Raw genomic sequence first — 71,400 nt, 5'->3', positions numbered from 1 at the left:
GCTTTTACAAAAAAGAAAGCAAGTATCTCACTAATCCAGCCTTTGAAACACAAGAAGGCAAAAAAAGAGTTTGGGGTATGAGGTCCTAGCCCCAGGCTGGGTCTATGTGCAAACTAGCAGTGTCTAACTGTTGCTGGAGATGAGTTGCAGATGCATCACATCATGACTCCAAGGCAATGTGGAAATGCCAAGTGCCATTTTTTTGGTAAGTCTCACTTGTTCATTGTGTCTCTCTCCTCCCATGAAAAAAAAAAAAAATCCTTACTGATTTAGGCCTTTTATACCAAATCTCAAGTGTTAAACCAGAAAGCTGCAAAATTACAAAGTTATTCTATCCTGCAGCCACAATGGAAGATTCTCTGTATTTCTCAGATTCCAGCTTGCTTGGGGCTCTCTTAACGCTACAGACTCTGCACCCTGTCTACACCACTCTTCACTGAGAGGGCTGACAGTGACTGACAGAATTTTGCTGTAACTGGCATATTGTAAACTTTAGAGACAATGAGGCTATTATTTACCATAATTAAGGTGACAAATTAACATGGAGGTCAGTGTGTAACTTTCTCCAACTGCCTGCCTTGGGTATTTTGGCAGGTGGAGTTTCAGAGGAAACCAACTGATCTACTTTCTCTTCCTCCAGAGACCAGAATTTTATTTTTAAAAAATGTTCTTTGTTCCTAATGCAAAATTACACACTGAGGAGAAGGAAATTGCAAAAAAAAATAGCAGAAGAAAATATTTTTTGGTGCTGAGGGAGCCGTCTGACCCACAATGAGACTGTACCTCATAGTATTTGTCAAGGTACGTGCAGCCACATTGCTTGTAAGGCACACAGTCAGAACCACTGAGAATGTAGCCAGGGAGACATTCACAGCCTTCAACACAAGGTGATTCACACTCGGAGGGGCTGGTGAAGTCCATGCAGGATGCTGGGCATGCGGACATGCATGAGCTGTAGTTGCTGTTGGCAGGACAGGACAAAGCTGTAAAAACAGGGAGAGTCCAGTTATAGCAGACTGCTGTGCATTACTTACCCAATACCCTTTGATACCCAGAGGATGTTCCCATTTTGTAAGAGGCAATATGATGAACGCTCATACACAGAGCTGCAGACATATGTATGATAGTGCTGAAGTTGTATGTAAAACTCTTAGAAATCAGGAAATGCATTGTCATGGCTATTTGGATGATGTCCTCTCGGTCCTGTGTTCACTGATCTCAAATAACTTCTCATAGATTCAGGGTAGCCAACCCTGCAAGTACCACAGCTGTTTCACAGCGCTGGGAACTGTGTTTCACCAGGAACACAAAGTCATCTAACCATGGGTGACACAAGGGTAGTATGGTTTGATGAATCTCCCAACTTGAAAATAAAGTATTAGGAAAAAAAAGTTTGAGATTATTACAAGTATTATTTCAGCATTTTTCTAGTCTGAAAGATTTGAGATTTTTGGCAGAATCTTTTCTTATTTTGAAATTTTGCAGACAAAAAAAAAATGAATCAGTAGATTTTTGTTGATTTAAAAAGAGATTGAAATGAAATGTTTTGAAGTTTTTCCTTAGATTTGTGGCTTCCAAAATTTTTACTTTTTAGCCCAGTTTGGTATGAGGACATTTTTTTGTCTTGCAAAACTTCTGACGACAGGCGAGCTGACTGCTCTGCTTATCTATAACAAGCAGTTTTCTAAGTTGGGGGGGTCTAAATGCAAAAGTCAGCATAGGACACAGAAGAGGCCAGAAGAGCGAGTGTGCATGCTAAACTGTGAACAGTGACTGAAGTGTGCATCAACATGCTTTTACTCCCTGAGAAGCTTTGATATATGGTGCTTCTAGGAAAAGCCTCAAATCTCAGATTTTGAGAGTCCTTTAGGCAGAAACTGTGCTTTCTGGCTCTTCCTGTGCTTACCACAAACTGTCTGTTGCCTCCAGCCATCCATCCTGACTTCTTGCTGCTGACAATCCAGCACGTACGCCTCCAGACTGCGACACAGGACAGCATCCTCATCTCCTTCCTCACACATATCAAACAGGCAGCTCCTGTGTGCAACACGAGAAAGCGTTCATTTCCAATACCTTTGTTATTGTTTCTTTTCAGCTGTTTTTCTGCATGACTCTGAGTTAGTTTTGTTTTCCTGCATCTTGCTGACAGGAAAACAGAGTAATAAAAAAAAATCCCAGCCACATGACTGAGAAGATCAGGTTGTTTGTTGTGCAGCTGCTGCTACCATGCGAGGTATTAATGTATGAACAAGTGAAAACCAGGTACCTGACTGCTTGTCACAGTAAGTTATTCTTTGCTATCTACATCTGGTTTGGATTAGCATGGGTGCATCTTTCTTATAGAGCATTTTTTAGTGCTCTATAGATGGACCACATACTCTTTCAATGCGTGGGTGCCCTCCCCATGTCCATATGCCTTGAATATTGACACAGAATTCTGATTTACCCAGTATTTGTTTGCCAGTTCTACCTTTACAGCTTTGCTCATCATCTGAATATTTGGTTTTCAGAGGCACTAAAATCTGAGGTGAATGGGATCTGCAAGCCTGCAGTGCCTCAGAAAAATCAGGCAACCACTATGAAGGTAAAACAGGCTGCCTAAGCAAATTCTGGAGTGAGGAGAAAAGTAGGCTTATGTTAAGAATCAGCATATATACAGTGAAGCCAGTGGTCCAGTTTATTTGTCTTAAGATACCTTCAAATTCTCATAGCCGAGAGAGACTTTGAAGTGGGCATTAGCTATCTTTAAACATTAATTACAACTATATGACTAGAGAAATCTGGCAGCTACTTGGCAGTTTTATGAATGATGGACAGATGAATGTGGGGGTGAATCAACAGGCTTCACACAGCTCAAAATTAGGTGTGTAGGAATTCTATATGTAGGAGGACAGAGAAGCCTTGAAACACCTTGAAGGGAACTTCCTTGAAGATACCGGGTTAGTTACTCTTCACTAATCTGTTTTTTGCACTTCTCCATGAAAGAGTCAAGAAGTGTCACTGACAGCTTCAGCTTTTGTGACTATAGCACGAAGACTAGATTTTAAGTAGCTGGAATTCCTGAAAGGAAACTAATAGAGCCAGATACCAAATTCTCACTGAACGTGGATGAGAACTGTAAGGACGCTGGAAATCCCAGCCTAGGGCTATAATGCTTAACACTGCTGCTTTTTCTGTGTAGGAAAAGAGGAACACTACTTTCTAGAGCTAACAGAAAACTGAAACTCTAAATAGAGGTAAAGACAGATCATCACAATTATTTAAAAATAAATAAGGGGATTTAAATATATCAATAATGGAATCACTGGGCCCAGTTCTCCAAAGACACTTGTTATCCTCAATTCCTATTAATAACCTGGAGACTGAAGGTGCAAAATTCTTGTTAGAAACTAGCAACAAAATGATTTTATAAATGGGGAGAACTACTGTCTGCAGTAGACACTTACGTGTAATAGAAGTCTGGTGAGACTGTAGAATGACAGTTTGCAAAAGGACCATCTGAGTCCATCAGGATTTGACATCTAGAGATTCTGCTTTCTTGCTTCAGCTGATCTTCATTGCAGCCTTGGAAGAGCCCTGTATCTAGTTCCTCCTCAGACTCCTCATCTGAGCTGACATCTCGTCTGGAAATGAAGTCATTATGAAATCATCAGTTCTCTGTACATCTCGCATTCATGGTACTACTTTCTAAGTAACTCCAGAAGAGTCCTTCTACCTTGTGGTGTAAGAGTATGCTTATTTCTCTTTCATGATTTATCCTGAATGGGAAGGAGGTGGATAAAGCAAATCAAAGATGTACTAGAACACTTTCTACCATCTCAGAGATTTGTGGTTATTTAAATCAAAATGGATAGCTGTAATTATCTCTTTGGAAATTCTGCATGACACAGGCTTCATCCAGTGCCTCTTTCATCCAATCTATTCAGTAAAACTTGATAATTAGTCAGAATGATGCATCTGGAATAGGCCACTATTTCTCGGACATATGCTCACTTTCACTAAACAACCAGCTGTACGCCTAAGTGCCAGAATTATGTAGGCAGAACCTCCAGAGCCCTTTTATGCTCAACACTAACCTATGTGCTGCTTTCTACTATTCTAGCAGTCAAGTTTTTGCAGCCAGATTATATCCTGACAGCTAATACAATTCCATTTACTTGCTAAAAAAGTTCTGTGCTAGTGGCTAGGCAACCTCCAAAGGTCTTTCAAAGCAAATTGAGAAGGAAGGAAACTTATTTCCCTACATGTTTCAATGTTCTGTATGGACTGATTAGCATAGAATTTGCCTGACCACAGATATCATGCTCATTTATACTCAAAAGAATTTCCTTACTTTTTGTATACTGGCAGAAAACACTAGGATAGCCATGAAAGTAAGGAAATTGAAGTCTTCCAGAACATTTTCTGTGAGGAATAGTGAACTCGACAGACTTCACAGCTACCTTCATGTTGCAGAGGGGCGATGACACTGAACCAGGGTTTGCCCTCCCTCAGGCCCATCCAGCACAACATCATGTATTTATCTTTGTCAGGAACCAGGAGCTCGGCAAAAATCTTATCCCTGTGCCCTAGCAGTTGTAATGGTTGTGACTACTAAGGGGGAGAGTGAACTGGAGTAACACAGTGATAGTTCAGGCCTCTTTCGGCTGGATAGAAGGGCCCTGATAGTTCACCTTAGTGATGAGTTGGAAAAGTCTCTACACACAGACTAAGAGAAGAAGACAGACCTGAAATAAGACTGTGGTTATTCCTGGATATTAACTCTGGCTTAATTCACTTGCTTCCAGTGGCTGTGCTTGCCATGGATATTAAATAACAAATAAGGTACCTGAAACGAGAGGTTGTTCTTTCCACAGGAACTTTCCAGCTGTTACCAAATGCATTCACGTTTTTCACCTGAACACCATCTGGCTTTGTGAAGTCATTTCTAGATATCCCATCAAAGTTACCACACAAGCCTTCCACTCTGTTTCTGTAGGTGGTGGCCAGCTTTATATCTAAGGAAGTGCAGGAAGAAAAAAAAAAAGCTATTACACACAAATCTTCGCTTCTGAGTGTATGGAGAGGTGGAAAGCAGTGCCAAGTACCACATTTCATAATTCAAATCAAAGCTGGTCATGTGACATGGGCCTGATATGTAGGATATTAACACAGCCCAGAACATATGTGTTCATCCATGTATTTACAGGACTGTTTCTGTGCCCTGCAACAAGCATCATTCCTTTGGAATGAGAACACTTTTTGAGACAGAGCATAAATATTCCTGTACATTGTTTAGCATCACTTACCTGCATTTTGATTGCCATCAAAGCTCAGGTATAAGCCAAAATCTGTCTGCAGGTAAATTCTTGTTCTCCTCTGATATATACGAATACCTTCATGAGGATAAGCAGGAGTTCTTACCCTCACACCATCCAACTAACGGGGAAAGAATAAGTTGAAATTAATAACATATAGGGCAAATTAAAATCTGGCTTCAGTACAAGTCAGTGCTACAAATGAACACTCCTCTGCTCTAGTTTTATGACAAACATATCCATTTTATGGGATAAACTCAGTATTCAATTTTTTACAGTTAACAAAACAATGCATTGAGGAAAGCTATCTGGACACAGTATTTGCATATAATACTAAGAGATTTCTATTATTGAACTAAAATGTATATATGAACTCCATTTTCTCTCACCCACCAATAAAGAGGAAAGAAATGAAGTTTTCCTGACATAATTCAGACTTTTCCTTACCACTGATAAAAAATTGTATGGCTTTATCTTAAGTCTTCGGATATTTGGGATTTTATTCCTAAATCTCTATTCATGTATTTGTTTGAAATAGAATTATATCCTTCATAGCTATAGAGAAAAAGACTCAACACAACTGAAAATCCCATTTGTAGTTACCCCATAGCACTGCTGGAATAATATAGCTAGCTTTAATGCTTACGTTTTTTCAGAACAGACATTTATTACTCGAAGATGTTTTACTCTAAGGGAGAGGCTTTCTCTGTGCTCTGCAATCAGTGAGAGACTTACCAGCACCTCCTTGTTCTGCCTGAATCTCACTGTGTGACCGTAAACGTTGATGAGAACCTCTTTCAGGTAAGTAATGCGCTTATTTAGTGGAAGAGGATAGTTCACGCCTTCAATGCTGAACTGTGTCAGAGTATCAGGTAGGTCAGGGATAGTCTGGACCAGAATATACGTGAATCTCCCTTGAAAGTGGTGCACCAGACTATCGAAGGTGATGTAGTGCGGATCGCCCATGATCTGGCATTTCCCAAAACCTAGAGGGGAAGAGCTTCATTACTCTCAAGTCTGAATGTGCATATACCAGAGCCCAAGCATAGATTGTTTTATCATCAGTTAGATAAAAATGATTGCTGCTAGCACACAGGTCTCTTAGAATAAACGTGGGTGCTCAGGCACCACCCTAGCAAATGGGCACTTGGAGCCATTCCTCTGATGAGAACCAGTACGGGCCAACTGAACTGAAGCAGAACATCAGAGTTTATAGGCTTTATAGAGACTAAGCTGTGCATGTTGGACCTCTGCAGCGGAATGGCTCTGCCACACAGCACAGCTTGCCATGGGCTCTCAGAGATGTTGGTTTCACAGTTCTCAGCAACGCATTGCTAAAAAATTATTGCAATGTCTAATTTTGGCTAGCTAACTGCTGTCACACTGATTTCTTCTGAGGTTACTAAACTGATCATTGGGTTCACCAGACCTAACAGTCAGATGCAGCAACTACTGTCTAAGTATTCACTTTGACTATTGAGTGCAGAGCAAACCATTATCCCAGGACCAAGGCTCTCCTTAAGACTTCTGGGGTGCCTCTGCCGTGGTATTTTGCCAAAGTGGAGTGGGGGGAAGCTGGATCTGCATTATATTCTTATACTAATCCTCAATACAGTAGGATTTATGCCATATTATTCCTCAAGTTGAAGTGTACAGTCATTAGGCAACAAGCTTTCTCCTAAACAATCAGATTTACCTAGATAATATGGGATTAACTTTGCATAGCCAAAGCAACTATTGGATGAAAAGCACCAGGGTTCTCGGACTGGCCTATTATGTATCTCTTCAGACCTGCTCTGTCTTGTTTTGCCTTTATTTTTTTTCTGTTCTCAAATCAACATGCAATAGGAAAAACAAGATCATTGCCAAAGGATTCACAGACATGTCTGAGCTTTGTTTGCTTGTTTTTTTGTTGATTTAAACTAGTCAGACTGCACTGTCAAATTTCTAGATGTAAGTAAATTTTTAAACTCTTGTTCCACTTCCCTATATGAATTCTTTGTCTTGTACTGGGACTTTCTATTCTGAGAACTAAAGTGTTTTTGTGATCAATAATGTTCAAATCAATAGCACTGCCAGAGGTGCCTTCTTTCCCTGTGGAAAAGACTGGAAGCACCATGGAAGAAAGAACGGACACCCACATCCTTCTCCAGCACTCATGGAACACCAAGTGAAGACCTGCCCACGCATACCTGTTGGATTGCACTTGTTTTTTCCATTTTTGATCCCGCAGACTTCATTAGAATCACAGCTATAGCTCTTACATTGGATCACACCGTTCTGCTGACACTCGCATCTGCTGGTGCAGTGTGGAGTCACCCAGGTCTCCCCAGCCTGCATGCAAGTTGTGGTAGAAAAATGTTACCAAGGTGCTCAGCTTTGCAGTGCAATAGAAGTTCAATAACAAAGGTGTGGGGGCTGGCTAGTGCATCCTGTCTAGTTGGCAATTCCCCAACTGCTCAGTCCAAGAGCCTGGGACTGGGAATCCCAGTCCACTTATCTTGTTGTCTTTGAGATGAGAATTTGAACATAAAGCAGGACTAGGACAGGCTGCCTGAATAACTGATCAACTGACTAGTTTTGAGCATGCCTCAATTTTGGCTTCAGGTCCAAAGAACCAAGTTTCTGCATCTCCTGTTACCTGAGCCTACAACTTCTACTAATCAGATTAAATGTATTTAAGAGGTAGACCTTGAAGATTTCTCTCTCTCATTCAGATGTACAGGGAACCAACTTTCTGCAAGTTCTCCAGTCGGAGATTTGCTCCACAAACAAGCTACTTACACTGTAGTAATTGTTGTCATCATCTCTGCAGCCACAATTGCTCAGAGGTACACAGTTGCCATTACTCAGCACATAATTATCATCACACTCACAGCCCTCTGTGCACTCTTCTGTCTTCTCACAAAGGGAAGAGGCAAAAATGTCATTGCATGTTGATGGGCAGGTGGAGACACATTCTGTGTAATGGCTGTTGGGTGGACAGGCCAATGCTGTGTGGATGAAGAGAATAGAACCAGCGTTATTAAAAACATTTAGAAAGTGCACTGCAAACATGTGTGCCTGCCTGAAAGCTACAGCTTGGCCTATTAAATGGTAGTATAGAGTTCGCCTTTAATAGCTGATTTTGATCATCAACCAGTTCTGATTTTTTATAATTAAAAAGAAAAACACATCAAAACCAAAAACAACCAAGCAAAAAAACCCAAAACAAACAAACAACCACAAACCAACCAAACAAAACCCTATAAACAAACAAACCAAACAAATACAAACCCCCCCAACAAAACCCAAACACAAAACCCTTTCTGGAGCTGCTGATTCAGTTCGATTACAGGTGTGCCTGAACTGATGGCAACCTGGTGTTAGATCATTCAGATTCAGTATTCCAGTTCAGCTGCAAATGCTTCTTTGGGCACTGGTGGAAATTTGATTCTTTAGGGCAAATTCCTTAGGATGTTCAACCCTCCAGTGATGCAAAACAGGGGTGTATCTAGCTTAACCACAGACATAAACACATGCAAGAACAACAGATGCTCATTGTCAGACTGAACATTCATCTGGCTCTATACCCTCTTTCTGCCAGTGACTAGAAATGCAGAAGGGGACAGTTCAAGGCACACAGTAGCAGGACAAAGGGTTTGTCTGTTCAGTATTTTCCTCCACTCTTGGCAAAGAGGCAACTAGGAATTTCTGATGGACCCATTCAACATTCATCTGGCTTGTTTTTTAATGAGTTAATTGTTTTGTCCTCCACAATGTTATGTGTATGTAACATTAAATTGTGAAAAAAAAAACAAAAAGGAACTTGCTATGTAATCTTTACTAATTTTTACAAAATTTGTTTGTAGCTTTGTTGAATGGGTGGATTGAGGCATATACACTGGAAATAAATCTGAGAACGTGACCCTCAATAAGCAACTGGCTAAATTGCCAGTTTTCATTCAAAACACAGTGAGTGGCATTGATCCCTGTGTCCTAACACAGTTTCCCACTTTATTTTAGTCTTCTGGTTATGTTATTTCTCTGATTTATGCTCATTGCAATATCTCATGGCACTCATTTGGCTGCTGAAGGCATTCTAACTCCACATGACTATCCATAACTTGACTAGTCCTGAGTTCTCATTGGGTTTAGCTCAACCTGTACACAGTTCAGTGCAAAAATGAAATGATAAAATCATAAAAACATAATTGCATTTTGTGAGAATTTGGGTTTAATTTTCTTTTACATAACTTGTTCACCTAATACTGCAAGCTTGTTTTCATGCTACCAGCCACCCATGCTTCAATTTTTTCACTTGCTTGTACACTTACGACAGAATGTGCTGTTCCTCCATTTAATGGTGATCCCATAACTCCTGCAGGTGTCCACATAGACTTGAACTATGTCACAGAGTGTGGACTTCATGCCATCATACTGGCACATGTCATAGATGCAGCTCTCTATGAAGTCTTCAGGCTTGACTAGATTATGACATACTTTGAATTTGTCTGATTTTAGGACATTGCACTGGCTTTCAATGGCCGGTCTATTCTCAGCAGTGCAAGGAGGACTATCATCTTCTCTTAAGTCTGGTAAACAACTGCATGAAAGCACAGACACAACTGCATTTAAGTTTCAAAGGCATATATACGACAGAGGCTGAAAATGAGAAATCTGTTTCTATTGAAAGTTATTATACAAATAACACTAGTGACTAAAGTCTTCTGTCCATGAGTGAAAGATTAGGCAGAAATAGACCCGCCTAGCAATCACCATGCTGTGTCTGACCCTCATTACTCTCACTGAACTTGACCCTGACTAAAGGATTGACTTCTCAGCTTGACCTTGGACCTGTCTTGTCACTGCAGACTTGTGTGGTGATCTGAACTCTTGGCTGACCCTGGCTGGTGAGGCCACTGTTCTCCTGGCTGTATCACACTTGGCTCCCTGTCCCCAGGGGAGCAGCTGGCTCCCACTGTTCCCCAACACTATCATAATGATCTAGGTGGTTTCAGTGTAAAATAAAGAGAGGCTATGCCACAGTGCAGACTGCTCCAAAGCCTAATTCCCCAAGTGTGCATGTAGATCAACAGAATGGCTGTGGTTTCCCTCTGTCCCATGCAGTGGTTTCCTGTGGTGACAGCTTTTTTTTTTTTTGAGCTTTAAATTGAGTCTCATGTACATTGCTTATATGTTACAAAGTAGCAAACAGTCAAAACTACTGAAAGCAGACTGTTCCTGATGGAAGGTGGAAGGTATGAAAGTTACATTTACCCTGCATCACTGTCTTCCTCTACTTTCCAGCTATTTCCAAACTCCGCGGCGTTGACGAGTGTACCATTGGGCAAGGACAGATCATCTTCACCATTATCATTGAAGTTACCACACATACCATGTATCTGGAAATGAACAAGAACCATATTCTAAGCACAATCTGTCCTACATCAGTTTCCCCCAATAGCTTCTTATTCATTGCCTATGAAATGATGTGACCAAATCACCACCGTCAACCAATCTTGTGTCAGACATTTCAGACATACTCACTAGTGTCTGACTGCACCCATGGAGAAATAAAACAGAAACTGCAGTAAATCTGTGGCTCCCTAAGGCTTTAAGACATTTAATTCTATAAGATGGATGTATTCCCCCAGCCAGGTCATTTTCTGTAACTACCCCCTTGGAAAAGAAAGAAATTGTTGTGAAAAGGAAAAAATAGAAAGGAAAATAACATCTTACAACACAGCTGCAAAGAAGGACGCAATAGCAAAACACAGGAATAAAAAAAATTAAAAGGAAATGCGCAAAGCAGCAGTTTTGAAATAGTGCCAGGTGTTTACATACTAAATCTTACCTTTGAGAAATAAGAATGCGGGAGGGTGATTTCCAGATGGTGATTGCCATCATATTTCACTATCACACCAAAGTCAGTTTCCACTACTATAAATCTGCCAACACTTTCAATGGACAGGCCTCGCACGCGGTTCTCCAGTGGAGTGTAGACTCTCTCATTGTTCAGCTGGAGAGACATGTCATTTTTCAGTATGGACATTCTTCCATGAAAGCCTTTCTGCTCACAATCTATATTTCTTGCAGTACTGAAGATTTCTCTACGACAGTTTTAGCTTCTTTACACTTCTACCATTGCATGTTCCAGCTATGGGTTGCAAGAATCAGCCTTTCAGCTGAGGAAAGCTGGGCAGGACTCATGGCCTGTACCTTTAACAGGGAGCTGGAAAGATCCCTGTTAGTGAGCAAGCTCTTACCCACCCGTAGGGTGGATTCCCTGGCTCCAGCACTGCCGTCGATCCCTGTGCTATTCTAGACCAATACAGTATGAGTTGCTTTTCCTCTGCACCTGTTAGCTAGCTATAGGTGATGTGGCTGACAACAGTTGTTGAAGCAGGGAGCCCCATTCTTTAGTTCAGGCAACAATTCTATGAACTGGAGGCTCTGGACTCCATCTCCAAGACACAGACAATAGAACAGTAAACCCAAACCGGAAGCCTTGGGAACTAGTGAGAAATATTTCCCCATGATATCCAGTTAATGGAGGTGCCCACAAGTATTAAGCATATGTGTACATATTCCTCAGGACACAAGATCTTTTTTCTTACAGCTACTGTAGTGAGCTAATTTTAAGATACTTCTTGCAGAATAAAGAGCACGACCACCTACCAGGATTCCTTGGCTTTTCTTGAGAGTGATTCGTACACCATACACATCTATGTAGACTTCTTTCAGGTATGTGGCTCCTCTTAGTCCTCTGTCTTCATTCTTGCCAAGGATGGTTATAGGGATGACACTGTTGTTGTTGACAACCTCAACCAAAGTGTATGTGCAGGTACCCATAAAAGTGTACATCTTTCCATCAAAAGTGAAATAATGGGGATCTCCTGCTACTTGACATGTTGCTTGGCCTGAAGGTGAAAAAATTGTATAAGAACTTTGGACTGGATTTCACCATGGACTCAGCTGACCAAAGATGTTTCCATTAGTGCAGCAACCTAATCCTGATCATTATTATGTGGGCAAAACTTTACAGAGGCATCTCTCAGGTTCATGCCAATGACATTTATTTGGAAGTAAGAAATTTCCAGAAAGTGTATCCTAAATTTAATTTGCAAATTATGTACAAATTGGCAACTTGGCAGCAAATGAAACTCTTTCTACATTTCTTCATGCTGTTGTAGCTATGATTTGTAGTAGTTGAGAGTAATACAGAGCTTTTCTACTTAGCTATTTAAAAATACATCATTATATGTATAAATACAGGTATAAGTATGAAAGTAAATAAATTTGCATCTTTATACATAGATACTTAACAACACTTGTCATCACCCAGACTCTCAGAAATGAAGTTCTCAATTATTCCCAAATTTAGAGCTTGCAGCACTGGTGGTGTAGAACTGGAATTTTTATTACTAAGAGAAAAGGAACACATTGCAAATTCTGGGAAGCATCAGTTTTTGCTGATAGTCACTACCACTGAAAGGAATCTGTGTTTGCATGATAGATAGCCATGTCTTTTAATCTCTTAGCACTGGCAGCAGTCAGCTGGGGCTTCCTTGCCATCACATACGAAAATGTATTTCTAACGAACCTAGAAGGAGAAGAAGGATCTAATTTTAGAGTTGACATTGAGAACCATTTTGGGGCAGGACTTACCATTGGAATGACAGCCCAGCACACCATCCTGAACACTGCATTCCTCTCGGACTCCACACTCCCAGGATGTGCATTCAATGTTGTTATTAGCTTTGCAGGTACAGCGCTCAGTGCAGGGATAACTGGTGAACCAGCTTTCATCCAGCTGAGCAGAAAAAAAAAGGGTGTAGAGGTATATACTATGAGATGAAATTACTAGTAATTGAATGTGCATGATAGATGATTATTTGGGCAATTATAGCCACATAGCTCATGGATCAAGATGGCTGGCAAAGTGAACCTATTTTGTTATTATTAATGGTGTAAATATTAATTATGTTAGTGTGATTAATTTTTTTTTCTCTCATGGTGATAAAGAATGAAATCCATCATTTGATTTTGTTGTTGTTTTTTTAAATGTTTCTGGTAACTTGCCTGGTGATACTGGTTTTTCTCATCAAGACAACCACAGCTGCTTTCGGGCACACATTTGTCTCCACTCAAAACATAGCCTTCCTTACAGAAGCAACCTTCCACTGGTAAGGAACTGCAGGAATCAACTGCTGAGATGTTCAGACAGGTAGAGGGACACCTAGTGCCACAGCTCTTGTAGATGCTGCCTCCAGGACAGGACATTGCTATAGAGAAAAAGAAAAAATAAGATCACTGAAAAGGGCAAAATCATAATTAAAGTTATCCTGACGCTTTCACTGTTTGCTCCTGAAAAAATACAAAAATTACTGTGAGAAAGTCTGACACTGAACAGTGCTGAGTACAAAGCATTTTCTTGGCGTGTGAGATAGGTGGTATTTGTTAGAGGTGGGTAAGCAAGTTAGGCTGCCCTGCACTTCACCTCACAAAGAAAGTCAAACATGGTATGCATGCTTTGAAGGTAGGTCTGATGCGATCATACAGAATTAATTGTGCTTGGTTCAGTAAAGCTTTTTCTGCAGATTTAAAGGCAAAGTCACTCCATTAAAGGAACAGAAGCATCTTTTCATCTATCAGCTGATACAATGCCATTACTGTAGTTACTATCTTAACTCCTGCCATATGTTTAAAAATAGAACTAAAAATCAGAATCTGTCTTTCACTGAGACCCCTTGAGGAAAATGTATTATACTGTCACACCTCTCCTGGTCATGGTAGAATTTGGCTTCTGTCACTCAAAGGATGCTGTTCAGGGAAAACATAACATTTCACAGAAATCCTGGAGCATTTGTCCATTTCTGGACATCTAAAAAACACCCTAAATACTGTTTCTGACTAGATTCTGTGAGAAATCACTACCTATGACTCTCATTTACTTCTGTCCCTAAAGCAAGTCATGTCAGGCAATCACAGCCAACACCCCCAGTCATCTAACCAAAGTACCTGCCCTTTCTCAGGTTCTTAATTGACTCCAAATCTGATTTGGAGGGTTAGAAGCTCCTTTCTTGCTCTGTCTTCTTTTTGTAAATGAATTCTCTTTGCTCTATCCTCCCAGGGCTGACTTACTGAGTGTTTTGAAGCTGTTCTAGAGTCACAGTAATTCTTTTTCCAAACTGAGCAGCTTCCAGAATCTCTCAATGTTAATTTATGGTTTCATTTCAATGTAGAGTTAATTGTTGATCACAGGAAAAAGAAAAAAAAAAAAAAAAAGAAAAGGAAAAGAAAAGAAATAGAAAAAGTAGAAATTAAAAAGGAAAAGGGAAAAGGATAAAGGAAAAAGGAAGAAGAGGTCAAAATCTGCAGAAGGTAATACAGTGGTAACTGGCATAATAAAAGTTAATGTAAAAGACAAAAAAAACATAGAGAAGAATTATTATTTCAGTGTGGTTGACCTTTAGAGGACTTTTTTTTTCTCCAGGTATGTATTTTGTGGATATAAAGGTCCTTTAGAAGAGGTCTGGAAAGCAGAAAACTGCATAAAATCAGTACCTGTGGAGTCCCTGGAAAGCTTTATTCTATGAAATATGAGTTCATTATATGAAATCTCCCATAAGGTCATTCTGAAGAGAATTTATCAGGAGATAGGTGAGAATACTTGATTTCTTTGCTTCATAGAGAAACCCTTGTAAACTTCCTAGAAACAGATGTTTCTCAAGGTCTCTTATTAAACTAGTTTTTTAACCAAAAGCCATCGATAAGCACTTGTGTATGGAGGACTGCCAGCTCTGCTGACATTGAGGATGGTAGATTTTCAGGAGAGCAAAACAACAGTTATTACCCCAATGCAGAAGCTCACATAAGATACAGCTGAATGTAATCAACCTTTTCCAATAAAATAATAGCAAATTATTAAAACTTTAAGGATTAGACCTGCATGTATCCAGATGTTCTTGAAAATTACTATTTTATACAAATACTGGAATGGTACTGAAACTGAAGCAGGCTCAAGACATGACAAAAGAGAGACTATACTCAAAACATTACATTGAATGAAATAACATGTGAAAAAGGTAGGGGAGAATGGGCATACTTTTGAAGTTTAAATCCAAAATAAATATTTATAAGTCACAATACTCACGGCAGAGAGTAGCATTCCTCCACTCTATGCATATTCCAGCATTGATACATGACTCAGCATAGGCCTGCAGTGCATAGCATAAGGATGTTGCCAGTCCATCAGTGAAACACATATCATAAACACAGTTGTCAAAGAAATTCTCTGGAGACACTTTGGTATGACAATCCTTGAAGATTCCTGTGTAAATCAAGAAAGATACATAGAAGGATGGAAAGAAATTGGGAATTATAAGATCACCACTACGATCTATTTTCTGTCATATGAAATGTATTGCGAATGTTCCAGGCTAACTTTGTTTCATAAGTAAATCCAACTCTTGAAATGGAGCATGCACAATGAGACTTGGCCCACTGGATCAGGTTTTCTTCTTTTTGCATGACTAATACAACATAGCTTAAATAAATTTAGAGTTTCTTGTGAGGCAAGTCACTAATTCCAGACAACTGCAGGGGCTGTCCAGTGCAGGGAACATCTACAGAATTTCAGATAAATTATCTGTAATATGTGCAATGACAGTGCCCTCTCAACTATTGTTTTTTAGCAAGCAGGGTACAAGTCACTATAAAGCAAAGAGCAGCTGTGGCTCCTTGTGCACAGTCTCAGATGATCTTCATGGACACATTGTCATTGTTTGAATGGTTGTCATATCTTGACAAAGTACCTATGAGTTTTATGTTGGCCATTCACACTGGAGGTTTTATATGCTACCAATGTGAGCTCAGAACGATAGACTATAGAGAAGAAACAACACAAGCTGTAAAGTGCTCTATCACATGGTTCAAAAAGAGCTACCAACATACTACCTGTTGGGTCTGTGATCATGCCACATGCTGTGTTCTTCTTTGCTTCACTCTCCAGCACAGGATCACATTGCTCTTCTGTCTCACTGGAGCATCTGGGGAAAGCAAGCAAAATCAAATATGTGTTTCACATCTCTTACTATCAGATTTTCAGTGCAAGACTGACACATGACAACCCTGCACAACAGGGTGCATTTTATTACAGTCACAAGACTTTATCCAGCTTCTTTGAAAAGCCTTATTGCTGAATGGACTCAATTTTTTAATGCCTTCTGAGCTATTAAAAGGCTTATTCGTAACTGAAAAAAAGAGCTACGGATCTAATCAGTTATGGTTTCCAATTAGGAAAGTGGACAGAAGTCCCATCCCTCTCCTGCTCAGCAAACAGTTCCTGCTTCAGAGAACAAGACTTAAACGATACAAGTCCTATTCACATTCCCTGTTTAATGTAAAGGGACAGCTCCCTACTTCAATGGCCAGTTTTAATATGTAAAATGGTACTGGATGACAAAGCCAGTGAGTGGGTGGATGTATGATTTTATAGAGTTTGATTAGCAAATGCCATGTGATGAAACTAATATACATACATGGTGTTATTCTCAGGCACAAGCCAGCTTTCTCCAAGATCAGTGGAAGTACTTGCAGTGTCTCCATTGGGCTTTATGTTGTCATCATTTGGATCACCATTGTAATTACCTGTGAAGGTAAAAAGAGATTTATGGGACACATGAAGTTCACACTTGTAGGACAAACCTAGGTTTCAGGCTGTAAAATAGACTACGATTAATTAGGGAGAGTATATATGCAACACCAGTGTGCACTGGGCAAAATAAGAAGAGCTCAGTTGCATTTCAGACTTTGACCACTGACAAAAGTTGCTGGTTAGAGACTTGTGGACCTAAGGCAAGAAGTCTGAAAGTTCTTATGTAACTAGATCACATTGCATACAAGAAAGAACTGTTCAGTGAAAAATCCCCAGCTCATTTCCTTGGATCTTACCTGTAAAACATTGGACTAAAAATCAAATGGTGTGATTTACACCAATATATCCTTAGGGATTTTGTAAGTAACATTTCTGAGAAACTAAAACATTCTAGCAAGTTTTATTCACTGCTGTAAATTCTAGCCCATCTGACAAAGACTAGTTGTGTATAAAGTAAGCAGGACATGTTAAGAAAAAAAGTTTAAGTAATCACCTGCCTCCATGACCCACTAAAAAGTGACTAAGTATGTGACTTACCACAAAGGCCACAGAGCAGACCACTGTAACTAGAGGGCACAGAGACTTCTGCATAGTGATTTCCATCATATCTCACCCACAGTCCAAAGTCAGTTTCCAAGAGAATATATCCACCACTACTTTGAATACTGATCTTCTTTTCAATAAGTATAGGCAGGTTCATTCTAGTGCCATTCACCTGTATAGCAAGTTGTAAAAGTTAGTGTATGGCTGCTGAGACCCCTACAACTATCAGCAGCTAAAATAGATTAGTGAAAGACATGATCTTCTGCACAAGGTAATTGGAAGTAGTTAAAGAACACTTCATCTGAGCAAATTTGTTGAACATCTAATTAAAAGAGGTACATTTAACTAATAGAAACTTTGCTATGAAATCTACCATCAGATAAAGTATTTAATTATCTGCATATCAGTTTAAAAATACTATATATGTCCTTTAAGCAAGTGTTTTCTTACATTCACTTTCTTGTTTTTCAGCAAAGAAATCTGGTTGCCATAGACTTCTACTTGCACTGACTTCACATAAGAGACTTTGGTGTTCACTCCTCTGTGCTCATTTGATGTGGATACATCAAAGTATGGAAGCGTTTCGGAGATGTTGCACACTTTGGAAAGAGTGTAAGTGCAATTTCCCATGAAATTATGAACTCTATGGTCAAAAGTGTCATAATGTGGATCCCCAAAGGCACTGCAGGAAGCACGGTCTATGAAGAAACAAAGAAAGACAAATGGAATAATTTGCTCTGAATCTCTGCCAGACTTCTGCAGTTGCTTAGTTCCCACTTTGTTTGTTTGACGTTGTAATTGCTGCTGAGATATAACAGTTATGGCATCAGTCAAGAGCATTCTGAAGTCCAAACCAGCCTCTCATTTTTGGACCCATAAATAATCTGTACTCTTACATATCAGTCTATGCTAGAGGTTGAGGAAGAAAGACAAGCCAAAAGATTTGATATTTAAAAAAAAAACCAACTTAGTTATTGACATTACTATGTAAAGTGGAACAGTGGAGTTTTTACTGTACGTGTCTGAAAGGCTATTTCTGACAAAATAGGAAGAATATACCCCAAAAATGTACTGGTTTGCTTGACCAGAACAGACAGCTGCACTACCAGCTGTCTGGGGTTTGTACTCACATTGGTTATGGAACTCATATTGAACACTGCATACACAAAATGTCCTTAACATACTTTTAAAAAATATTGAAGTTAATTAGCCAGTAATATGAAGAGAGGTACACAACACTGTGTCTGCATTTGTGTGTGTGACTGGGTAAGGTTTTGAGTCCTAATAAGAAATTCCCATTCCAAGACAAAAAAAAACCCCTCCCAATCAAATCTTAGCAGAGTTGATCTTGCAGGTGTCCTACGGTCTTTATCAACAACAAAAACTAATGAAAGGAGGTCCTTATCTCTTCTCTGCTTTTCAATGGCGTGTTACAAAACCAGGTATACTTATGGTTGTGTTTACATGTCAAACATAACTACTTGTCAAACTATTAAAACTCCATGAACTACATACATAACAATTACTAAAAAAACCCAGAAGACATCCAAACTGACTAGCTGAGCTAGCACACTCTTATATTTCAGATGACAGGTGTAGACGATTCAGTGCTTAAAACTGGAGGAAAGGAAGAGTTAGAACTTATCTAAACTGACATTTTAGTGTAATCCCTAAAAACTAAAATAAAAATAACCACAATGACTCATTCTTTTCCAGAACCATATGTTTGGATTATATCCACAAATAAAAAATTTTTAAGTTAAATTAAATTTCAATGCACTACAAACAATAATACCTATATAACAGGTGAAAACTTGCCATGGAAAAGGGTAACTTAAATATATCAGGCATCTGCTCCACAGTTACCAAAACCCCTGACACTGTGGCAAAACAGACCCAGGGCAGGACTATAATAGTGACTACTCAGAAAGAGTCACAGCACTGAAGGACTGTCCCACCCGTGTGGGTGGATGAGAAACAAAAGACTCAGACCATTCAATATAAAAACTGTCATTTGACTGTAGGACCAGAATTAAGAAAACAGAGAAGTTATGACAGGCACTGAGAGATGGGAATGGGAAACAACAGTACCTGAGCTCGGTGTGGGTCTTGGTGGTGATGGCGTATGTGGAGGCTGTGTTGTAGTGCCTGGCAAGGGGATTGTGGGTTTTGATGTTGATGGACCTAGCACAAGAGAGAGTGAGAGGAAATCCACACCAACATGAGACTTTTGTTGCAGGCAGCCAGTCCCCCCATCCCAAAGACCCCAGCAGTGTGACCAGGGAGGCCCATAGCAAGAATGACAGAGTGTCATATCTCAGAATGAGCCCTGCCTCTCCAAAAACAGCAGTACCTGAGGTTGTCCCAGGAGATGATGTTGCTTGTGTGTGGGGTAGTTGCGTTGTGGTGTCCGGCAGCGGGGTCGAGGGTGTTGGGGGAAGTGGGCCTATGGAGAGACAGAAGTAGAAGTGATGATTGTCAATAGGGTGGATCTGTTCCAGGCAGCTGGTCCACAGTTACCAAAAAACCCCAACACATTGGCAAAAGAGACCCAGGGCAAAACTCCCACAGTGACTCCTCAGAAAGGGTCCCAGCACTGAAGGACTGTCCCACCCGTGTGTGTGGGTGAGAAAAAAAACTCATGCCCTCCTGTATAAAAACTGTCGTTTGGCAGATTAAGAAAACAGAGAACTTGTGACAGGCACTAAGAGATGGGGATGGGAAACAACAGTACCTGAGCTCGGTGTGGGTCTTGGTGGTGATGGTGTGCGTGGAGGCTGTGTTGTAGTGCCTGGCAAGGGGATTGTGGGTTTTGATGTCGATGGACCTAGCACAAGAGAGGGTGAGAGGAAATCCACACCAACATGAGACTTTCGTTGCAGGCAGCTGGCCCACCTGCCCCAAACACCCAACAGCATCACCAGACAGACCCAGTGCAGGGATCACACACAGACGCCTCAGCAGAGACGTGCAGCCTCTTGACTACAGACACACTGCATCCCTAGGCCACGAGACTCAGCAAAAGCTAACTGAACCCTTGCACCAGCAGTAGGAGATGTGGATGGAAATATAGCAGTAGTACCTGAACTTGGTGTGGGTTTTGGTGTAAGCGGACGTGTTGTTGTGGTATCTGGCAAGGAGGTCCCAGGTGCCGTGGTCGATGGACCTAGCACAAGAGATAGTTAGAGGAGATCTGCACCAACAGCGGAGCTTGTTCTGGACAGCTCGTCCATTCATCTCAAACACCCCAAGAGCAGGACCAGGGGGGCCCACATCAGGAATCACAGAGTGTCATATCTCAGAATGAGCCCTGCTTGTCAAGGGCTCTGCCACCAGCATAGCTGGCTGACAAAAGCAGAGTAGGCACTTCAGTATTTGTGCTCAATGTCTTGGCTGTGGGCCCTGTAATACACAAACTAAACAGTGACTGCAGGCCATGCCAGCACTTCAGCCTTCCAGTGCCTACAGGACACTGCAGAGACAACCTGTGCTCCTGCCTGTAGCACAGCCTGCCACCTCAGTTTGGTGAAATCTCTCGAGCTGCCCTTCCCAAGCCAAACCCTGTACCTGTGCAGGATCCCTTTTCAATGGACAGGTCATCCAGGGCTACGTCGCTCCAGACATTTTCACCCCATTCTCCCTCCAGGACAATCTAAGAGAAGGGACCATTCTCAGCATTAGCTCCGGCCCCTTGTGTCAAGTGCCATTAGAAAGAACGGTTCATCTGAGATGGCAGTGAGAGCCTCTGCCCTTACCTGGAAACCTCCTGTGCTCTGCAACGTGACCTCTCCCAAGTTCCATGTGTCCCCGTGATTCCCAACGCTGCTCCATACCAGCACTCTGTCTTCGCCCGTAACCACGTACACCCGCAGGGCCATTGTTGCAGCCTGTCCGTACATGTGATACCAGAAGCGGAAGCAGTGCGGTCCTTCCGAACTGCACACCGGACTGACCAGCTCAGCCACAAAGCCGGGGAGGGCATCTCTTCCTTGCAGGTAGATGTAGTAGCCGTCTGAAACAAAGCGAGAGCCACACTGTCACACACCGCACCACCAAATCTAGACCAAGCAGCCAGGGACAACCCAAGCACAGTCCTGCGAGCAGCCCCTGCTGCGCTTCAAGGCAGGCAAAAGGATGGAAGGGCAAACACAGGTCCTTCGCTAGCCACAACCCTGCCCAGCCCTGAGTCCACCTATGAACAGTGTTCTCCAGGGAGGCTCTGGCTCTGTGGGAAACTGCCACAAATGGCTTTGAATGAAGGACAGGAAACGCGGGGCCTGTATTTGCGGATCCAAGGGGTTTATTGCCATCTTGCCAGGGACACGCCTCTGCCTGAAGGACCACTGTGTACTGATTGCTGTTCCTACCTCCTGTCGTGTGGTCAGAGGAGGGGCCGGTATTTTGCGTGGGCGTTGGACCTTTGTGCCTTATCCACTCAATGCTGCTGTAATCTGCCAGGACCCAGTCACAGAAGTCGTTGTCGAATGTGCAGGCAAAATTGCAGTCTCCTGGAGGAGCTGGATACGATGCAGAAAAGAAAGCAGAGATTCTAGGTTGAGGGTGGTGCCACCTTTTCCCTGTGTTCCACAGGGCACACCTACATCCCTGGCATGTTGGGGGCCAGGTGAGGATGGCCAGCACAGTGGACGTGCACGAGCTCAGTGTATAGCACAGCCAGTAAAGAACACTGATGGGAAAAAGCAGTACCTGTGCTTGTCCCAGGCGCTGGTGTTGTTGTCGTATGTGGAGGCTGTGTTGTAGTGCCTGGCAAGGGGATTGTGGGTTTTGATGTCGATGGACCTAGAACAGGAGAGGGTGAGAGGAAATCCACACCAACATGAGAGTTTTGTTGCAGGCAGCTGGCCCACCTGCCCCAAACACCCAACAGCATCACCAGACAGACCCAGTGCAGGGATCACACAGACGCCTCAGCAGAGACGTGCAGCCTCTTGACTACAGACACACTGCATCCCTAGGTCACGAGACTCAGCAAAAGCTAACTGAACCCTTGCACCAGCAGTAGGAGATGTGGATGGAAATATAGCAGTAGTACCTGAACTTGGTGTGGGTTTTGGTGTAAGCGGACGTGTTGTTGTGGTATCTGGCAAGGAGGTCCCAGGTGCCGTGGTCGATGGACCTAGCACAAGAGATAGTTAGAGGAGATCTGCACCAACAGCGGAGCTTGTTCTGGACAGCTTGTCCATTCATCTCAAACACCCCAAGAGTAGGACCAGGGGGGGCCCATATCAGCAATCAGAGAGTGTCATATCTCAGAATGAGCCCTGCCTCTCCAAAAAACAGCAGTACCTGAGGTTGTCCCAGGAGATGATGTTGCTTGTGTGTGAGGTAGTTGCGTTGTGGTGTCCGGCAGCGGGGTCGAGGGTGTTGGGGGAAGTGGGCCTATAGAGAGACAGAAGTAGAAGTGATGATTGTCAATAGGGTGGATCTGTTCCAGGCATCTGGTCCACAGTTACCAAAAAACCCCGACACATTGGCAAAAGAGACCCCGGGTAGCACTCCCACAGTGACTCCTCAGAAAGGGTCCCAGCACTGAAGGACTGTCCCACCCATGTGGGTGGATAAGAAAAAAACCTCAGACCCTCCTGTATAAAAACTGTCGTTTGGCAGATTAAGAAAACAGAGAACTTGTGACAGGCACTAAGAGATGGGGATGGGAAACAACAGTACCTGAGCTCGGTGTGGGTCTTGGTGGTGATGGCGTACGTGGAGGCTGTGTTGTAGTGCCTGGCAAGGGGATTGTGGGTTTTGATGTCGATGGACCTAGAACAGGAGAGGGTGAGAGGAAATCCACACCAACATGAGAATTTTGTTGCAGGCAGCTGGCCCACCTGCCCCAAACACCCAACAGCATCACCAGACAGACCCAGTGCAGGGATCACACACAGACGCCTCAGCAGAGACGTGCAGCCTCTTGACTACAGACACACTGCATCCCTAGGCCACGAGACTCAGCAAAAGCTAACTGAACCCTTGCACCAGCAGTAGGAGATGTGGATGGAAATATAGCAGTAGTACCTGAACTTGGTGTGGGTTTTGGTGTAAGCGGACGTGTTGTTGTGGTGTCTGGCAAGGAGGTCCCAGGTGCCGTGGTCGATGGACCTAGCACAAGAGATAGTTAGAGGAGATCTGCACCAACAGCGGAGCTTGTTCTGGACAGCTCGTCCATTCATCTCAAACACCCCAAGAGCAGGACCAGGGGGGCCCACATCAGGAATCACAGAGTGTCATATCTCAGAATGAGCCCTGCTTGTCAAGGGCTCTGCCACCAGCATAGCTGGCTGACAAAAGCAGAGTAGGCACTTCAGTATTTGTGCTCAATGTCTTGGCTGTGGGCCCTGTAATACACAAACTAAACAGTGACTGCAGGCCATGCCAGCACTTCAGCCTTCCAGTGCCTACAGGACACTGCAGAGACAACCTGTGCTCCTGCCTGTAGCACAGCCTGCCACCTCAGTTGGTGAAATCTCTCGAGCTGCCCTTCCCAAGCCAAACCCTGTACCTGTGCAGGATCCCTTTTCAATGGACAGGTCATCCAAGGCTACGTTGCTCCAGACATTTTCACCCCATTCTCCCTCCAGGACAATCTAAGAGAAGGGACCATTCCCAGCATTAGCTCCGGCCCCTTGTGTCAAGTGCCATTAGAAAGAGCGGTTCATCTCAGATGGCAGTGAGAGCCTCTGCCCTTACCTGGAAGTCTCCTGTGCTCTGCAACGTGACCTCTCCCAAGTTCCATGTGTCCCCGTGATTCCCAACGCTGCTCCATACCAGCACTCTGTCTTCGCCCGTAACCACGTACACCCGCAGGGCCATTGTTGCAGCCTGTCCGTACATGTGATACCAGAAGCGGAAGCAGTGCGGTCCTTCCGAACTGCACACCGGACTGACCAGCTCAGCCACAAAGCCGGGGAGGGCATCTCTTCCTTGCAGGTAGATGTAGTAGCCGTCTGAAACAAAGCGAGAGCCACACTGTCACACACCGCACCACCAAATCTAGACCAAGCAGCCAGGGACAACCCAAGCACAGTCCTGCGAGCAGCCCCTGCTGCGCTTCAAGGCAGGCAAAAGGATGGAAGGGCAAACACAGGTCCTTCGCTAGCCACAACCCTGCCCAGCCCTGAGTCCACCTATGAACAGTGTTCTCCAGGGAGGCTCTAGCTCTGTGGGAGACTGCCACAAATGGCTCTAGATCAAGGACAGGAAACGCGGGGCCTGTATTTGCAGATCCAAGGGGTTTATTACCATCTTACCAGGGACACGCCTCTGCCTGAAGGACCACTGTGTACTGATTGCTGTTCCTACCTCCTGTCGTGTGGTCAGAGGAGGGGCCGGTATTTTGCGTGGGCGTTGGACCTTTGTGCCTTATCCACTCAATGCTGCTGTAATCTGCCAGGACCCAGTCACAGAAGTCGTTGTCGAATGTGCAGGCAAAATTGCAGTCTCCTGGAGGAGCTGGATACGATGCAGAAAAGAAAGCAGAGATTCTAGGTTGAGGGTGGTGCCACCTTTTCCCTGTGTTCCACAGGGCACACCTACATCCCTGGCATGCTGGGGGCCAGGTGAGGATGGCCAGCACAGTGGACGTGCACGAGCTCAGTGTGTAGCACAGCCAGTAAAGAACACTGATGGGAAAAAGCAGTACCTGTGCTTGTCCCAGGCGCTGGTGTTGTTGTCGTATGTGGAGGCTGTGTTGTAGTTCCTGGCAAGGGGATTGTGGGTTTTGATGTCGATGGACCTAGAACAGGAGAGGGTGAGAGGAAATCCACACCAACATGAGAGTTTTGTTGCAGGCAGCTGGCCCACCTGCCCCAAACACCCAACAGCATCACCAGACAGACCCAGTGCAGGGATCACACACAGACGCCTCAGCAGAGACGTGCAGCCTCTTGACTACAGACACACTGCATCCCTAGGCCACGAGACTCAGCAAAAGCTAACTGAACCCTTGCACCAGCAGTAGGAGATGTGGATGGAAATATAGCAGTAGTACCTGAACTTGGTGTGGGTTTTGGTGTAAGCGGACGTGTTGTTGTGGTGTCTGGCAAGGAGGTCCCAGGTGCCGTGGTCGATGGACCTAGCACAAGAGATAGTTAGAGGAGATCTGCACCAACAGCGGAGCTTGTTCTGGACAGCTTGTCCATTCATCTCAAACACCCCAAGAGCAGGACCAGGGGGGGCCCATATCAGCAATCAGAGAGTGTCATATCTCAGAATGAGCCCTGCCTCTCCAAAAAACAGCAGTACCTGAGGTTGTCCCAGGAGATGATGTTGCTTGTGTGTGGGGTAGTTGCGTTGTGGTGTCCGGCAGCGGGGTCGAGGGTGTTGGGGGAAGTGGGCCTATGGAGAGACAGAAGTAGAAGTGATGATTGTCAATAGGGTGGATCTGTTCCAGGCATCTGGTCCACAGTTACCAAAAAACCCCGACACATTGGCAAAAGAGACCCCGGGTAGCACTCCCACAGTGACTCCTCAGAAAGGGTCCCAGCACTGAAGGACTGTCCCACCCATGTGGGTGGATGAGAAAAAAACCTCAGACCCTCCTGTATAAAAACTGTCGTTTGGCAGATTAAGAAAACAGAGAACTTGTGACAGGCACTAAGAGATGGGGATGGGAAACAACAGTACCTGAGCTCGGTGTGGGTCTTGGTGGTGATGGTGTGCGTGGAGGCTGTGTTGTAGTGCCTGGCAAGGGGATTGTGGGTTTTGATGTCGATGGACCTAGCACAAGAGAGGGTGAGAGGAAATCCACACCAACATGAGACTTTCGTTGCAGGCAGCTGGCCCACCTGCCCCAAACACCCAACAGCATCACCAGACAGACCCAGTGCAGGGATCACACACAGACGCCTCAGCAGAGACGTGCAGCCTCTTGACTACAGACACACTGCATCCCTAGGCCACGAGACTCAGCAAAAGCTAACTGAACCCTTGCACCAGCAGTAGGAGATGTGGATGGAAATATAGCAGTAGTACCTGAACTTGGTGTGGGTTTTGGTGTAAGCGGACGTGTTGTTGTGGTGTCTGGCAAGGAGGTCCCAGGTGCCGTGGTCGATGGACCTAGCACAAGAGATAGTTAGAGGAGATCTGCACCAACAGCGGAGCTTGTTCTGGACAGCTTGTCCATTCATCTCAAACACCCCAAGAGCAGGACCAGGGGGGCCCACATCAGGAATCACAGAGTGTCATATCTCAGAATGAGCCCTGCTTGTCAAGGGCTCTGCCACCAGCATAGCTGGCTGACAAAAGCAGAGTAGGCACTTCAGTATTTGTGCTCAATGTCTTGGCTGTGGGCCCTGTAATACACAAACTAAACAGTGACTGCAGGCCATGCCAGCACTTCAGCCTTCCAGTGCCTACAGGACACTGCAGAGACAACCTGTGCTCCTGCCTGTAGCACAGCCTGCCACCTCAGTTGGTGAAATCTCTCGAGCTGCCCTTCCCAAGCCAAACCCTGTACCTGTGCAGGATCCCTTTTCAATGGACAGGTCATCCAAGGCTACGTTGCTCCAGACATTTTCACCCCATTCTCCCTCCAGGACAATCTAAGAGAAGGGACCATTCCCAGCATTAGCTCCGGCCCCTTGTGTCAAGTGCCATTAGAAAGAGCGGTTCATCTCAGATGGCAGTGAGAGCCTCTGCCCTTACCTGGAAGTCTCCTGTGCTCTGCAACGTGACCTCTCCCAAGTTCCATGTGTCCCCGTGATTCCCAACGCTGCTCCATACCAGCACTCTGTCTTCGCCCGTAACCACGTACACCCGCAGGGCCATTGTTGCAGCCTGTCCGTACATGTGATACCAGAAGCGGAAGCAGTGCGGTCCTTCCGAACTGCACACCGGACTGACCAGCTCAGCCACAAAGCCGGGGAGGGCATCTCTTCCTTGCAGGTAGATGTAGTAGCCGTCTGAAACAAAGCGAGAGCCACACTGTCACACACCGCACCACCAAATCTAGACCAAGCAGCCAGGGACAACCCAAGCACAGTCCTGCGAGCAGCCCCTGCTGCGCTTCAAGGCAGGCAAAAGGATGGAAGGGCAAACACAGGTCCTTCGCTAGCCACAACCCTGCCCAACCCTGAGTCCACCTATGAACAGTGTTCTCCAGGGAGGCTCTAGCTCTGTGGGAGACTGCCACAATGGCTCTGGATCAAGGACAGGAAACGCGGGGCCTGTATTTGCGGATCCAAGGGGTTTATTACCATCTTGCCAGGGACACGCCTCTGCCTGAAGGACCACTGTGTACTGATTGCTGTTCCTACCTCCTGTCGTGTGGTCAGAGGAGGGGCCGGTATTTTGCGTGGGCGTTGGACCTTTGTGCCTTATCCACTCAATGCTGCTGTAATCTGCCAGGACCCAGTCACAGAAGTCGTTGTCGAATGTGCAGGCAAAATTGCAGTCTCCTAGAGGAGCTGGATACGATGCAGAAAAGAAAGCAGAGATTCTAGGTTGAGGGTGGTGCCACCTTTTTTCCCTGTGTTCCACAGGGCACACCTACATCCCTGGCATGCTGGGGGCCAGGTGAGGATGGCCAGCACAGTGGACGTGCACGAGCTCAGTGAGTAGCACAGCCAGTAAAGAACACTGATGGGAAAAAGCAGTACCTGTGCTTGTCCCAGGCGCTGGTGTTGTTGTCATACGTGGAGGCTGTGTTGTAGTGCCTGGCAAGGGGATTGTGGGTTTTGATGTCGATGGACCTAGAACAGGAGAGGGTGAGAGGAAATCCACACCAACATGAGAGTTTTGTTGCAGGCAGCTGGCCCACCTGCCCCAAACACCCAACAGCATCACCAGACAGACCCAGTGCAGGGATCACACAGAGACGCCTCAGCAGAGACGTGCAGCCTCTTGACTACAGACACACTGCATCCCTAGGTCACGAGACTCAGCAAAAGCTAACCGAACCCTTGCACCAGCAGTAGGAGATGTGGATGGAAATATAGCAGTAGTACCTGAACTTGGTGTGGGTTTTGGTGTAAGCAGATGTGGTGGTGTTGTGTCTGGCAAGGAGGTCCCAGGTCCCAGGTCCCAGCTGCCCCAAACACCCAACACTATCACCAGATAGACCCAGTGCAGGGATCACACAGAGACACTTCAGCAGAGTCGTGCAGCCTCTTGACTACAGACACTGCATCCGTAGCCCACGAGAATCACAGAATGTTAGGGATTGGAAAGGACCTAAAAAGATCATCTAGTCCAATCCCCCTACTGGATCAGGAACACTTGGATGAGGCTACACAGGAAGGTGTCCAGGTGGGTTTTGAATATCTCCAGAGAAGGAGACAGGAATGAATGAAAGCTAACTGAACCCTTGCACCAGCAGTAGAAGATGTGGATGGAAATAGAGCAGTAGTACCTGAACTTGGTGTGGGTCTTAGTGTAATCAGAGGTGTTGTTGTGGTGTCTGGCAAGGAGGTCCCAGGTGCCGTGGTTGATGGACCTAGCACAAGAGATAGTTAGAGGAGATCTGCATCAACACTGGAGTTTTGTTGCAGGCAGCCAGTCCACCCATCCCAAAGACCCCAGTAGTGTGACCAGGGAGGCCCATAGCAAGAATGACAGAGTGTCATATCTCAGAATGAGCCCTGCCTCTCCAAAAACAGCAGTACCTGAGGTTGTCCCAGGAGATGATGTTGCTTGTGTGTGGGGTAGTTGCGTTGTGGTGTCCGGCAGCGGGGTCGAGGGTGTTGGGGGAAGTGGGCCTATGGAGAGACAGAAGTAGAAGTGATGATTGTCAATAGGGTGGATCTGTTCCAGGCAGCTGGTCCACAGTTACCAAAAAACCCAACACAGTGGCAAAAGAGACCCAGGGCAAAACTCCCACAGTGACTCCTCAGAAAGGGTCCCAGCACTGAAGGACTGTCCCACCCGTGTGTGTGGGTGAGAAAAAAAACTCATGCCCTCCTGTATAAAAACTGTCGTTTGGCAGATTAAGAAAACAGAGAACTTGTGACAGGCACTAAGAGATGGGGATGGGAAACAACAGTACCTGAGCTCGGTGTGGGTCTTGGTGGTGATGGTGTGCGTGGAGGCTGTGTTGTAGTGCCTGGCAAGGGGATTGTGGGTTTTGATGTCGATGGACCTAGCACAAGAGAGGGTGAGAGGAAATCCACACCAACATGAGACTTTCGTTGCAGGCAGCTGGCCCACCTGCCCCAAACACCCAACAGCATCACCAGACAGACCCAGTGCAGGGATCACACACAGACGCCTCAGCAGAGACGTGCAGCCTCTTGACTACAGACACACTGCATCCCTAGGCCACGAGACTCAGCAAAAGCTAACTGAACCCTTGCACCAGCAGTAGGAGATGTGGATGGAAATATAGCAGTAGTACCTGAACTTGGTGTGGGTTTTGGTGTAAGCGGACGTGTTGTTGTGGTATCTGGCAAGGAGGTCCCAGGTGCCGTGGTCGATGGACCTAGCACAAGAGATAGTTAGAGGAGATCTGCACCAACAGCGGAGCTTGTTCTGGACAGCTCGTCCATTCATCTCAAACACCCCAAGAGCGGGACCAGGGGGGCCCACATCAGGAATCACAGAGTGTCATATCTCAGAATGAGCCCTGCTTGTCAAGGGCTCTGCCACCAGCATAGCTGGCTGACAAAAGCAGAGTAGGCACTTCAGTATTTGTGCTCAATGTCTTGGCTGTGGGCCCTGTAATACACAAACTAAACAGTGACTGCAGGCCATGCCAGCACTTCAGCCTTCCAGTGCCTACAGGACACTGCAGAGACAACCTGTGCTCCTGCCTGTAGCACAGCCTGCCACCTCAGTTGGTGAAATCTCTCGAGCTGCCCTTCCCAAGCCAAACCCTGTACCTGTGCAGGATCCCTTTTCAATGGACAGGTCATCCAGGGCTACGTCGCTCCAGACATTTTCACCCCATTCTCCCTCCAGGACAATCTAAGAGAAGGGACCATTCCCAGCATTAGCTCCGGGCCCTTGTGTCAAGTGCCATTAGAAAGAGCGGTTCATCTCAGATGGCAGTGAGAGCCTCTGCTCTTACCTGGAAGTCTCCTGTGCTCTGCAACGTGACCTCTCCCAAGTTCCATGTGTCCCCGTGATTCCCAACGCTGCTCCATACCAGCACTCTGTCTTCGCCCGTAACCACGTACACCCGCAGGGCCATTGTTGCAGCCTGTCCGTACATGTGATACCAGAAGCGGAAGCAGTGCGGTCCTTCCGAACTGCACACCGGACTGACCAGCTCAGCCACAAAGCCGGGGAGGGCATCTCTTCCTTGCAGGTAGATGTAGTAGCCGTCTGAAACAAAGCGAGAGCCACACTGTCACACACTGCACCACCAAATCTAGACCAAGCAGCCAGGGACAACCCAAGCACAGTCCTGCGAGCAGCCCCTGCTGCGCTTCAAGGCAGGCAAAAGGATGGAAGGGCAAACACAGGTCCTTCGCTAGCCACAACCCTGCCCAGCCCTGAGTCCACCTATGAACAGTGTTCTCTAGGGAGGCTCTAGCTCTGTGGGAGACTGCCACAAATGGCTCTCGATCAAGGACAGGAAACGTGGGGCCTGTATTTGCGGATCCAAGGGGTTTATTGCCATCTTGCCAGGGACACGCGTCTGCCTGAAGGACCACTGTGTACTGATTGCTGTTCCTACCTCCTGTCGTGTGGTCAGAGGAGGGGCCGGTATTTTGCGTGGGCGTTGGACCTTTGTGCCTTATCCACTCAATGCTGCTGTAATCTGCCAGGACCCAGTCACAGAAGTCGTTGTCGAATGTGCAGGCAAAATTGCAGTCTCCTGGAGGAGCTGGATACGATGCAGAAAAGAAAGCAGAGATTCTAGGTTGAGGGTGGTGCCACCTTTTTTCCCTATGTTCCACAGGGCACACCTACATCCCTGGCATGCTGGGGGCCAGGTGAGGATGGCCAGCACAGTGGACGTGCACGAGCTCAGTGAGTAGCACAGCCAGTAAAGAACACTGATGGGAAAAAGCAGTACCTGTGCTTGTCCCAGGCGCTGGTGTTGTTGTCGTACGTGGAGGCTGTGTTGAGGTGTCTGGCAAAGGGGCCGGTGTTGTAGGACCTACAGTAAAACAGCCATGGTAAAGATGTTTTTCAAAGTGGGTATTTGTTTTCAAGTGGGGATGTTGCACCCACATGCCCTACGCCATGGGAGAAGGAGCACAGAGCAGGAACTCCATGGTATCTCACACACAAAGAGCGTGTTCACACAAGAGCTGTCCTACCAGAGCAGTGAGGTGACACATGGAGAAATCTGCACTACAGCTGCCCCAAGCCTTGAATCTGGACTGCAAAGGAGGTCAATGGAACACTTACCACAGATAGTGCCAGCACTCCAGTCTCCCAGAGCAACGCCTGCCTCAGCACAGGCTGCGGCATAGGCCCCCAGGTCATTGCAGAGCTGCTCCGTGCTGCCACCCGTGGCACACTGGTCATAGACACAGCTCTCAAAGTACGTATTGGGTGGCAGAACTGCGTGGCACGGCTGGAACGCGCCACCGAGCTGCGTGAGGATTGCACACTGCTGCTCAGCTTCCTCCTCCTCCTCGGGGGAGCAAGACACAGGCGGGCTGGTGGCAGGGTCACACCTGCAAAGCAGACAGGCAGCACTGAGCTCATAGCAGCCTGTGGACCCCAACCACACCATTTCTAGACCTCCTCCCCAGGCAAAACCTCAGCCTCTGGAGTCCTGATCCCTTGCTAACACAAGGCACCCACGGCTGTCACTTGTGAGGGCGGGCAGCACGCACCACAGTCACCATTACCTTCCGTGGCATTGGGTGGACAGAAACCCATGACTCAACAGCTTGGGAAAGGTCTCATGCCAAGGCCTCAGCCCACTCTTTCTGGGGTCAGGAACGGTAAGACGTGGAGTGGGATGGCAGGGCCCTGCACAGAGGTCACCGAGGTCTCAGAACAGGAGCCCTCTCGAGCGCCCATGGGGAGAGACCACAGGGCACCCTGACTGCATGGAGGGACCTGGACGCTGCCACCAGCAAGCCATCCGTGAGGGGAAAGGGGAACGGCCACACGTCTTGCACCCAGTTGCAGACAGAACATCCCGCTGGCGGGTGCAGTGCGGAGGTGAGATGCCACAAGGATACATCTGCTGCTGTGGAGCCTCCACGTCGTCTCACACGCTTTCCCGCAACTGCCCGGCTCCTCTGCCTTGGCCTGTGCCTGCCATTACCTACCCTCCCTCCTGGTGCCCCTCACAGCTCCACTCTCCCACTCCCCCTTCTGTCTGCCATCTCTGAGACTGAACAAACACTCACGGCCACTCATCGTCCGGCACCATCCAGCTGTTTCCAAAGTCATTGAAGTTGGGCACAACAACCCCATCGGGTCGCGTGAAGTCGTCCTCCGGGCTCCCGGTGTACGTCCCACACAGCCCACACAGTTTGCCCTTGTACTTCTCAGACACGGTCACTAGCAGCTCATGGTCCCCGTTGAACTGCAGCTGCAGGCCCAGACTGGTAGACACCCGCACGTAGGAGCCGCTCAAGGAAATGTTCACCCCGGGGGCAGGAGAAGCAGGCAGGGAGGCCAGAGCACCGTTGATCTGAAGAAGGGGGACAGAAGGAGACAGAAACATAAGGAGATGCCCGCCACTGAGACGTCACTGTTCTTCCTTGGGCTGGTGCCAGGACCCAGTGAGCCAGAAGCACTGCTGGCCTGAGAAACCCTGCTCAGGCCTATGAGAACAGCAGCTGCTCTACACACAGCACACCAAAAGCTCAGGAAACCAAGCCGAAAATCTGGTGCTGCGCGAGCAGCTGTATCTGCCCCGCTCAGAGCCTTCCCATGCTCTTCTGTGAGCTTGTCTCCAGGCTCGGGGAATATCAGGCTCTTCCTGGGGACACAGTGGTACTTAATGGCACCTACAGTTCTTAGGTGTAAAAAGGAGGGGCTTACGTAGACGGCCTTGTTCTTGCGCAGCTCAATGTGGAGGCCTTCCATGGACAGTGCCACAGAGTTCAGTGCTGTCCAGCTCTGACTGCCGCGATGTTCGTTGCGGGTGGTGATGCTGAACCCAACGGAGGAGTTGTCACAGCCTGTCACCACCGTGTAGTTGCAGGCGCCCTGGAAGTGGTGAAGCTTCCCATCGAAGGTGCTGTAATGAGGGTCGCCATAGATGTGGCAGAGAGCAGTGCTGGGTGGGTAACAGCCCCTCTGGCCGTTCTGGATCTTGCACACCTCGTCCTCAGCACAGGACAATGCAGAGCAACTCATTTGGCCATTGGCTTCACACCGGCACTGGCGAGTGCAGTTCTCGCTCACAGAGTACTCGCCTTCCTGCAGGCAGAGAAACAGCGAGCGTCAGTGTATCAGGCAGGAAAACTAGAGGCAAGGGAGTGTCCTGGGAGGGCTGCAAGCCAGGGCAAGGTTTTTACTCACGCTGTAGTAGTTGCCCTCAAAGAGGCAGCCACAGTTGGCCTCGGGCACACAGGTGTCTCCGCTGAGGAGGAAGCCAGAGGTACATGCACAGCCCTCCATGCAGGGCTTGGAGCAGTTTTGTGGGGCTTGCCGGTCAACACAGGTGGCAGGACAGCCGGTCATGCAAGGGTCATAGTAGCTGTTGGCGGGGCACAACAGTGCTGCAAGGGGAAGGGGACAATTAGGTCCAGCAAGGTGTCAAGGAAGAATGACATTTGGGGAAAGGGAACACCAAAGGCTTGCTTTGGCCAGGGATTCTGGGCACAAGGAGCAGCACATTTCCCTTCTGGCAACGGCAAGGCAGGTACTCACGGCAGAAGGTGGCATTCCTCCAGGGAAGAAGAGTCACGCCCGCTGCCTGGCATGCGTCCGCGTAGGCCTCCAGAGCAGCACACAGGACCTCCTGGCCACCATGCAGGGCACAAAGGTCATAGAAGCAGGTCTCAAAGTAGCTCTGGGGGTTGATCACGGCGTGGCAGCTCTCAAAAGAGCCAGGCCTGGCAGTCAGTATGCCACAGAATTCGTCCGATCGGTAGAGTGTCTCCTCTTCTGCACTGCAGGGTGGGGAGGCTTCGGGGACACCGCAAGAGGTGTCTCCGTCTGGGACCTGCCAGCTCTGCCCAAGCTCATTGGTGTTTGCAGCTTGCTGCCCGTTGGGCATCATGTAATCGTCCTCTCCCCGGTTGTTGAAGTTCCCGCACATGCCACAGGTCAGGTTGAAGTAGGTGGTGGGCACCTTCACCTCCACTGAGTGGTCAGTGTCGTAGGACACTACGAGGTTGAAGTCTGTCTCCAGGACGATGTAGCGGCCGCTCCTGCTCACCGTGATGGCACCTGCCGCTGCGCTCACCGGCAAGGTCCGGCGCACATTGTTCACCTGGGGCAAACACACCACAATTGACCCTGCACTTGTCCCTGGCCTCCCTGGGGTTTCCTACCCCACAGAAATCAGCTGCCAGTTTGGGCACGGCAAACCAGTGCCGTGATGCCCTCACACCCAGACACCCCTGCTGCGGCTTGCAGAGCCGTGTCTGCACTCTGCAGGGGCTTCTATTCGACTTGGGCCACATTCCCCATTTGACTCTTCCAGCTTCAGACACTCCAGAAAGGAAAAACAAAGCAACCCACAGGCTTCAGGGAAGCCCACCCACAGCTGGGACAATGAACATGTCCGGCACAATGGAGATGGCTGGTATATGCCAGGCCCTGCCAAGAGATGTGAACGCTACTGCGCTGCCTACCAGCACTTGGCTCGTCTCCTCCTTGACCATGGTGATGCGCTCCCCGTAGACTTCAACCACGACCTCGCGCACATAGGACACGCTGGTGCTGCCACGATGCTCGTTCTTGGCCTCGACATTGAAGTAGGGCAGGGAGGTGGTGTTGGAGCACACTTTGGCCAGGGTGTAGGTGCAGGTGCCCATGAAGTTGTGCGTCACCTTGTCAAAGGTGTAGTAGTGAGGGTCACCGTGGACGTGGCAGATGCCGTAAGACTGTTCGAGGCACTCAGGTTTCCCATTCTGCACGCCACAGTACTGGCCGGCAGGGCATGAGGCACTGGAGCACTGGACTTTGCTTCCCCGCGCAGGACACGTGCACTTTAAAGAGCAGCTGTTGTCGGCCCAGAACTCTGAGCCCACAGGGTAGTGCTGCCCGTTGTGCCAGCATCCGCACTGCTGGCTGGGCACGCATCGGTCATTGTAGAGCAGGTACCCGCTGTCACACACACATCCCTCCACGCACGGCTGGCTGCAGGTAACAGGAGCCATTGGGTCAACACAGGTGGCAGGGCAGGCCGCAGCACAGGGCTCGTAGTGACTGTTGGCTGGACAGGTGATGGCTGCCGAGACAGAAGACGTGGCCATTACTTGAAGCATAACACACTTCTCTGGGCTCTGTTTTCCCTTTTGAAAGACTAATGTTCTCTGTTTTCCCTGTGGTCTACTTGGCTCAGCGCATATATTAAGCCATACCTGACCAAGTGGACCAGGATATGGTGCCTCTAATAGTGAAAACTCCCTGCATACCCACGTGGTATGGAATGCAAGTATTTCTTATTCCCCAACCCCACTTTCATTCCTATGCTGTGTTCTCCTGAGAGTTAGCATCCGTGGTCCTGTCTGTGGACTTACGGCAGAAGGTTGCGTTCCTCCATGCAGGGATCTTGACACCAAGCGACTGGCAGGCATCCGCGTAGGACTGCAAGCTCTTGCACAGGGTCTCATGGTCCAGCCCCAGCTCACACAGGTCATAAAGGCAGGTGTCAAAGTAAGCGCTGGGGCTCAGCACAGCGTGGCACATCTGAAACGGGCCGCTGGTGTCAGTGAGGAGCCCACAGAAGCTGCTGCTGGCAATGACTTCCTTGTCGGTCTCAGTGCAGGGTGGGGTGGGCAGCGGTCCGGCTGAGCAGCTGTGGAAAGACAGGGAGAAGGGCCTCTGGGTCATCTGGGGGCTTCTCCTGGTGCCCCCTCCCCTTGCCCAACATGTCCCCAGACCTGCTGGGGGGCCACACACACCTGCTGTCGTTGGACACCTGCCAGCTGTTGCCCAGGCTGGTGGAGTCTGGCTCCAGCACCCCTTCTGGGTTCAGGAAGTCATCTGCTGCCATTCCGTTGTAGTTACCGCACATGCCACAGACCTTCTGCCCAAAGGTGCTTGGAAGTGTCACCTCCACCCGATGGGACCCATCAAACTTCACTGTCAAGCCAAAGTCTGTTGTGATCACTGTGTAGAACCCACTGGATGAGACCTGCACGCCCACGGCTGGGGTGCAGGGCAGGATCTCTGCCACTCCGTTGACCTGGAAGGACAGAAACCAACACAGGGTTGGAGCAACCCAGCTGGCACAGCTCTCTCCTCTCACAAAGCTCCACCACCTCTTCCCCTTGTGCTTACCGTCACCGCTCCGCCTTTCTCCAGCCTTATCCTCTGGCCGTACACATCAACATCCACGTATTGGACATAGGACACGCGCGTGTTGCCTCCCCTGTGCTCGTTGGCTGCTTCCACGTTGAAGTAGGGCAGTGAGCTGTTGCTCTCACACAGCTTGGAGAGGGTGTAGGTGCAGGTGCCCATGAAGTGGTGAAGCTGGTTGTCAAACGTGTGGTAGTGAGGGTCTCCTTCCACCACACAGGTGCCTGACAGTGGAAAGACCAAGGAAATGTTCAGTTAAGCCCCATTCTTCCACCTATTCTCCACTGCCCGCCTTGCACAAAGAACATCAGCCAAATGAATGGTCTGCTTCTTTTACCAAGAGACAGAGTCAGAGGAGACCTGTGTTAAGACAGGATTGGTTTTTTTTCCAGGTGTCTGACTCATACCTCCTCAAACACCTAAACGCCAGAAAGACAGGTGCCCCAACCAGCCCTCAGAAAGAGAATGGCCCTCAATGTGTGTCTCTGTTTTTCAGGATAGCGACACAAAGCAAATAACAGCCATCCAATGCAAATCCACTATGTGTCCACTATGGGTGTTGAAGATGACAAAAGACCACCAAAGCCAGCAGTACCTGAACTCAGCCCAGGAGATGATGATGGTGTTGTGTCGGGTGGCCCTGTTGTGGTATCCGGCAATGGGGTCGAGGGTGTAGAAGGAAGTGGACCTATGGAAAGACAGAGGTAGAAGTGATCATTGTCAACAGAGGAGATTTGTTCCAGGCATCTGGTCCACCCTTTCCAAACAACCCAACATCGCGACCAGAGAGGCACAGGGCAGGGATCACACAGCAACTCCTCAGCAGAGATTCCTGCACTCGAGTGTTCCCGCACCAGCATAGCTGGAGGACAGAAGGAAACAAGCAGCTATTGGATACAGGAACTGCATCCCCTTGCCATGAGGTCAAGTAAAGTTAACTGAACACTTGGCACTAGAAGATGGGGATGGAGCATGAGAGCATCTAAGTTGGTGTGGGTCTTGGTGTAAGCAGAGGTGGTGTTGTGGTGCTTGGCAAGGTGGTCCCAGGTTCTCTGGCTGACGGGCCTAGCACAAGAGATACTTAGAGGAGATCCTGACCAACACCGCGTGTTTGTTGCGGACAGCTGGTCCACCCATCCCAAACACCATCCCAATATTGTGACCAGGGAGGCCAATAGCAGGAATCAAAGAGTGTCATATCTCAGAATGAGCCCTGCTTGTCACGGGCTCTGCCACCAGCATGTAGACCTCCAAAGGAGGTCAATGGAACACTTACCACAGATAGTGCCAGCACTCCAGTCTCCCAGAGCAACGCCTGCCTCAGCACAGGCTGCGGCATAGGCCCCCAGGTCATTGCAGAGCTGCTCTGTGCTGCCACCCGTGGCACACTGGTCATAGACACAGCTCTCAAAGTACGTATTGGGTGGCAGAACTGCGTGGCACGGCTGGAACGCGCCACCGAGCTGCGTGAGGATTGCACACTGCTGCTCAGCTTCCTCCTCCTCCTCGGGGGAGCAAGACACAGGCGGGCTGGTGGCAGGGTCACACCTGCAAAGCAGACAGGCAGCACTGAGCTCACAGCAGCCTGTGGACCCCAACCACACCATTTCTAGACCTCCTCCCCAGGCAAAACCTCAGCCTCTGGAGTCCTGATCCCTTGCTAACACAAGGCACCCACGGCTGTCACTTGTGAGGGCGGGCAGCACGCACCACAGTCACCATTACCTTCCGTGGCATTGGGTGGACAGAAACCCATGACTCAACAGCTTGGGAAAGGTCTCATGCCAAGGCCTCAGCCCACTCTTTCTGGGGTCAGGAACGGTAAGACGTGGAGTGGGATGGCAGGGCCCTGCACAGAGGTCACCGAGGTCTCAGAACAGGAGCCCTCTCGAGCGCCCATGGGGAGAGACCACAGGGCACCCTGACTGCATGGAGGGACCTGGACGCTGCCACCAGCAAGCCATCCGTGAGGGGAAAGGGGAACGGCCACACGTCTTGCACCCAGTTGCAGACAGAACATCCCGCTGGCGGGTGCAGTGCGGAGGTGAGATGCCACAAGGATACATCTGCTGCTGTGGAGCCTCCACGTCGTCTCACACGCTTTCCCGCAACTGCCTGGCTCCTCTGCCTTGGCCTGTGCCTGCCATTACCTACCCTCCCTCCTGGTGCCCCTCACAGCTCCACTCTCCCACTCCCCCTTCTGTCTGCCATCTCTGAGACTGAACAAACACTCACGGCCACTCATCGTCCGGCACCATCCAGCTGTTTCCAAAGTCATTGAAGTTGGGCACAACAACCCCATCGGGTCGCGTGAAGTCGTCCTCCGGGCTCCCGGTGTACGTCCCACACAGCCCACACAGTTTGCCCTTGTACTTCTCAGACACGGTCACTAGCAGCTCATGGTCCCCGTTGAACTGCAGCTGCAGGCCCAGACTGGTAGACACCCGCACGTAGGAGCCGCTCAAGGAAATGTTCACCCCGGGGGCAGGAGAAGCAGGCAGGGAGGCCAGAGCACCGTTGATCTGAAGAAGGAGGACAGAAGGAGACAGAAACATAAGGAGATGCCCGCCACTGAGACGTCACTGTTCTTCCTTGGGCTGGTGCCAGGACCCAGTGAGCCAGAAGCACTGCTGGCCTGAGAAACCCTGCTCAGGCCTATGAGAACAGCAGCTGCTCTACACACAGCACACCAAAAGCTCAGGAAACCAAGCCGAAAATCTGGTGCTGCGCGAGCAGCTGTATCTGCCCCGCTCAGAGCCTTCCCATGCTCTTCTGTGAGCTTGTCTCCAGGCTCGGGGAATATCAGGCTCTTCCTGGGGACACAGTGGTACTTAATGGCACCTACAGTTCTTAGGTGTAAAAAGGAGGGGCTTACGTAGACGGCCTTGTTCTTGCGCAGCTCAATGTGGAGGCCTTCCATGGACAGTGCCACAGAGTTCAGTGCTGTCCAGCTCTGACTGCCGCGATGTTCGTTGCGGGTGGTGATGCTGAACCCAACGGAGGAGTTGTCACAGCCTGTCACCACCGTGTAGTTGCAGGCGCCCTGGAAGTGGTGAAGCTTCCCATCGAAGGTGCTGTAATGAGGGTCGCCATAGATGTGGCAGAGAGCAGTGCTGGGTGGGTAACAGCCCCTCTGGCCGTTCTGGATCTTGCACACCTCGTCCTCAGCACAGGACAATGCAGAGCAACTCATTTGGCCATTGGCTTCACACCGGCACTGGCGAGTGCAGTTCTCGCTCACAGAGTACTCGCCTTCCTGCAGGCAGAGAAACAGCGAGCGTCAGTGTATCAGGCAGGAAAACTAGAGGCAAGGGAGTGTCCTGGGAGGGCTGCAAGCCAGGGCAAGGTTTTTACTCACGCTGTAGTAGTTGCCCTCAAAGAGGCAGCCACAGTTGGCCTCGGGCACACAGGTGTCTCCGCTGAGGAGGAAGCCAGAGGTACATGCACAGCCCTCCATGCAGGGCTTGGAGCAGTTTTGTGGGGCTTGCCGGTCAACACAGGTGGCAGGACAGCCGGTCATGCAAGGGTCATAGTAGCTGTTGGCGGGGCACAACAGTGCTGCAAGGGGAAGGGGACAATTAGGTCCAGCAAGGTGTCAAGGAAGAATGACATTTGGGGAAAGGGAACACCAAAGGCTTGCTTTGGCCAGGGATTCTGGGCACAAGGAGCAGCACATTTCCCTTCTGGCAACGGCAAGGCAGGTACTCACGGCAGAAGGTGGCATTCCTCCAGGGAAGAAGAGTCACGCCCGCTGCCTGGCATGCGTCCGCGTAGGCCTCCAGAGCAGCACACAGGACCTCCTGGCCACCATGCAGGGCACAAAGGTCATAGAAGCAGGTCTCAAAGTAGCTCTGGGGGTTGATCACGGCGTGGCAGCTCTCAAAAGAGCCAGGCCTGGCAGTCAGTATGCCACAGAATTCGTCCGATCGGTAGAGTGTCTCCTCTTCTGCACTGCAGGGTGGGGAGGCTTCGGGGACACCGCAAGAGGTGTCTCCGTCTGGGACCTGCCAGCTCTGCCCAAGCTCATTGGTGTTTGCAGCTTGCTGCCCGTTGGGCATCATGTAATCGTCCTCTCCCCGGTTGTTGAAGTTCCCGCACATGCCACAGGTCAGGTTGAAGTAGGTGGTGGGCACCTTCACCTCCACTGAGTGGTCAGTGTCGTAGGACACTACGAGGTTGAAGTCTGTCTCCAGGACGATGTAGCGGCCGCTCCTGCTCACCGTGATGGCACCTGCCGCTGCGCTCACCGGCAAGGTCCGGCGCACATTGTTCACCTGGGGCAAACACACCACAATTGACCCTGCACTTGTCCCTGGCCTCCCTGGGGTTTCCTACCCCACAGAAATCAGCTGCCAGTTTGGGCACGGCAAACCAGTGCCGTGATGCCCTCACACCCAGACACCCCTGCTGCGGCTTGCAGAGCCGTGTCTGCACTCTGCAGGGGCTTCTATTCGACTTGGGCCACATTCCCCATTTGACTCTTCCAGCTTCAGACACTCCAGAAAGGAAAAACAAAGCAACCCACAGGCTTCAGGGAAGCCCACCCACAGCTGGGACAATGAACATGTCCGGCACAATGGAGATGGCTGGTATATGCCAGGCCCTGCCAAGAGATGTGAACGCTACTGCGCTGCCTACCAGCACTTGGCTCGTCTCCTCCTTGACCATGGTGATGCGCTCCCCGTAGACTTCAACCACGACCTCGCGCACATAGGACACGCTGGTGCTGCCACGATGCTCGTTCTTGGCCTCGACATTGAAGTAGGGCAGGGAGGTGGTGTTGGAGCACACTTTGGCCAGGGTGTAGGTGCAGGTGCCCATGAAGTTGTGCGTCACCTTGTCAAAGGTGTAGTAGTGAGGGTCACCGTGGACGTGGCAGATGCCGTAAGACTGTTCGAGGCACTCAGGTTTCCCATTCTGCACGCCACAGTACTGGCCGGCAGGGCATGAGGCACTGGAGCACTGGACTTTGCTTCCCCGCGCAGGACACGTGCACTTTAAAGAGCAGCTGTTGTCGGCCCAGAACTCTGAGCCCACAGGGTAGTGCTGCCCGTTGTGCCAGCATCCGCACTGCTGGCTGGGCACGCATCGGTCATTGTAGAGCAGGTACCCGCTGTCACACACACATCCCTCCACGCACGGCTGGCTGCAGGTAACAGGAGCCATTGGGTCAACACAGGTGGCAGGGCAGGCCGCAGCACAGGGCTCGTAGTGACTGTTGGCTGGACAGGTGATGGCTGCCGAGACAGAAGACGTGGCCATTACTTGAAGCATAACACACTTCTCTGGGCTCTGTTTTCCCTTTTGAAAGACTAATGTTCTCTGTTTTCCCTGTGGTCTACTTGGCTCAGCGCATATATTAAGCCATACCTGACCAAGTGGACCAGGATATGGTGCCTCTAATAGTGAAAACTCCCTGCATACCCACGTGGTATGGAATGCAAGTATTTCTTATTCCCCAACCCCACTTTCATTCCTATGCTGTGTTCTCCTGAGAGTTAGCATCCGTGGTCCTGTCTGTGGACTTACGGCAGAAGGTTGCGTTCCTCCATGCAGGGATCTTGACACCAAGCGACTGGCAGGCATCCGCGTAGGACTGCAAGCTCTTGCACAGGGTCTCATGGTCCAGCCCCAGCTCACACAGGTCATAAAGGCAGGTGTCAAAGTAAGCGCTGGGGCTCAGCACAGCGTGGCACATCTGAAACGGGCCGCTGGTGTCAGTGAGGAGCCCACAGAAGCTGCTGCTGGCAATGACTTCCTTGTCGGTCTCAGTGCAGGGTGGGGTGGGCAGCGGTCCGGCTGAGCAGCTGTGGAAAGACAGGGAGAAGGGCCTCTGGGTCATCTGGGGGCTTCTCCTGGTGCCCCCTCCCCTTGCCCAACATGTCCCCAGACCTGCTGGGGGGCCACACACACCTGCTGTCGTTGGACACCTGCCAGCTGTTGCCCAGGCTGGTGGAGTCTGGCTCCAGCACCCCTTCTGGGTTCAGGAAGTCATCTGCTGCCATTCCGTTGTAGTTACCGCACATGCCACAGACCTTCTGCCCAAAGGTGCTTGGAAGTGTCACCTCCACCCGATGGGACCCATCAAACTTCACTGTCAAGCCAAAGTCTGTTGTGATCACTGTGTAGAACCCACTGGATGAGACCTGCACGCCCACGGCTGGGGTGCAGGGCAGGATCTCTGCCACTCCGTTGACCTGGAAGGACAGAAACCAACACAGGGTTGGAGCAACCCAGCTGGCACAGCTCTCTCCTCTCACAAAGCTCCACCACCTCTTCCCCTTGTGCTTACCGTCACCGCTCCGCCTTTCTCCAGCCTTATCCTCTGGCCGTACACATCAACATCCACGTATTGGACATAGGACACGCGCGTGTTGCCTCCCCTGTGCTCGTTGGCTGCTTCCACGTTGAAGTAGGGCAGTGAGCTGTTGCTCTCACACAGCTTGGAGAGGGTGTAGGTGCAGGTGCCCATGAAGTGGTGAAGCTGGTTGTCAAACGTGTGGTAGTGAGGGTCTCCTTCCACCACACAGGTGCCTGACAGTGGAAAGACCAAGGAAATGTTCAGTTAAGCCCCATTCTTCCACCTATTCTCCACTGCCCGCCTTGCACAAAGAACATCAGCCAAATGAATGGTCTGCTTCTTTTACCAAGAGACAGAGTCAGAGGAGACCTGTGTTAAGACAGGATTGGTTTTTTTTCCAGGTGTCTGACTCATACCTCCTCAAACACCTAAACGCCAGAAAGACAGGTGCCCCAACCAGCCCTCAGAAAGAGAATGGCCCTCAATGTGTGTCTCTGTTTTTCAGGATAGCGACACAAAGCAAATAACAGCCATCCAATGCAAATCCACTATGTGTCCACTATGGGTGTTGAAGATGACAAAAGACCACCAAAGCCAGCAGTACCTGAACTCAGCCCAGGAGATGATGATGGTGTTGTGTCGGGTGGCCCTGTTGTGGTATCCGGCAATGGGGTCGAGGGTGTAGAAGGAAGTGGACCTATGGAAAGACAGAGGTAGAAGTGATCATTGTCAACAGAGGAGATTTGTTCCAGGCATCTGGTCCACCCTTTCCAAACAACCCAACATCGCGACCAGAGAGGCACAGGGCAGGGATCACACAGCAACTCCTCAGCAGAGATTCCTGCACTCGAGTGTTCCCGCACCAGCATAGCTGGAGGACAGAAGGAAACAAGCAGCTATTGGATACAGGAACTGCATCCCCTTGCCATGAGGTCAAGTAAAGTTAACTGAACACTTGGCACTAGAAGATGGGGATGGAGCATGAGAGCATCTAAGTTGGTGTGGGTCTTGGTGTAAGCAGAGGTGGTGTTGTGGTGCTTGGCAAGGTGGTCCCAGGTTCTCTGGCTGACGGGCCTAGCACAAGAGATACTTAGAGGAGATCCTGACCAACACCGCGTGTTTGTTGCGGACAGCTGGTCCACCCATCCCAAACACCATCCCAATATTGTGACCAGGGAGGCCAATAGCAGGAATCAAAGAGTGTCATATCTCAGAATGAGCCCTGCTTGTCACGGGCTCTGCCACCAGCATGTAGACCTCCAAAGGAGGTCAATGGAACACTTACCACAGATAGTGCCAGCACTCCAGTCTCCCAGAGCAACGCCTGCCTCAGCACAGGCTGCGGCATAGGCCCCCAGGTCATTGCAGAGCTGCTCCGTGCTGCCACCCGTGGCACACTGGTCATAGACACAGCTCTCAAAGTACGTATTGGGTGGCAGAACTGCGTGGCACGGCTGGAACGCGCCACCGAGCTGCGTGAGGATTGCACACTGCTGCTCAGCTTCCTCCTCCTCCTCGGGGGAGCAAGACACAGGCGGGCTGGTGGCAGGGTCACACCTGCAAAGCAGACAGGCAGCACTGAGCTCATAGCAGCCTGTGGACCCCAACCACACCATTTCTAGACCTCCTCCCCAGGCAAAACCTCAGCCTCTGGAGTCCTGATCCCTTGCTAACACAAGGCACCCACGGCTGTCACTTGTGAGGGCGGGCAGCACGCACCACAGTCACCATTACCTTCCGTGGCATTGGGTGGACAGAAACCCATGACTCAACAGCTTGGGAAAGGTCTCATGCCAAGGCCTCAGCCCACTCTTTCTGGGGTCAGGAACGGTAAGACGTGGAGTGGGATGGCAGGGCCCTGCACAGAGGTCACCGAGGTCTCAGAACAGGAGCCCTCTCGAGCGCCCATGGGGAGAGACCACAGGGCACCCTGACTGCATGGAGGGACCTGGACGCTGCCACCAGCAAGCCATCCGTGAGGGGAAAGGGGAACGGCCACACGTCTTGCACCCAGTTGCAGACAGAACATCCCGCTGGCGGGTGCAGTGCGGAGGTGAGATGCCACAAGGATACATCTGCTGCTGTGGAGCCTCCACGTCGTCTCACACGCTTTCCCGCAACTGCCTGGCTCCTCTGCCTTGGCCTGTGCCTGCCATTACCTACCCTCCCTCCTGGTGCCCCTCACAGCTCCACTCTCCCACTCCCCCTTCTGTCTGCCATCTCTGAGACTGAACAAACACTCACGGCCACTCATCGTCCGGCACCATCCAGCTGTTTCCAAAGTCATTGAAGTTGGGCACAACAACCCCATCGGGTCGCGTGAAGTCGTCCTCCGGGCTCCCGGTGTACGTCCCACACAGCCCACACAGTTTGCCCTTGTACTTCTCAGACACGGTCACTAGCAGCTCATGGTCCCCGTTGAACTGCAGCTGCAGGCCCAGACTGGTAGACACCCGCACGTAGGAGCCGCTCAAGGAAATGTTCACCCCGGGGGCAGGAGAAGCAGGCAGGGAGGCCAGAGCACCGTTGATCTGAAGAAGGAGGACAGAAGGAGACAGAAACATAAGGAGATGCCCGCCACTGAGACGTCACTGTTCTTCCTTGGGCTGGTGCCAGGACCCAGTGAGCCAGAAGCACTGCTGGCCTGAGAAACCCTGCTCAGGCCTATGAGAACAGCAGCTGCTCTACACACAGCACACCAAAAGCTCAGGAAACCAAGCCGAAAATCTGGTGCTGCGCGAGCAGCTGTATCTGCCCCGCTCAGAGCCTTCCCATGCTCTTCTGTGAGCTTGTCTCCAGGCTCGGGGAATATCAGGCTCTTCCTGGGGACACAGTGGTACTTAATGGCACCTACAGTTCTTAGGTGTAAAAAGGAGGGGCTTACGTAGACGGCCTTGTTCTTGCGCAGCTCAATGTGGAGGCCTTCCATGGACAGTGCCACAGAGTTCAGTGCTGTCCAGCTCTGACTGCCGCGATGTTCGTTGCGGGTGGTGATGCTGAACCCAACGGAGGAGTTGTCACAGCCTGTCACCACCGTGTAGTTGCAGGCGCCCTGGAAGTGGTGAAGCTTCCCATCGAAGGTGCTGTAATGAGGGTCGCCGTAGATGTGGCAGAGAGCAGTGCTGGGTGGGTAACAGCCCCTCTGGCCGTTCTGGATCTTGCACACCTCGTCCTCAGCACAGGACAATGCAGAGCAACTCATTTGGCCATTGGCTTCACACCGGCACTGGCGAGTGCAGTTCTCGCTCACAGAGTACTCGCCTTCCTGCAGGCAGAGAAACAGCGAGCGTCAGTGTATCAGGCAGGAAAACTAGAGGCAAGGGAGTGTCCTGGGAGGGCTGCAAGCCAGGGCAAGGTTTTTACTCACGCTGTAGTAGTTGCCCTCAAAGAGGCAGCCACAGTTGGCCTCGGGCACACAGGTGTCTCCGCTGAGGAGGAAGCCAGAGGTACATGCACAGCCCTCCATGCAGGGCTTGGAGCAGTTTTGTGGGGCTTGCCGGTCAACACAGGTGGCAGGACAGCCGGTCATGCAAGGGTCATAGTAGCTGTTGGCGGGGCACAACAGTGCTGCAAGGGGAAGGGGACAATTAGGTCCAGCAAGGTGTCAAGGAAGAATGACATTTGGGGAAAGGGAACACCAAAGGCTTGCTTTGGCCAGGGATTCTGGGCACAAGGAGCAGCACATTTCCCTTCTGGCAACGGCAAGGCAGGTACTCACGGCAGAAGGTGGCATTCCTCCAGGGAAGAAGAGTCACGCCCGCTGCCTGGCATGCGTCCGCGTAGGCCTCCAGAGCAGCACACAGGACCTCCTGGCCACCATGCAGGGCACAAAGGTCATAGAAGCAGGTCTCAAAGTAGCTCTGGGGGTTGATCACGGCGTGGCAGCTCTCAAAAGAGCCAGGCCTGGCAGTCAGTATGCCACAGAATTCGTCCGATCGGTAGAGTGTCTCCTCTTCTGCACTGCAGGGTGGGGAGGCTTCGGGGACACCGCAAGAGGTGTCTCCGTCTGGGACCTGCCAGCTCTGCCCAAGCTCATTGGTGTTTGCAGCTTGCTGCCCGTTGGGCATCATGTAATCGTCCTCTCCCCGGTTGTTGAAGTTCCCGCACATGCCACAGGTCAGGTTGAAGTAGGTGGTGGGCACCTTCACCTCCACTGAGTGGTCAGTGTCGTAGGACACTACGAGGTTGAAGTCTGTCTCCAGGATGATGTAGCGGCCGCTCCTGCTCACCGTGATGGCACCTGCCGCTGCGCTCACCGGCAAGGTCCGGCGCACATTGTTCACCTGGGGCAAACACACCACAATTGACCCTGCACTTGTCCCTGGCCTCCCTGGGGTTTCCTACCCCACAGAAATCAGCTGCCAGTTTGGGCACGGCAAACCAGTGCCGTGATGCCCTCACACCCAGACACCCCTGCTGCGGCTTGCAGAGCCGTGTCTGCACTCTGCAGGGGCTTCTATTCGACTTGGGCCACATTCCCCATTTGACTCTTCCAGCTTCAGACACTCCAGAAAGGAAAAACAAAGCAACCCACAGGCTTCAGGGAAGCCCACCCACAGCTGGGACAATGAACATGTCCGGCACAATGGAGATGGCTGGTATATGCCAGGCCCTGCCAAGAGATGTGAACGCTACTGCGCTGCCTACCAGCACTTGGCTCGTCTCCTCCTTGACCATGGTGATGCGCTCCCCGTAGACTTCAACCACGACCTCGCGCACATAGGACACGCTGGTGCTGCCACGATGCTCGTTCTTGGCCTCGACATTGAAGTAGGGCAGGGAGGTGGTGTTGGAGCACACTTTGGCCAGGGTGTAGGTGCAGGTGCCCATGAAGTTGTGCGTCACCTTGTCAAAGGTGTAGTAGTGAGGGTCACCGTGGACGTGGCAGATGCCGTAAGACTGTTCGAGGCACTCAGGTTTCCCATTCTGCACGCCACAGTACTGGCCGGCAGGGCATGAGGCACTGGAGCACTGGACTTTGCTTCCCCGCGCAGGACACGTGCACTTTAAAGAGCAGCTGTTGTCGGCCCAGAACTCTGAGCCCACAGGGTAGTGCTGCCCGTTGTGCCAGCATCCGCACTGCTGGCTGGGCACGCATCGGTCATTGTAGAGCAGGTACCCGCTGTCACACACACATCCCTCCACGCACGGCTGGCTGCAGGTAACAGGAGCCATTGGGTCAACACAGGTGGCAGGGCAGGCCGCAGCACAGGGCTCGTAGTGACTGTTGGCTGGACAGGTGATGGCTGCCGAGACAGAAGACGTGGCCATTACTTGAAGCATAACACACTTCTCTGGGCTCTGTTTTCCCTTTTGAAAGACTAATGTTCTCTGTTTTCCCTGTGGTCTACTTGGCTCAGCGCATATATTAAGCCATACCTGACCAAGTGGACCAGGATATGGTGCCTCTAATAGTGAAAACTCCCTGCATACCCACGTGGTATGGAATGCAAGTATTTCTTATTCCCCAACCCCACTTTCATTCCTATGCTGTGTTCTCCTGAGAGTTAGCATCCGTGGTCCTGTCTGTGGACTTACGGCAGAAGGTTGCGTTCCTCCATGCAGGGATCTTGACACCAAGCGACTGGCAGGCATCCGCGTAGGACTGCAAGCTCTTGCACAGGGTCTCATGGTCCAGCCCCAGCTCACACAGGTCATAAAGGCAGGTGTCAAAGTAAGCGCTGGGGCTCAGCACAGCGTGGCACATCTGAAACGGGCCGCTGGTGTCAGTGAGGAGCCCACAGAAGCTGCTGCTGGCAATGACTTCCTTGTCGGTCTCAGTGCAGGGTGGGGTGGGCAGCGGTCCGGCTGAGCAGCTGTGGAAAGACAGGGAGAAGGGCCTCTGGGTCATCTGGGGGCTTCTCCTGGTGCCCCCTCCCCTTGCCCAACATGTCCCCAGACCTGCTGGGGGGCCACACACACCTGCTGTCGTTGGACACCTGCCAGCTGTTGCCCAGGCTGGTGGAGTCTGGCTCCAGCACCCCTTCTGGGTTCAGGAAGTCATCTGCTGCCATTCCGTTGTAGTTACCGCACATGCCACAGACCTTCTGCCCAAAGGTGCTTGGAAGTGTCACCTCCACCCGATGGGACCCATCAAACTTCACTGTCAAGCCAAAGTCTGTTGTGATCACTGTGTAGAACCCACTGGATGAGACCTGCACGCCCACGGCTGGGGTGCAGGGCAGGATCTCTGCCACTCCGTTGACCTGGAAGGACAGAAACCAACACAGGGTTGGAGCAACCCAGCTGGCACAGCTCTCTCCTCTCACAAAGCTCCACCACCTCTTCCCCTTGTGCTTACCGTCACCGCTCCGCCTTTCTCCAGCCTTATCCTCTGGCCGTACACATCAACATCCACGTATTGGACATAGGACACGCGCGTGTTGCCTCCCCTGTGCTCGTTGGCTGCTTCCACGTTGAAGTAGGGCAGTGAGCTGTTGCTCTCACACAGCTTGGAGAGGGTGTAGGTGCAGGTGCCCATGAAGTGGTGAAGCTGGTTGTCAAACGTGTGGTAGTGAGGGTCTCCTTCCACCACACAGGTGCCTGACAGTGGAAAGACCAAGGAAATGTTCAGTTAAGCCCCATTCTTCCACCTATTCTCCACTGCCCGCCTTGCACAAAGAACATCAGCCAAATGAATGGTCTGCTTCTTTTACCAAGAGACAGAGTCAGAGGAGACCTGTGTTAAGACAGGATTGGTTTTTTTTCCAGGTGTCTGACTCATACCTCCTCAAACACCTAAACGCCAGAAAGACAGGTGCCCCAACCAGCCCTCAGAAAGAGAATGGCCCTCAATGTGTGTCTCTGTTTTTCAGGATAGCGACACAAAGCAAATAACAGCCATCCAATGCAAATCCACTATGTGTCCACTATGGGTGTTGAAGATGACAAAAGACCACCAAAGCCAGCAGTACCTGAACTCAGCCCAGGAGATGATGATGGTGTTGTGTCGGGTGGCCCTGTTGTGGTATCCGGCAATGGGGTCGAGGGTGTAGAAGGAAGTGGACCTATGGAAAGACAGAGGTAGAAGTGATCATTGTCAACAGAGGAGATTTGTTCCAGGCATCTGGTCCACCCTTTCCAAACAACCCAACATCGCGACCAGAGAGGCACAGGGCAGGGATCACACAGCAACTCCTCAGCAGAGATTCCTGCACTCGAGTGTTCCCGCACCAGCATAGCTGGAGGACAGAAGGAAACAAGCAGCTATTGGATACAGGAACTGCATCCCCTTGCCATGAGGTCAAGTAAAGTTAACTGAACACTTGGCACTAGAAGATGGGGATGGAGCATGAGAGCATCTAAGTTGGTGTGGGTCTTGGTGTAAGCAGAGGTGGTGTTGTGGTGCTTGGCAAGGTGGTCCCAGGTTCTCTGGCTGACGGGCCTAGCACAAGAGATACTTAGAGGAGATCCTGACCAACACCGCGTGTTTGTTGCGGACAGCTGGTCCACCCATCCCAAACACCATCCCAATATTGTGACCAGGGAGGCCAATAGCAGGAATCAAAGAGTGTCATATCTCAGAATGAGCCCTGCTTGTCACGGGCTCTGCCACCAGCATGTAGACCTCCAAAGGAGGTCAATGGAACACTTACCACAGATAGTGCCAGCACTCCAGTCTCCCAGAGCAACGCCTGCCTCAGCACAGGCTGCGGCATAGGCCCCCAGGTCATTGCAGAGCTGCTCCGTGCTGCCACCCGTGGCACACTGGTCATAGACACAGCTCTCAAAGTACGTATTGGGTGGCAGAACTGCGTGGCACGGCTGGAACGCGCCACCGAGCTGCGTGAGGATTGCACACTGCTGCTCAGCTTCCTCCTCCTCCTCGGGGGAGCAAGACACAGGCGGGCTGGTGGCAGGGTCACACCTGCAAAGCAGACAGGCAGCACTGAGCTCATAGCAGCCTGTGGACCCCAACCACACCATTTCTAGACCTCCTCCCCAGGCAAAACCTCAGCCTCTGGAGTCCTGATCCCTTGCTAACACAAGGCACCCACGGCTGTCACTTGTGAGGGCGGGCAGCACGCACCACAGTCACCATTACCTTCCGTGGCATTGGGTGGACAGAAACCCATGACTCAACAGCTTGGGAAAGGTCTCATGCCAAGGCCTCAGCCCACTCTTTCTGGGGTCAGGAACGGTAAGACGTGGAGTGGGATGGCAGGGCCCTGCACAGAGGTCACCGAGGTCTCAGAATAGGAGCCCTCTCGAGCGCCCATGGGGAGAGACCACAGGGCACCCTGACTGCATGGAGGGACCTGGACGCTGCCACCAGCAAGCCATCCGTGAGGGGAAAGGGGAACGGCCACACGTCTTGCACCCAGTTGCAGACAGAACATCCCGCTGGCGGGTGCAGTGCGGAGGTGAGATGCCACAAGGATACATCTGCTGCTGTGGAGCCTCCACGTCGACTCACACGCTTTCCCGCAACTGCCTGGCTCCTCTGCCTTGGCCTGTGCCTGCCATTACCTACCCTCCCTCCTGGTGCCCCTCACAGCTCCACTCTCCCACTCCCCCTTCTGTCTGCCATCTCTGAGACTGAACAAACACTCACGGCCACTCATCGTCCGGCACCATCCAGCTGTTTCCAAAGTCATTGAAGTTGGGCACAACAACCCCATCGGGTCGCGTGAAGTCGTCCTCCGGGCTCCCGGTGTACGTCCCACACAGCCCACACAGTTTGCCCTTGTACTTCTCAGACACAGTCACTAGCAGCTCATGGTCCCCGTTGAACTGCAGCTGCAGGCCCAGACTGGTAGACACCCGCACGTAGGAGCCGCTCAAGGAAATGTTCACCCCGGGGGCAGGAGAAGCAGGCAGGGAGGCCAGAGCACCGTTGATCTGAAGAAGGAGGACAGAAGGAGACAGAAACATAAGGAGATGCCCGCCACTGAGACGTCACTGTTCTTCCTTGGGCTGGTGCCAGGACCCAGTGAGCCAGAAGCACTGCTGGCCTGAGAAACCCTGCTCAGGCCTATGAGAACAGCAGCTGCTCTACACACAGCACACCAAAAGCTCAGGAAACCAAGCCGAAAATCTGGTGCTGCGCGAGCAGCTGTATCTGCCCCGCTCAGAGCCTTCCCATGCTCTTCTGTGAGCTTGTCTCCAGGCTCGGGGAATATCAGGCTCTTCCTGGGGACACAGTGGTACTTAATGGCACCTACAGTTCTTAGGTGTAAAAAGGAGGGGCTTACGTAGACGGCCTTGTTCTTGCGCAGCTCAATGTGGAGGCCTTCCATGGACAGTGCCACAGAGTTCAGTGCTGTCCAGCTCTGACTGCCGCGATGTTCGTTGCGGGTGGTGATGCTGAACCCAACGGAGGAGTTGTCACAGCCTGTCACCACCGTGTAGTTGCAGGCGCCCTGGAAGTGGTGAAGCTTCCCATCGAAGGTGCTGTAATGAGGGTCGCCGTAGATGTGGCAGAGAGCAGTGCTGGGTGGGTAACAGCCCCTCTGGCCGTTCTGGATCTTGCACACCTCGTCCTCAGCACAGGACAATGCAGAGCAACTCATTTGGCCATTGGCTTCACACCGGCACTGGCGAGTGCAGTTCTCGCTCACAGAGTACTCGCCTTCCTGCAGGCAGAGAAACAGCGAGCGTCAGTGTATCAGGCAGGAAAACTAGAGGCAAGGGAGTGTCCTGGGAGGGCTGCAAGCCAGGGCAAGGTTTTTACTCACGCTGTAGTAGTTGCCCTCAAAGAGGCAGCCACAGTTGGCCTCGGGCACACAGGTGTCTCCGCTGAGGAGGAAGCCAGAGGTACATGCACAGCCCTCCATGCAGGGCTTGGAGCAGTTTTGTGGGGCTTGCCGGTCAACACAGGTGGCAGGACAGCCGGTCATGCAAGGGTCATAGTAGCTGTTGGCGGGGCACAACAGTGCTGCAAGGGGAAGGGGACAATTAGGTCCAGCAAGGTGTCAAGGAAGAATGACATTTGGGGAAAGGGAACACCAAAGGCTTGCTTTGGCCAGGGATTCTGGGCACAAGGAGCAGCACATTTCCCTTCTGGCAACGGCAAGGCAGGTACTCACGGCAGAAGGTGGCATTCCTCCAGGGAAGAAGAGTCACGCCCGCTGCCTGGCATGCGTCCGCGTAGGCCTCCAGAGCAGCACACAGGACCTCCTGGCCACCATGCAGGGCACAAAGGTCATAGAAGCAGGTCTCAAAGTAGCTCTGGGGGTTGATCACGGCGTGGCAGCTCTCAAAAGAGCCAGGCCTGGCAGTCAGTATGCCACAGAATTCGTCCGATCGGTAGAGTGTCTCCTCTTCTGCACTGCAGGGTGGGGAGGCTTCGGGGACACCGCAAGAGGTGTCTCCGTCTGAGACCTGCCAGCTCTGCCCAAGCTCATTGGTGTTTGCAGCTTGCTGCCCGTTGGGCATCATGTAATCGTCCTCTCCCCGGTTGTTGAAGTTCCCGCACATGCCACAGGTCAGGTTGAAGTAGGTGGTGGGCACCTTCACCTCCACTGAGTGGTCAGTGTCGTAGGACACTACGAGGTTGAAGTCTGTCTCCAGGACGATGTAGCGGCCGCTCCTGCTCACCGTGATGGCACCTGCCGCTGCGCTCACCGGCAAGGTCCGGCGCACATTGTTCACCTGGGGCAAACACACCACAATTGACCCTGCACTTGTCCCTGGCCTCCCTGGGGTTTCCTACCCCACAGAAATCAGCTGCCAGTTTGGGCACGGCAAACCAGTGCCGTGATGCCCTCACACCCAGACACCCCTGCTGTGGCTTGCAGAGCCGTGTCTGTACTCTGCACTCTGCAGGGGCCTCTGTTCAACTTGGGCCACATTCCCCATTTGACTCTTCCAGCTTCAGACACTCCAGAAAGGAAAAACAAAGCAACCCACAGGCTTCAGGGAAACCCACCCAAGTCTGGGCCAATGGACATGTCTGGTACACACCAGGCCCTGCCAAGAAATGCCCACACTGCCTTCCTGCGATGCCATGCTCGTGCCAGCCCCACTGCCTACCAGCACTTGGCTCGTCTCCTTCTTGACCATGGTGATGCGCTCCCCGTAGACTTCAACCACGACCTCACGCACATAGGACACGCTGGTGCTGCCACGATGCTCGTTCTTGGCCTCGACATTGAAGTAGGGCAGGGAGGTGGTGTTGGAGCACACTTTGGCCAGGGTGTAGGTGCAGGTGCCCATGAAGTTGTGCGTCACCTTGTCAAAGGTGTAGTAGTGAGGGTCACCGTGGACGTGGCAGATGCCGTAAGACTGTTCGAGGCACTCAGGTTTCCCATTCTGCACGCCACAGTACTGGCCGGGAGGGCATGAGGCACTGAAGCACTGGACTTTGCTTCCCCGTGCAGGACACGTGCACTTTAAAGAGCAGCTGTTGTCGGCCCAGAACTCTGAGCCCACAGGGTAGTGCTGCCCGTTGTGCCAGCATCCGCACTGCTGGCTGGGCACGCATCGGTCATTGTAGAGCAGGTACCCGCTGTCACACACACATCCTTCCACGCACGGTTGGCTGCAGGTAACAGGAGCCATTGGGTCAACACAGGTGGCAGGGCAGGCCGCAGCACAGGGCTCGTAGTGACTGTTGGCTGGACAGGTGATGGCTGCCGAGACAGAAGACACGGCCATTACTTGAAGCATATCACACTTCTCTGGGCTCTGTTTTCCCTTTTGAAAGACTAAGGTTCTCCGTTTTCCTTGTGGTCTACTTGGCTCAGCACATATATTAAGTCATACCTGACCAAATGGACCAGGATATGGTGCCTCTAATAGTGAAAACCCCCTGCATACCCACGTGGTATGGAATGCAAGTATTTCTTATTCCCCACCCCACTTTCATTCCTATGCTGTGTTCTCCTGAGAGTTAGCATCCGTGGTCCTGTCTGTGGACTTACGGCAGAAGGTTGCGTTCCTCCATGCAGGGATCTTGACACCAAGCGACTGGCAGGCATCCGCGTAGGACTGCAAGCTCTTGCACAGGGTCTCGTGGTCCAGGCCCAGCTCACACAGGTCATAAAGACAGGTGTCAAAGTAAGCGCTGGGGCTCAGCACAGCGTGGCACATCTGAAACGGGCCGCTGGTGTCAGTGAGGAGCCCACAGAAGCTGCTGCTGGCAATGACTTCCTTGTCGGTCTCAGTGCAGGGTGGGGTGGGCAGCGGTCCGGCTGAGCAGCTGTGGAAAGACAGGGAGAAGGGCCCCTGGGTCATCTGGGGGCTTCTCCTGGTGCCCCCTCCCCTTGCCCAACATGTCCCCAGACCTGCTGGGGGGCCACACACACCTGCTGTCGTTGGACACCTGCCAGCTGTTGCCCAGGCTGGTGGAGTCTGGCTCCAGCACCCCTTCTGGGTTCAGGAAGTCATCTGCTGCCATTCCGTTGTAGTTACCGCACATGCCACAGACCTTCTGCCCAAAGGTGCTTGGAAGTGTCACCTCCACCCGATGGGACCCATCAAACTTCACTGTCAAGCCAAAGTCTGTTGTGATCACTGTGTAGAACCCACTGGATGAGACCTGCACGCCCACGGCTGGGGTGCAGGGCAGGATCTCTGCCACTCCGTTGACCTGGAAGGACAGAAACCAACACAGGGTTGGAGCAACCCAGCTGGCACAGCTCTCTCCTCTCACAAAGCTCCACCACCTCTTCCCCTTGTGCTTACCGTCACCACTCCGCCTTTCTCCAGCCTTATCCTCTGGCCGTACACATCAACATCCACATATTGGACATAGGACACGCGAGTGTTGCCTCCCCTGTGCTCGTTGGCTGCTTCCACGTTGAAGTAGGGCAGTGAGCTGTTGCTCTCACACAGCTTGGAGAGGGTGTAGGTGCAGGTGCCCATGAAGTGGTGGAGCTGGTTGTCAAACGTGTGGTAGTGAGGGTCTCCTTCCACCACACAGGTGCCTGACAGTGGAAATACCAAGGAAACGTTCAGTTAAGCCCCATCCTGTTGCCTATTCTCCCCTTTCCATCTTCCACAAAGATTATCAGCCCCTTGACTGGTCTCCTCACCTAGGATTGGTATGGGTGCTGAAGGTGTGGTGGTTGCAGTTCCTGGTGTTGTCGTCGTCACATCACCTATGAAAGAGACAACAGTACAACAAATCAATGCAGACCAACTTCATCAACACAGAAACTGCATTGACTGCCAGAAGAACCATGACATTCCTCAAGCCGCCCTCCTCTAAGCCCAGTCCTCTACCTGTGCAGGATCCCTTTTTAATGGACAGGTCATCCAATGCTATGTCGCTCCGGAAATCTTCACCTATCATGCCCTCCAAGACAATCTAAGGGAAGGGAAAGTTCCTAGTGTTAGCTTCAGCCATACATGTGAAGTGCTGTTACAAAGCAGTGTTAATCTCAGTTGGCGTTAGGGGCCTCTGCCCTTACCCGCATGTTTCCTTCGCTGAACACCGTGATCTCTCCCAGGTTCCACATGTCCCCTTTGTTTCCAGCAACTTTCCATTCCAGTGTGGATGTTTCATCATGAACTACATATACGCGCAAGGCCATTGCTTCAGCCTCTCCGTACATGTGATACCAGAAACGGAAGCAGTGTGGTCCTTCTGAACTGCATTCTGGGCTGACCAAGCGGGCTACATCACTTGGCTCATGCTCACTTCCTTGCAGGTAGATATAATAGCCCTCTGTAAAAAGCAGAGCGTCACTTTTTCACAGTAATTGGCCAGGACAAGACAAAGACACTTCATTTACAGATTGTGGATAGTACTGCATTTCTTCACCCAGCACCTGCTTTAAACTTCCAGTCCCCAAATGGATTTCCAGCAGATTACGCTGATATCCTACTTAGGGAAAGTAAAACCTTCTGATGGAAATGTAGAGTGCCACAGTGATCCAGTGTCAGCCTGGATATGCTTTTGCTGAAGCTTTTTTACTGGAACTTATGCTGACAGGTCATATGCTCAGTCATGTCCTGCACAGTTCATCCACCCCACAACAGATTCCTGACTGCTGTAGAAGGCTCTGGATTGACCCTGAGAAATATGTGGCCTAGATTTGCTGTCAAAAGACGCTTCCCACCCTCTTCCAGGAGAAGTAGAGCCAGGCATTGTTTGCTGTTCCTACCTCCAGTCGTGTGGTCATGGGAAGGGCCAGTATCTGGTGTGGGTGTCGGCCCCTTGTGCCTTATCCAGTCAAAGTTGTCGTTGGTTGCTTGTTCCCATCCACAGAAGTCGACATCAAATGTACAGGACATATTGCAGGTTGTACCTGTATATGGTGCAGAAAAAAAAGCACAGTTTCCACAATGAGGTCGGAATCTTCTCTCTGTTCTTACAATGCCCTTCTAGGTCTCATGCACCCACATTCATGAAAAATTTAGAGATGTTATAGTGGAATGTGTAGAAGTGCCCAGTACTGAAAAATTGACTATAAAATATGAAATTTTAAGTTCCTGAGAATGTATGTTATTTTGCAAGTCCCTTCCTCATTTATCCTCATAATATAATACACTAATATGCTATCTTTATGTACTCTACACAGTCATAATTCTTGGTCATTGCAAATTGCTCAAAACTGTCCTATTTGGCACAGTACTGTTTAAATGGTTCTCAAAATCCTGCCTAGAGGTAAATCTAGACATCATAACCAAAATGGTCTGACATTTCTTATTACTTCTTATAAACTGGAATGAGAAGTATTGTCTCAGAATTGGAAAGAGGTTATGGAATGCCTTTTCATGTCATAGCCTCATACTTAGGCTGCCATTTCTAATGACTTTGGTAATCACTCTAGCAGTTCTAGAAGATGCAATTTCTTGCCTCCAGCCTTGCATCTATGCTAACTAGTCTATCTAGATAGTAAGGGCCTAATAGTTTTATGACTGGAAGTCTGAATGGACCTCAAGCTTCAGAAATCTCCTTTGTTAATTTTAAAGCCCTGGTTTAAATACTTCTGAATTTATTTCACATGCTTGGTGAAAACCTGGAGCTCCAAATATGTTGGATAACTGATGTATTAACACTTCTCAAAAAGAGAAAATATTTTATTAAAGTCAAAGTAGTCATCTGTTAGGCAGGTGCTTGGTTGTCTCTGGCTGAGCACTTAAGTGACAGTGTATGTTGTCTTTCATGACCCAATGCTGAATGACAGTTGTAGGTCAAAAGTGTCCAAACATCACTTTCTAAAGTGAATACTGGAAGCCCATTAGAAGCTTAGAGTAGAAGCCAAATTTCCAGAGATACTAAGCACTTGAAAGCTTCCCGCGTCTCCTTGTACACCCTTTTCTGAAATTCTGCTCAACTTCTTAGTAATTTGAATTTATATTTGTAATATGAGGATTTAATTGGATGACTATTTGCTAAATGACCTAACAACTTACCACAGATGGTATCTTCCCTCCATTCACCCAGATTTACACCTCCAAGTTCACAAGCAGCAGCATATGCCTCTAAAATCTTGCAAAACTGTCCAGAATTCCCCTCTGTGGCACACATGTCATAGACACAGCTCTCAAAGTACAGCTGTGGGGGAATATGCCAATGGCAGACCTGAAAAGGCCCGTTATTTTTCAAAATAATTTTGCAAAGTTCTTCATATTCTTTCTCTTTTGCTGTGTCACAAGCAGGTGGTACAACTGTAACTGGATTACATCTGCATCAAAACCAAATGAAAGCATGGTTATATGATAAATCCTAATATTTTGTTCCATCCTGCAAGGCATACCTCAGCAGTACTATAAGCCTATGCCAAAATCTGTGGATTTGCTGTATACAGTAATCTTTAGTGTGTTAAAGCCAACACTGAGAAATATTACGATTTGACTCGTAATTCCCCATTAAGAATATATTAAGAGTTGTGAATTGTTGATGCATGACTGTCTATCCATAGACTGAAGTCCAGATGAAACCAACAAATCAGCTAACACAAGCAAGACAATTTCAATTCACTATTGTGTATAGTAAGAGCAGTAATTTGTATGTGAAAGCATTGATGGACAGATAAATACCCTGTGCCTCTGTTAATCAGTGGGGACTTATCTTAGGAACTGAATCGGAGAGATTTATTTAGACTTCTTATAGCAAGATAATGCGAAGGAGATACTTTAGAAAAGAGAAGCTAAAAAAAAAAAAATCAAGCCATATGCAATCTAGGAGCCGAATTTCAAGTAAAATACAGAAAGTTTATGTGGAAAACCTCTGAAGGGTGGTTTTAGAATTTCAATGCTTTCTATTGAAAAGTAGAGTTATCCCAAGGTGAAAATGCTAGCAAACAAGAAATATCAAAGAAGGGGTACTTTAAAACGTAAGTAATGTATGTTAATTGTACATCTAGTTGAGTTATGTTTCAGGGATTTTGCTGTTTCCTAAGGTGTTATCAGATACTTACGTCCTGTTGTCATCCTTCACTAGCCAGCTGTCACCAAATTTATTTGCATCCTGTTCTAGGACTTGATCCGGTTTTAGAAAATCATCCAGTTGGTTGTCATTGAAGGTCCCACATAGACCACACAGCTGTCCTTTGAGACTTTCATCAACCAGAACAAAAAGCTCCTGGTCACCATCAAACTTCACCTGGATCCCTATAGACGTATCAATGACCACATAATGTCCTTTTATAGCTACTCTCACTTGGTGATTCAAATCCACAGGAAGATCAACCTTGACTCCATTCACCTAAAGAAAACAAAACCCACAAAACCAGATAAGTCAATAAAGCTCCCAGGAACAAAGGGTAGGTCTACACTGCCAGTACTATGCCTTTTTTCACCAAATCAGCCTTATTCTAATGAAAAATGTAGACACAGAAGTTAGAAGCTTAACAGAGACTAATGGGCTGTAAACTTATCCCACATCTTGAACAGAGCCTTGTAGTACAAGCTGAACGCTGTGCTGTCACAGCTATACACGTAGCAATACTTGGAATAGCTAATTTAAAGCTAGCTCGGGTATGTACGAGCCTGAGAGTGTATAGCAAAAATACTGTTTTTATTTAAAAGCCCAGATCTGTAAAATTCAAACTGAGATTTAGCTCAGTAAAAGCTTTCTATTACAGATGAAGCTATGGATGATGTTGGTTTGTTGTTTTTTTTTTTTCCTAGAACATCATTTAGAAAACATTTTAATGGACACAAGGAAGCTATGCTGATTTCTGCCTTTTTGAAAAAATTCTGTGACTTTTAGCACATAGAGTCTTGGAAGTGAATAAAGCAGAGAAGCTTAATTCAGTTCTTTTGGACAGAAATGTAAAACAAATAGACGTGATGGAAGGTTTATGCTTCTAGAAGAACACTTACATATGTCTCTCTATTTTTGCCCAAAACAATGTGAAGGTTTTGCAGAGTGACAGCAACTGAGTCCAAGGCTGTCCAGTTTGGATTTCCTCTATGTTCATTTCTGGTTGTCACTGAAAACCTTTCAGAAGAATTTGTGCATGTCTCAACAGCAGTGTAATTGCAGTCTCCTTGGAAATGGTACAGTCTCCCATCAAAGGTTATATAATGTGGATCTCCAAAAATGTGACAGGTGCTGGGATTCAATGGATAACATCCCAGGAGTCCATTCTGCACCTTGCAAACTTCGCTTACTTCACATGTGTCTGGATTGCAAACTATATTCCCATTTCCAGTACATACACAGTAGCCTACACAGTTGGTTTGCCAAAATGTTTCTCCTTTCTGTTAGAAACAACAAAATAAAATGAAATTAAAAGAGTGAATGGTAATGATGAACTGTGAAATAAGGCCCTGAACTAGGTGCCAGAACAAACCTCATAATATTGGCCATTCTGAAGGCAGCCGCAGTTGCTCATAGACACACACTGATCCCCACTGGTGACAAAACCATCGTTGCATTCACATCCCTCTACACAAGGCCTGCTGCAGTTCATTGATGCAAGAGGATCAATGCAGGTTGCTGGACAAGCACTGGTGCATGGATTGTAATGACTATTGGGTGGGCATGGAACAGCTGAAAAACAATAAAAGGCACCAAATTGAGAATCACAGCTCACTTGAAACCATAATCAAAAGATGGGATTACTTTGAACTGGTAACAATGTCGAGGTTTTTGAAGCTTCCTATTTTGATATCAGAAAGCAAAAAAGAAAACATTCTACAAGAAAAAAAGCATGAATGTTTAACACATCCATCCTGGATGTAAAGCATCTCCAAATCCAAGTGAAAACTAGACACCTCTACACTAGATCTAAAAATTAGGTGGTACAATCATAGAAGTACACAAATAGCTAAAGATGTTAGATGTAGTCTGGAAATTAAAAACATATTAAAGGCAAAATATTGTATAAAACTCAAAGGTGATCCCACATTAGCAGGAACATATGATTAGTGGTTTCACACAGATTCATGAGGTAATGAATGAAATTCTCCTCTCCTCACTGGCAGAAATCAATAATGGGTAACCTTTACAGCATTTTATTTCTCATTATTTTGTATGTAATTATATGAAGAATTTCAGATCTCTAAGTTATGTCAGTTACTGGTTAAAATCAGCCCCTTAAGACAATAAGGGAGCTATTCAAAGATTCAGTTCTTGATGTAAACTCACGGCAGAAGGTGGCATTCCTCCAGGGAAGAAGAGTCACGCCCGCTGCCTGGCATGCGTCCGCGTAGGCCTCCAGAGCAGCACACAGGACCTCCTGGCCACCATGCAGGGCACAAAGGTCATAGAAGCAGGTCTCAAAGTAGCTCTGGGGGTTGATCACGGCGTGGCAGCTCTCAAAAGAGCCAGGCCTGGCAGTCAGTATGCCACAGAACTCGTCCGATCGGTAGAGTGTCTCCTCTTCTGCACTGCAGGGTGGGGAGGCTTCGGGGACACCGCAAGAGGTGTCTCCGTCTGGGACCTGCCAGCTCTGCCCAAGCTCATTGGTGTTTGCAGCTTGCTGCCCGTTGGGCATCATGTAATCGTCCTCTCCTCGGTTGTTGAAGTTCCCGCACATGCCACAGGTCAGGTTGAAGTAGGTGGTGGGCACCTTCACCTCCACTGAGTGGTCAGTGTCGTAGGACACTACGAGGTTGAAGTCTGTCTCCAGGACGATGTAGCGGCCGCTCCTGCTCACCGTGATGGCACCTGCCGCTGCGCTCACCGGCAAGGTCCGGCGCACATTGTTCACCTGGGGCAAACACACCACAATTGACCCTGCACTTGTCCCTGGCCTCCCTGGGATTTCCTACCTCATGGAAATCAGCTGCCAGTTTGGGCACGGCAAACCAGTGCCAGTGATGCCCTCACACCCAGACGCCCCCCCTGTGGCTTGCAGAGCCGTGTCTGCACTCTGCACTCTGCAGGGGCCTCTGTTCAACTTGGGCCACATTCCCCATTTGACTCTTCCAGCTTCAGACACTCCAGAAAGGAAAAAAAAAGCAATCCACCCAAGTCTGGGCCAATGGACATGTCTGGTACACACCAGGCCCTGCCAAGAAATGCCCACACTGCCTTCCTGCGATGCCATGCTCGTGCCAGCCCCACTGCCTACCAGCACTTGGCTCGTCTCCTCCTTGACCATGGTGATGCGCTCCCCGTAGACTTCAACCACGACCTCACGCACATAGGACACGCTGGTGCTGCCACGATGCTCGTTCTTGGCCTCGACATTGAAGTAGGGCAGGGAGGTGGTGTTGGAGCACACTTTGGCCAGGGTGTAGGTGCAGGTGCCCATGAAGTTGTGCGTCACCTTGTCAAAGGTGTAGTAGTGAGGGTCACCATGGACGTGGCAGATGCCGTAAGACTCTTCGAGGCACTCAGGTTTCCCATTCTGCACGCCACAGTACTGGCCGGCAGGGCATGAGGCACTGGAGCACTGGACTTTGCTTCCCCGCGCAGGACACGTGCACTTTAAAGAGCAGCTGTTGTCGGCCCAGAACTCTGAGCCCACAGGGTAGTGCTGCCCGTTGTGCCAGCATCCGCACTGCTGGCTGGGCACGCATCGGTCATTGTAGAGTAGGTACCCGCTGTCACACACACATCCCTCCACGCACGGCTGGCTGCAGTTGTAGGGTGCTATTGGGTCAACACAGGTGGCAGGGCAGGCTGCAGCACAGGGCTCATAGTGAGTGTTGGCAGGGCAGGTTAGTGCTGTGAAATAAAGGATACACCTATTTATCAATCCTTTTCAACTACTAAATATTGTATTTTGTTTTGTTTTGTATTTTAATAGAATATTCTGTTTTGGCTTGAAATATTTGAATACATCCTGGATTTCTGAGGCAGTTTGATGCATAGATTTTTTTTCTCCCCAAGGACTCAAGATTAGGCATAGCTTCTTCAGAAAGTAAAAAACCCTCTAAGTCAAATGTCCCTGACACACTTAATACCCCTGAAGACAAATACCCCTCTAATTCTATTTTAAGATGAACTAGACAGTATTTTAACCTTTCATCTGAAGTAGCTTAACTATTTTCACTAGAATCTTCCCAAAGGAATCAAACTGAGGACTGTAAGTAATCCTGAAATCTTTATCCTGATCAGTCAAGATTCACAATGTTATATGAATTCCAAATAGTGTCTTGTAATGCTTTGTCTTCAGGAACTACTAATTATATCTTCCTGACAAGTGGTAATTTCTTTGATACTTACGGCAGAAGGTTGCATTTCTCCATGGTGTCAGCTGGACTCCTGCAGCTTGGCACACGTCTGCATAAGCCTGCAGGTTTTGACAAAGGGCTTCATTATTCAGATGAAGCTCACAGAGATCATACTGGCAGGATGAAAAATAACTTTGTGGATCAATTACGGAGTGGCAATTCTGGAATGGACCACTGGGATCTGTGATCAGACCACAGTATTCATTGCTTTGGATCATATCTTTTTCATCAGCAGTGCAGTTTGGAGTATGGCCATCATCTGGCAAGCACCTAGTGCAAAAAAAAAAGTAAGAGAAAATTAATCGATTAACTTTAGATGCACTGGCATCTAAGATGCTTTTCAAATCACATCTAACAAAACTGCAAGGCTGTCCCCAGGCTAAGTATGATGTATTTTAAAACTCTACATTTCAAACACTTAGGATAGAAATTCAGATGTTAATATGATTTCAATATTATGAGCTTTGAGAGGCCTGGAAGAAACCCAAATATTTATTTTGGCTTTCTTTTAAGTCAATTTTCTATGCAGAAGGTACCTAGGAAGGGCACACAAAAAGTAAAACCATTCAAAGTTAAAACTCTCCTATCATTAAGTAATATATTGTGAAAGTGTAAAATAAACAGTAAAGTATCTCAGAAGAGTTCAAACAAAATCTTCAAGTATTAGCATTAATATACTATAATAATAACTGAAATCTTAGTGGGCATCTGCAATGATCTATTCACATTTTCTCTTTCAAAGCACAGTTACATTTGCTGTGAAACTTTATCCAGATTAAGTAAGTACACTGATAAGAATATATTTTCTCTCATGTGCCTGAAATTTTTGGCCCACAAACAACAGTTGCTTAAAATACTGGTCACTGCATAAGCAACAGGTAAGGTCTAACATCCTGGTTGGAGTCCTACCTGGAGTCGTTGTAAACCTGCCAGCTGTTGCCAAGGTTGGCTGAGTTTGTTTCCATCTCTCCATCTGGGTTAAGAAAGTCATCTGCTTTGTCCCCATTATAATTTCCACATATTCCACAAACTTTAGACATATAGGTACCAGGAAGAGTGATTTCTACTCTGTGATTTCCATCAAACTTGACCGTCAGCCCAAAGTCAGTAGTAACCACAACATACTGCCCGCTGAGGGAAATACTGACACCTTGTGCCAGGGTCAGAGGGACCACCTGGCTGACTCCATCAACCTGCAGGCACAAAGAAGGACAATCATTGTAATCACTTTAAAAGAAGTATTTTTAACGGTGACACTCTTAGATCACATTCCTATATTGAGCATAGGACTTGCACAGTATGCAGTAAGAACCCAGATTGTCTTAAGTATTATTTAACATGAATGTTGTATACGAGCACATAATGTAGAGCCTTGAGGCTCTAATAATGTAACGACATACTTTCCAAGTGCAGTGAAAATGAGCTTGATGAACCAGACCCAGCTGGAAAAAATCCAAGTCTTGGCATGGTTTGTCAGCAGTAACTGCTTACTGACTTATCTTTTATTTTGGATCAAAAAATATTAAAAAAATAGTTAGAATGGATTTGCAGAAAATTTTCAGGATTGGATGAATCTTGAAAAAGATTATTTTTGTTTCTTCCTCTTTCTCTTTTAATTTTCACATCTGAAAATCCAGACAATAGGAAGTAAGCTCGCAAGTAAAAAATTTAAATTCAGTTAAAATTTACCAAAATTAACCTCTACTTTGAATACTAGTTCTTATTACATATGTAAGAAAGTTTGATTTACTTAGAAACATATGTATAATAGCAATAGTAATTACAGGGGAAATGTATAAAATAGAAGCTTTTGGACAAATGTGGATATATAAGTTCATTGTGTTTCTAAAATCAGATGGGAAAAAATCTCAGTGTACATTTAAACCTTTGTCTCCTGTCACATAAATCACTGTATAATTTTCTTATAAGGAGGGTGGTGAAGAAGTACGGTGAAGTATTCATTTATTGGGGATTTGAATCAAACATGTCTACTGTCTTGGCCCTTTCTAGAAAGGAGCCATATGAGTGCCTTAAAATACAGTAACTGGCCAAATGACACAATCAGTGTGAGGAGCATCATCAGATTGTCACTCTAGGACTCCCTCATCTGTACGTGCTTTATGGTAAATGCCAGGAGTTAAGTGAAGATAGCAGTGATATAGAACCACTAGAAAACAGGTGAACAAGCAGCTTTACAAGCCGCCACACAGGATTGGGAAATAATCACCAGCATGGACTTGGTTAATGCAGGGCATTTTTATTCCCTGAAGCAGACCAAGCATGAGCATAAGGTGCGAGCTATAAAGGTAGGCTAGCCCACCAAGCCCAGCTGGAGTGTCAGCTCTAATCCTACCTTTGAGCAACACTGCCCAAAATTTTCACCTATATTTTCAGTCCTGAAATTCCAATGTTTAAGAATTCCACACTACTACTCATAAATATCTGACTGCCCTCCAAATATCATTAGGTATGCTGGAAATTGGTAGTCATTGTACAACAATTTCTTCATTCACCCTGTGAGTAACTGATGATCAACTGATGGGCTCTAACCTTACCTTAACAACTCTGTTTTGACCCAGATTAATCCTGTAGCCATACACATCAATGTCCACGTATTGGACATAGGACACGCGAGTGTTGCCTCCCCTGTGCTCGTTGGCTGCTTCCACATTGAAGTAGGGCAGCGAGCTGTTGCTCTCACACAGCTTGGAGAGGGTGTAGGTGCAGGTGCCCATGAAGTGGTGGAGCTGGTTGTCAAACGTGTGGTAGTGAGGGTCTCCTTCCACCACACAGGTGCCTGACAGTGGAAAGACCAGAGGAAACGTTCAACCAAGCCCCTCCTGCCGCCTCTTCTCCCCTTCCCACCTTGCACAAAGAACATCAGCCCCATGACTGGTCTACTCTGCTCACCTAAGATTGGTATGGGTGCTGAAGGTGTGGTGGTGACAGTTCCTGGTGTTGTAGTCACATTGCCTATGGAAGAGACAATAGTACAACAAATCAATCCAGACCAGCTCTTTTTCAAGACAGAAACTGCATTGACTCCCAAAAGAATCATGACATTGCTCAAGCTGCCCTTGCCCTTCCCTAAGCTGAGCCCTGCATGATGCTGCTTGTCAAATGTGTAATAGTGAGGATCCCCGTGTATACTGCAGATTCCTTCTGAAGACAGGAAAAAGGAATATGTTCTCATTAACACATAGATACATCCAGAAAAGCCACCTCATACCTTCATTGTGCAGTAGGAAAACACAGTAACCCCATTTCATAGATTACATATGAAAGAACTGAAACAGAAATTGCAGATTTATATGGCATAAGTAATTACATAGACAGGTACCCAAAGAAATTAACTGAAGCAAAAAAGCAGCATTGGTAGTTAAAAATTTAAATGCCCTTCTAAAACTCATTGAGTAGCATATGTGATTGGCTAAAGTTACCTGTCACAGGACGTGGTGTAGGTTCTGTTGGTGTAGGTGTTGGTGGTACAGGGGTAGGGACAGCTTCTGGTAGTAGAAAAGACCAGGCAATACATTGAGTTATTACATTGCAGGGTGAATGCAACATACACATCAACATACATGAATTTCCACTTATTCTTCAAGAGCATAAAGTTAGAAGTTTTTCATTGAAACAAGTGGAACCAGCTGTATTTAAAAACTATGATGTGTGGGTCTTTTGAGTGCTAAGGGAAGCTCATCTGATCATTAGCTTGGTGACAGTGACTGAGCTTGTACCAGTGTGCTTTTCTGGAGATGGAAGTGTATTTGCAACTGTATATGTGACTCCCTCTGGTGTATATGTTAAGACATGAAGGTCATAATGTCTGCAAGTGTTGGCAGCTCTGGGAGTGAGTAGCCTGCCAGCAGATGCCATATAATGGAAAAAAAATAACTCTCAGGGCGTTGGTGGTTTCTAATCAGAGAGTTTTGTTTTTTCTTCAAAATGTTATTTATTTCTAAAGAATGTGATGGCTGTAAGGGCTTTCTGCTGACAGACAGAACAAACAATTGTGTTTTGGAGTCTTTCCTCCTGCCTGCTCCTCCTTGCTAACAAATATTAGCATCCTCTCCACCTATTCTTTATCCATCACAAAGATTTCTTCTAAAAGAAGTAGTTCTCTTCATGTACTTGCATGTGTGAGCTAGTAACACCAGAGTGAGTATTCTTTCGATGTCATGTTCGTTCACCTGGTGATGTGTGAATAAGTGATGGATCTGAGTCTCTGTAAGTACAACAGACTGACTAAACCCTTCAGAGCACTCATGCATTCACTCCTGTCCCTATGCAGAGCAAAGAACAACTCTGCGTTCAGGTAATCTTCTATTGTACCCTTGTGAGCCCTCCACTGTGCACTGAGTGTGCAGTAATAGTCAGTGTACAAAGCGATAACCAATTGATTCATGGAGAACAAACCTTTCCAACCTATTTATAGATGCACTATAGCTATATAATCATCCAAATGAATCCATAATTAAAGCAGATGGTCTTCCATATTACTGACACTGCTAACAACATTATTTATAGGGATTAAGTTGTAATACAGAAAACAAGTCATATGAGAACAAGTTAGAGATTTTTGAATAATGATGAAGTAATGCATCCTACAATGGTACTGCTTTTGTGCTAAACATGATTCCAACTCATCTGGAGGTTTTGCAAGGTACATATGATTATAATTTGGAAGAAGCCAATAGACTTCACATAACTTGAAGTCTATTGTATAATGATCAATCCTTGCACAAAATGATCCCATTCGCTTAATGAGCTCTAACTTCAAAGCCAAAGATATTTGTTAATGACCTGCCTGTAAAATGAGATCAGCTCCTTTGCATGCACTGGATTCTTGTACACCTGTTTCTCATATGCTCATTTCTTCATATCCAGTTCCCTATGCCAGTGTAAATGCAGTTTTTGCATATCTAGCCCAGAATTACTATTTTTGCTCTTTCAACATTGGTGAAAAATTCAGGAATTCTGATAATGCCTGTATTCCAACAGTGGATAGTTTCCAACAAGCTTTATGTTAATTTTGTTGTAGAACTAGGGAAAAAAACAACAGCAAAAAACCCCAAAACCAAATCAACAAACAAAAAACCAAACCAAACCAAAACACCTACAAAAAATGCAAACAAAACCCCTCAAACCAACCAACCAAAACAAAAACCAAACCACCACCACCAACCCAAACAAAACAAACAAACAAATGAACAGAAAACCCAAAACAAAAACAACAAAATCAAACGAAACCCATCAAGACAGAAGAAAACCTTTTCCTAAGATTATTGTCCCTTGAGACTCTAAGGTGAAGGAGTCATCATAACCTAAAGACTGCCCATTAAAGTTGCCTTGGAAGCCAATTTTTTGTGGGACAAATGGGCATATATTTGGTTTTTTTAATGAGTTTGGTTAAAATGTCTATTCCATCAAACATTCTTGCAGAAACAAAAGAAGATTGGGAGGACTTTGCCTTTTACCAGACCTAATAATACACTTAATTTTCATCATATTCATAGTCATACAGTTGAACAGAGGGAGGAGCACTTTCCTCTTGTGCCTTGGAATTACATTAGTGCACCATTAGTGCACATTCACCATTGCCTGAATCTTGTGCTAATACACCCGGGAAAATGAAGAACTGGCTCCCTCTAGCCCTTCCTCCCAAAGGCCCCAAGTATTTTTCACGGAATTTTAAAGAAAATCATATGTCTGAGGGTATGGAACTGAATGGAAATCCTCATCCTTGCTAGTGTAAATTTGAAACATTTTATTGTCATTATATGAGTAGCATTTCACAGAGAGCAAGGCCTATTAAGACCTAATGACACTTTATATATAATTTTCAGGAAATTTCGTGTTCAGTTCACATTTTACAAGTATTGCATGCTTGCCAGTAAAGACGGGCTGAAACTGTAATTCACTTCCAGATCCTAGTCATCCACAGCTTATGCCAGTCTTGGCTGATTTGTTACAGGATCAAGAATCAAGCTCAAATTGCCGACTTGTGGTCAGAGCTGGTAGCGCAATTCAGCTTTATGGACTCACCATTATCTCTTTTTGTGACATTTGGCAGTGCTGTGCATTTGCTGAGCTTGTAAAAACTGAGATTTGCTGTAAAATGCCAATTAGAACATTTAATCTAGAATCCAAGACTAATGTGCATAGCCTTGACTGGGTTTAGAGATACTCTTCAGACTTAAAATGAAGATAAAGTTTGCTAGACCTTGTGAAAATGGTCATGTTTGCAGAGAAAGGGATAGCTTGTCCTCAACATTTGAGGTGATGAGGAGAGATTTGGGAAGAAACTACAACAAAAGAGATAATGTTCAAACAAAGCAAGCTGTAAAGTTTTTGCCATTTCTCTTTTGTGGTGTGAAGTTATGAGGGGTTTCTCTGTTTTATCTGGATTTGAGTAACGGTCAATTGCTTAAACAGAGATGAGAAAGGAGTATACACTAAGGTGCAAATATGAACTTACCACAGGGTCCATCCCTTACTCTCACATTGTCCAGTGCTGTATCCCCATACTCTGTCAGTCCTCGGACAGCCTCAAAAATTACCTAGGCAGGGCACAAAGTGAATCACTACATCGGACTTGCTTAGTCAAATACAAGACTATTTCCCTTAGCATGTTTTCAAAATATTATTTCTGGTCTGTCTCCAAAGGCATCAAGTAAGCTGAGGCTATAATAGTTTTCCTAGCTTCCCTCAGAAGCCTGTAATAAGGTAAGGACTTCAAGAAACATTGCCCTCTGTTTTACTGACTGCTAAATGATTAATGACAATTAGTTGTTTGGATTCTACAGAGTTCGATGTAAGCAGCATCCCAAAGTATAAACCGTAACTCACAGTGGAAAATTTAACTAGGACACCTAATGTTGTTGACTGAGTGATAAAGGGAAGCGAAAGGGAGAAAAAATTAAATATATTTCACCCCCTGACTAGCAGCACCAGTAAAACCCAGGGGACTGTTTCTTTCTTCTCTTAGTTCATTGGCACAGAGCATGAAGGCCATTATATTTACAAAATATAGACCATGCAAATCTGGGTTATATTTTCTAGCTTACAAGCACAAACTTTTGCAGCCTGCAAGGGGAGAACAAATGCTGACACTGTACAAAGAAGTTTATTCTGAAAATATATTACCTTTATTGTTTGCTGTGTTGGAAAAGTGTGAGTGACAGCACCATAGGTCCACAAGGAACTCTGATTTCCCTTCCGACTCCACACCACAGACTCCCCTGTGCTGTCTTGGACAAGCACTCTCAGCTCATTCATCTCTTCTGACCCAAACATATAGTACCAGAAGTCTATGCATATTTTTTCAGAAACGAAAATATTTGGGCTCTCAAGCCTGTTAGTGTCGAATGGGACCAGATTACTTGCTTCTTGGTAGATGAAATAGCCTTCTGCAGAGTGAAAAAAAATTAAAAATTGTTGAATTTTTTCACAAAAAGCAATGGTACATGGTGTTTGGAATTTACATTGCAATAGTTAGCACCATGTAGTTACCCAACCTGGAATGTGAGCTGGAGAGCAAAGCAAATATACCCCCTCTCACACAAACAGTTGTTTTGGGATCACAAATAAAGATGTAGGCCTCTTTCAAGAGACAGCACCTCCAAATACCACACTGTGTGTGCCACACTGATCCATTGCTCAGTTTCCTCTTTCCTCAAGGGAAAATAATGCAATGTGCTATAGACCTTCTCTTGCAGCAAATACTTTTTTTCTGAAGGTTTTGG

At 48.3% G+C, this 71,400-nt stretch overlaps 1 protein-coding gene across 1 annotated transcript; it reads right to left on the bottom strand.

Annotated features, from left to right (window-relative positions):
• Positions 1–16,034: 16,034 nt before the first annotated feature.
• FCGBP (Fc gamma binding protein) lies at positions 16,035–66,545 on the bottom strand (the record flags this gene model as incomplete). The annotated part of the gene is made up of 81 exons (XM_080349700.1): positions 16,035–16,096; positions 16,239–16,330; positions 19,573–19,665; positions 19,835–19,927; positions 20,216–20,308; positions 20,564–20,647; positions 21,346–21,493; positions 21,849–21,925; positions 22,189–22,281; positions 22,535–22,618; positions 22,789–22,881; positions 23,170–23,262; positions 23,518–23,601; positions 23,995–24,086; positions 24,190–24,446; positions 24,802–24,878; positions 25,142–25,234; positions 25,490–25,573; positions 25,744–25,836; positions 26,125–26,217; positions 26,473–26,556; positions 26,950–27,041; positions 27,145–27,401; positions 27,756–27,832; positions 28,098–28,190; positions 28,850–28,933; positions 29,103–29,195; positions 29,483–29,575; positions 29,831–29,914; positions 30,308–30,399; positions 30,503–30,759; positions 31,115–31,264; positions 31,795–32,066; positions 32,754–33,040; positions 33,394–33,774; positions 33,877–34,076; positions 34,228–34,792; positions 35,157–35,755; positions 36,048–36,325; positions 36,432–36,715; positions 36,811–37,052; positions 37,424–37,516; positions 38,105–38,376; positions 39,064–39,350; positions 39,704–40,084; positions 40,187–40,386; positions 40,538–41,102; positions 41,467–42,065; positions 42,358–42,635; positions 42,742–43,025; positions 43,121–43,362; positions 43,734–43,826; positions 44,415–44,686; positions 45,374–45,660; positions 46,014–46,394; positions 46,497–46,696; positions 46,848–47,412; positions 47,777–48,375; positions 48,668–48,945; positions 49,052–49,335; positions 49,431–49,672; positions 50,044–50,136; positions 50,725–50,996; positions 51,684–51,970; positions 52,324–52,704; positions 52,807–53,006; positions 53,158–53,722; positions 54,104–54,702; positions 54,994–55,271; positions 55,378–55,661; positions 55,757–55,998; positions 56,107–56,172; positions 56,297–56,381; positions 56,485–56,741; positions 57,181–57,324; positions 61,620–62,184; positions 62,548–63,071; positions 63,759–63,925; positions 64,565–64,848; positions 66,211–66,452; positions 66,521–66,545. The coding sequence occupies 81 exons, from the start codon at positions 66,543–66,545 to the stop codon at positions 16,035–16,037; spliced, it is 18,504 nt and encodes a 6,167-aa protein (XP_080205826.1).
• Between the last annotated feature and the right edge of the window lie 4,855 nt (positions 66,546–71,400).

This window comes from Nesoenas mayeri, assembly GCF_963082525.1.
Source record: "Nesoenas mayeri genome assembly, chromosome: 9".
Taxonomy (NCBI): domain Eukaryota; kingdom Metazoa; phylum Chordata; class Aves; order Columbiformes; family Columbidae; genus Nesoenas; species Nesoenas mayeri.
The sequence above is the reverse complement of the archived record's forward strand: the minus strand, read 5'-3'. Positions and strand labels throughout refer to the sequence as shown.